The 60,948-nt window shown below is 52.5% G+C and overlaps 5 protein-coding genes across 5 annotated transcripts; 2 read left to right on the plus strand and 3 right to left on the minus strand.

Annotated features, from left to right (window-relative positions):
• Positions 1-2,948: 2,948 nt before the first annotated feature.
• Positions 2,949-8,850, plus strand: LOC134506831 (uncharacterized). Its single transcript, XM_063317193.1, has 5 exons — positions 2,949-3,108; positions 3,802-3,942; positions 5,488-5,562; positions 8,285-8,431; positions 8,624-8,850. The coding sequence occupies exons 1-5, from the start codon at positions 2,971-2,973 to the stop codon at positions 8,759-8,761; spliced, it is 639 nt and encodes a 212-aa protein (XP_063173263.1). The 5' UTR covers positions 2,949-2,970; the 3' UTR covers positions 8,762-8,850.
• Positions 8,851-10,439: 1,589 nt separating this feature from the next.
• Positions 10,440-28,458, minus strand: CRTC2 (CREB regulated transcription coactivator 2). The gene is made up of 14 exons (XM_063317223.1): positions 28,192-28,458; positions 23,641-23,742; positions 22,718-22,834; positions 22,488-22,549; positions 20,093-20,161; positions 17,874-17,977; positions 17,385-17,414; positions 16,465-16,547; positions 15,638-15,687; positions 15,080-15,324; positions 13,446-13,924; positions 12,262-12,507; positions 11,892-12,135; positions 10,440-11,582 (listed from the first exon to the last, which is right to left on the minus strand). The coding sequence occupies exons 1-14, from the start codon at positions 28,441-28,443 to the stop codon at positions 11,374-11,376; spliced, it is 2,292 nt and encodes a 763-aa protein (XP_063173293.1). The 5' UTR covers positions 28,444-28,458; the 3' UTR covers positions 10,440-11,373.
• A 2,286-nt stretch (positions 28,459-30,744) lies between these two features.
• Positions 30,745-39,554, minus strand: SLC39A1 (solute carrier family 39 member 1). The gene is made up of 4 exons (XM_063317222.1): positions 39,482-39,554; positions 35,328-35,686; positions 33,701-33,831; positions 30,745-33,057 (listed from the first exon to the last, which is right to left on the minus strand). The coding sequence occupies exons 2-4, from the start codon at positions 35,536-35,538 to the stop codon at positions 32,356-32,358; spliced, it is 1,044 nt and encodes a 347-aa protein (XP_063173292.1). The 5' UTR covers positions 35,539-35,686; positions 39,482-39,554; the 3' UTR covers positions 30,745-32,355.
• Positions 39,555-44,033: 4,479 nt separating this feature from the next.
• Positions 44,034-48,761, plus strand: CREB3L4 (cAMP responsive element binding protein 3 like 4). The gene is made up of 7 exons (XM_063317194.1): positions 44,034-44,057; positions 44,971-45,153; positions 45,475-45,581; positions 46,016-46,084; positions 46,635-46,719; positions 46,797-46,893; positions 47,787-48,761. Exons 1-7 carry the CDS (start codon positions 44,034-44,036, stop codon positions 48,053-48,055), a joined length of 834 nt encoding a protein of 277 aa, XP_063173264.1. The 3' UTR covers positions 48,056-48,761.
• An 8,035-nt stretch (positions 48,762-56,796) lies between these two features.
• Positions 56,797-60,682, minus strand: JTB (jumping translocation breakpoint). Its single transcript, XM_063317195.1, has 5 exons — positions 60,378-60,682; positions 59,740-59,780; positions 59,505-59,590; positions 58,404-58,483; positions 56,797-57,398 (listed from the first exon to the last, which is right to left on the minus strand). Exons 1-5 carry the CDS (start codon positions 60,680-60,682, stop codon positions 57,242-57,244), a joined length of 669 nt encoding a protein of 222 aa, XP_063173265.1. The 3' UTR covers positions 56,797-57,241.
• Between the last annotated feature and the right edge of the window lie 266 nt (positions 60,683-60,948).

The following is a 60,948-nucleotide window of genomic DNA, read 5'->3' on the forward strand; positions in this document are numbered from 1 at the left end:
CATATCCTGGCCTGAATCCTGACTGAAAGGGGTCCAGATAATCCGTTTCCTCCAGGACCCTCTGGAGTTGTAACGCCACCACCTTCTCAACCACCTTCCCTAAAAAGGGGAGGTGGGAGACTGGACGAAAATTGTCCAGCACAGTTGGGTCCAGAGATGGCTTCTTGAGGAGGGGGCGCACCAGTGCCTCCCTAAAGGCGACCGGGAACACCTCCTCCCTCAAGGATGTATTTACCATCGCTTGGACCCAACCGCACGTCACCTCCCGAGCTGCCTTCACCAGCCAGGAGGGGCATGGATCTAAATAACAGGTGGTGGCATTCACAATCCGGAGGATCCTGTCCACTTCCTCGGGTCCAACCGGATCAAACTGCTCCCAGATAACAAGGCTAAAACGTTCCCTCGGTATCTCCACAGACCCTGCTTCACGCATGGAGTCCAACTTAGACCGGATCCGAGTGATTTTATCCTGCAGATGCTCAGAAAACTCTTCCGCATGGCCCTGTAGGTTTGCCACTGGGCCCACCTTCCCCAAAAGGGTGCATGTGATCTTAAACAGGGCCGTCGGACGGCAATCTGCGGGTGCAGTAAGACCGGAGAAATACTGCCATTTCGCCGCTCTTACTGCCCAGCTCCCAGCAACTCTGGGATAGAAAGAATATTAATAGAGTCTTGGAACCAGAGAGATGAGATTTTTTTAAATTCAAAGTTTATTGCAATCAGTCTTTCGGGCAGAGCCTATAAATTACCAATTTCCCTCTTCAGATTGCTCCAAGGCTCTTGGAGATAAAGTCTGCACTCTGAACACACCTAATTATTCAATGGATTGTAAAATGCCAACTTACTCTTGTTGATTAAACTCATTCACAAATCTTTTCATCTCTGAAAGCCGCACCAGTTGCTAAGCAGGAAATTTAAACCAACTGCGAAGTTGGCCAGGGTTATAAGGATGGATTAGTTATTTCTGAGCTGGCTTAATGTTTGGGCAAGGCGGTGGCTTTTTCAAATTTGTACCTATTTACCCAGCTTAATATGATTCGCCATTTTACTTAGCTGGAGGCCCCATTCCCTATAGGTGTGCAAATCCGGTGGGATTTGGGTGCTGGCAGGTGTTCACAGTTCCCAGCTGGGTGCCTGCTTAGCTTGAACATCCAGGCCTGAAGTTTTGAGCCCATCTTGCTCCAAAGAAAAAGAAAAAGAGTTTAAAGATACAGTGGCCATGATGGTTTGTCCTGCACCTCTGCCTTCCTCCCTACTGGGCCGTTCTTGTAAAAACTGCAAAAACTGTGTTTTTGCAAGCCGTATATCCCTGTTCTTCTTTCTACATAGGTCCCTCTACTGCATTCCCTGGGGCCCTGGCAAGGAATCTGAGCACAGCCTGAGCTTTAAAACATGTTGATTCAGGGATGTGTGTGTGTGTGTGTGTGTGTGTGTGTGTGTTAGAGTTTCAGCCTGGGCCTTTCGAGCTGTTGCAGCTGAGCAATAAAAGCGGAAAGTGCAAAACTCTTTGATGGGAAAAACAGGCACCTAAATCTATTGCTTTTCTCCAGGTTAGTTGATTATATCTCTCTGCTTGGATGGGATGGCTTCTTCTCCCTTCCGCTGTCCAGCTGCAATTCATCTTCTCAACAGCCCTGTGAGGCAGGTCAAGCGGAGGGAGGCTGAAGGGCACCCAGCCAGCTTCGCCCTCCAAGCCCCAGATTGACACTTTTTAATTGCTCTGCAAGCTGGAACGGAGGGTTACAGCATAAAGCAAGGTTTTTCAAACTTGGCAACTTGAAGATGTGGGGACCTGTGACTTAGCTACAAGGAAATGCCCATTCACCCCAAGCAAACATCACTGGCATAGGCAGACACTCCAAGCACCATTATTAGGAAATCACATGGAGAGAAGGGCGTTACACATCTGCTCACTTCCCACTTTCTTAAGTTGCACAATGATTATCTTCATTTCTCATGTTCCTTTGCAAGGCCTCCTCGGTTTTCAACCTCCCACCTAAACATTTCTCCCAGCTCCAAGTTCTCTGGAGAAGGGCTGGATTCCAACTTCCAGCATCCACAGCCAGCAGACTAGAGCCGACCCCCCTAGGGGTGTGTCAGATTGGGATGTAAGCAAAACACTTACCCACGTGAGTAGAAAAATGGTGGCCAAGATCCGGCGTGGTTTTGCGAACATGCAACCTGGCTCGCTTGCTTGAGCCTTCCATCTCAAGCTCTTGGCCCCTTTTCAACAAAACGCCTGCCCTTGCCTTACAGCATGCCGTAGTCCGGTAAGGCAGTCTGCTGTTAAGGGAGATTCTGGAGCTGCAGAGAGTTTTAAAAATATGTACATACATACATTTAAAGAAAGCATTTCTTTTCAAAGCATCCATGGCTTTCGTTGATCAGAAATCAGTGTACACGGAAGAAAGGCTTCATGCACAGTGCCTCTAGGAAAGAACGTACCCCCTCTCCACCCACCCCCCAAAATTGCATAAATAGGGAGATTACATTCAAAGGAAAAATTAAAAAAAAGAACTTACATCAGAAAAAAAAGTACACCGAAAGAGCTTACATTGGGCAAATGGGACCAACTAAGGACCAACAGGGAAACTGGCATTTTTTTTTAAAAGGTGAATTAACTAGAGAAAGCTGAATACGCAGGCTGGGTTGCTACGGAGGCCAAAAATAAAACGGGTGGACTGAAATTAGGGCACCGAACGTGGAGAGTCAAATCGGATCAGGATCAGAGGATCTGGGGAGAGGCTAACCGCCGCCCCTGCCGATCCCTTGCAACTGATAGACCAATGCTTCTTAACCTTAGCAACTTTAAGATGGGTGGACTTCAACTCCCAGACTTCAAAGCTGGCTGGGGAATTCTGGGAGTTGAAGTCCACCCATCTTAAAGTGGCCGAGGTGGAGAAACACTGCGCTAGACCCTCCTTTCTCCTCTCCCTCCTGGCACCAGATCCCGTTTGGTGCCCGCCAACTATGGAGACGCCGCTGGAGAAGGCCTTGGCCACCCTGGTATACACCTTCCACAGATACTCGGGGAAAGAAGGCAACAAGTTTACTTTGAGCAAGCAGGAGCTGAAGGAGCTGGTGAAAAAAGAGCTGGCCTTAGGAGAGGTAAGCAGGCTTGGGTGGTTGCACGGCAGAGGCAGACCGGGGCATTTGAGATAGATAGAGATAGAGATAGAGATAGAGATAGAGATAGAGATAGAGATAGAGATAGAGATAGAGATAGATAGACAGACAGAGATGATAGATAGATAGATAGATAGATAGATAGATAGATAGATGATAGATAGATAGATAGATAGATAGATAGATAGATAGATAGATAGATAGATAGACAGACAGAGATGATAGATAGATAGATAGATAGATAGATAGATAGATAGATAGATAGATAGATAGAGATGATAGATAGATAGATAGATAGATAGATAGATAGATAGATAGAGATAGATAGACAGACAGAGATGATAGATAGATAGACAGACAGACAGACATTTTGCAGGTTGGTTTGAGGAGCACGGACCATCCAGATATATATATAGATATAGATATCTGGATGGTCCGCACTCCTCAAACCAACCTGGGCCTCAGAATCATGAGGACTAGAACCCCAAGCTGAGTTTGCACTTCACCCCAAGCCATGGGAGGTTTATTAGCCCCAAGGGGCTGAAGCAGTGAAGCAAACCATATGCTGGACTCCAACGGGCTTGGCTCAGCTCGCCAGACCCGTTGCGCCACAACCCAACAGCGAATATTATGGCTGTGGGCGACGCTCGAACCCAGCCCTTTCCTCCCTTGCAGAAAATGAAGGACCGGGGGATCGACAAGCTCATGGAAACTCTGGACAAGAATAACGACGACGAGATCGATTTCAAGGAGTACACAGGTTTTCTCTCGGCCCTCTGCATGTCCTACAATGAATTCTTCCAACAGGATGCCAAGTAGAGGCCGGGGCAGAAGGAAAGCCCCCATCAAGTCCTTTAACAGGCATCTCTAAATAAATAAAGATCTATCTATCTATCTATCTATCTGTGCCTTACTTCTTTCCCCAGCCAAGGCGAGGATCCTATTTTGTTTGGAGGGTGGAGGAGTGCAGCAATGTGGCAGGGAAGCATTGGCAAAATGACAGTGGGAATCTGGCCTGTTGGCTGTGCAAACTGTGGGGGTCCTCGCTTAATGACCACAATTGGGACCAGAATCTTGGCTGCTAAGCAAAGCAGTCATTAAGCAAATCCAACCCGGTTTTATGACCTTTTTTGCTTCGGCCCTTAAGCGAATCACCGCAGTCATTAAGCAAACCACGTGGTTGTTAAACAAATCATGTGGTTCCCCATCGATTCTGCTTGTGGGAACTTTATAAAGCAAGGTCCGAGGGAATTTCAGTGCAAAAAGTGACCTCAGTAGCCGTGCAGAAAAGTTTCTGGGGGGTGGAAAAATAATTCTTCCGCCCACAGTAGATGAAACCGAGAAATGCATCACAGGTGTACAGGCCCTGGCTTGCAATCCGCGAGAACCGACCCCGAATTCGGTTAAGTCCCCCCGTAAGGAACTTAAAATACTTTGGGGGCCTAAAGAGGATTTAAAACAGCAACGACGACGCATAATTGGACTGTGTTGAATATAAATATAAATGCAGGTTTGGAGGAGCCGCATATAAAAATAAATCGGTCGGGGGAGAGCCGGGCGTCAAAACGCGCAACTTTGCAGCAAAATCCCTTCCAGGCCACCCACAGCTGGAAGTGGGCGAAAAATCAGGTCATCCACCATAGAAAACCCCCCAAACTGAGATGGGATGAAGGTTTTAGGCTTTTTGTGACTTCCCCCCCAAAGCCCCAACTCTGCCGTTTCCAGGTCAGCAGAAAAAATGTGCACACACAACACGCAGACGCCAACCTCCCTCCACTCATCCAGGTAATTATGGGAGGGCTTTGCCCTGAAACCAGGCAGCCGAAGACGGAGGGACATTTACTCAATGCGGGAGACTTTTTCCCATTAAAGAAACACCCCACCACCCAGAATCTAATTTTCTCAGATAGGCATCTAGAGAGGAATTAAGATGGAGAGAGAGAGAGAATTGAGAAAGAGGGCAGGGAGGAGAGAAAAAACAGGAGGCGAGGGAGAAGTTCAAGTTTCTAGCCCTCAGGATAAAACCACTGGAATGGCTTCCCCCACATCCATCCAAAAAAAAGTGGGGGGGGAGGTGTTTCGACCTGCATCTGATGTAATAGCAGCAAATAAAGGCAGGATGTGAGGTATGCAACAGGGGGAAGGGCTTCTCCTATTCCATCCAGTCAGATGTCTCTTGGGGGCCAGGTCTGGCAGGGCCAGGCCACACCCCTCCTGATAAATCTGGGCTCCCCCCACTGGCCTGGCCCGACGCTTCCCCTTGTCCAGGAGCCTAACAGCACATCATTTGGGGTAAGTTACTTCTTTCCCTCCCTTCTTCCCATTTTCTCGCTCCCCGTTTTCCTCTTTTCTTCTTCCGAGATTTGGGAAGAATTTGGGGACCGCCGGGGACAGGGGCCTTCCTCCCCGCCCCAGAGGAAAAGTTTCTTTGGAAAGGTAAGATATTTGCAAAAACGGCCCAGCCAGTCTGGGGATGTTTTCCTCCGCCCAAGGCAGGGGGACTTTCCAAGGCAATGCAGGAAAAAAAGCGTAAGTAAGACCTTTGAGGATCATTCCCCCAATGGGGCAGCTGCTGCCTCCTTGTTCCTAGAGCATGTGCAGAGCGCATCGCCGCCATGCTCCTGGCAGAATCCACTGCAGTTGGGCAGCCAATGAATTTAAATTAAGAAGAATAATACCCATGCCAACCAGGTCTCCGGGACGGGGTCTTTCCACAGCAGCTGGGCCACTGGATACGTGAGGGGGCTCCGTGTCCGCCCCACCCAAGCTGCTTCCCTGGGGGGCCCCACCGGAGATGCCCTCTGCCCTCCCAGCCATCTTGCCAGGGTGCCCAGACCTCACCCGTTTCATGGGTGTGGTGGGAGTAAAAGACACGCCAAGGGTGGGGCAGTTGCCACCACCACGCATGCACATTGCACACACACACATGCACAGAGCCCGCCTGCAACCTTAACTTTCCAAGGATTCCCAAATTCCCTTGCGTCACCTGGTGGGGAAGGCCAGTAACGCACCAAGAGTCGAATTTGGGGAGGGAAGGGGGCGCAGCTTCTCCTTTCAGTTTTACAAAAAAAAGGCAGCTTGGAATCCTTTCCCTTTCGCCCCCCACGCTCCTCACCCCACGAGGTCGGAAAATTGGAGAAAAGGGTGCAAACTTCGGAGGTAGGTCTTCCCAGCTTCGGATGGAGATCCCACACGCCGTCTCCTCCTTCGCTTCGCCCTTGGCAAACCTGAGAGAGGAAAGCTCCCCGCGATGGGGTCCATTCAAAAGCCGTGTTTCCTTTGGAGAAAAGGCCGTTCTTTCTTTAAAAAAAAACACACACAGACAAGAGAGAGAGATGGCTCAGCGTTTTAAGGCTGTCCGTTTGGAAACCGACTCGCGAGCTGGCAGGGGCGAACGGGCTTGGGCGCCTGCTGCAGGAAGAGCATCGAATTGGGAAAGAGCAGGTGGTTTTCCTTGTTTTGGGAGATGAAAAATACAGGCAGTCCACTCATACGGAAAGGGAGGACGCCAACCCCATTTTCCGAGAAAAGAGCCTTTCCGTCGCTGGAAATGTCCCCCCAACCTGCAGATTGCTGCCTTTGGTCATTTCTGATCGGAGCCGGGCTGAGGGTGGTGTGATTGCCAAGGGAGGAAGGAATTTGGTTTTTCTATTATTTCCTGGCGCTCCTTGGAGACTAAGAAGCACCAGCCAGGTCCCTGCACTGCCCCGAGCGTTCACGCGATGTCACAGTTCGCAAGACAGGCTTGGGAGGTGGCGGTGCGGTGCCAGCAAATCACGGCTTAAATTAAGCCCGGGGCTTCTCAAAAGTGAGATTGCAGGAAGGGAAGGGAAAGGCATAGGTTGGAAAAAAAATTCCGTGCACCAGAGGGAAGGGACGGTTAATGGGCTTTCTGCAGAAAAGTTTGCAAACTGCAGATTTTTTTGCAAAGCAAAAAATCTTGGCAGGGATTTCTTTTGGGACTTTTCCGGGGAGGGTCCGAAGCCTCCCAAATCCTGGGTCCTGTCTCCCTGAGCAAGGCCAAAGGACACACAACTTGCTCACAAACACGGCGCTGAGAACACTTTGCCCTTTGTGCCAGCAAAGGCCGGCTGGTTGATTTGCTTTTGGGCGGCAAAATCGTCTCTACAAAGACGGCTTTTGAGCCTTGCAGGAATTGTGGTCTGGGGGGTGAGGAGCTGTGTTTTTCCTTAGGCCCCAACGCTGGTGTTACACCAGGGTGGACCATGCATTATCAGGGAAGCGGGAATTTTCTGGTTAGCTCTTGCCACAAACCGGGGTTCAGCTAAATGACCTTTGGGAGCCCCTTAAACGCAGATCAGAATATTCCAGGCAGGAGGAAAATGCCAGAAGGCACAGAGGGAGGGAGGCTCCGCAAGGATTCATCAGTCACGGAAGGTGCCGTGGGAAAAATGCATTGTCAGGCGAGAGAAAAGGCTGGGTGGGGACTTAAGATAGACTATTCCTGGCGATTGGGGCTCCAAGGGAAAACAGAGAGAGCTCCCTATGCCGGAGGAAAATCCAGATAAGAACAGCTTTTTGGGGTGGGGAACTGGAGCCCAGCCCAGTCTGAAGGATGCACCTTCGCTACGATCCTCTTAAAAGCATCCGCATCATCATTAAATAAAATCACAGGCTTTGATACCACTTCAAAGGCCTCTGTGAAGCCCAGGCCGCTCCCCAGGAGGGGAAAAAGGAGAAATCTGGGACGATCCACCGGATGGGTGGACTACACAGATTATGATGCCCGGAATCCCCCGTCTTCAACCCCTTATCCCTGGGGAAGAAAGATCTCCCCTCGGACCGGCTTTCAGAACGAGTCGAGCCAGCCCGCCTTTCGTTCCAGCCGGATGAAAGCAATCCTGCTTCGTTTAAAACGGGAAGGCGCTGCCTTAAAGTTTCCTTTCCCCGTTTAGGGTTAGAACCAACAGAACAGGAAGCGATGCCATCTTAGAAACTAAAAAATTTGAAAGTCCTCCCTCTCACAGGCAGGCTTACTCTCCCGCCCAAAACTGAATTTGAAAATTTGTTGTAAATTGCTGGGAAGGGTTGAAAAGGAAAAACGGGACGGTTGTTTTGCTTTGCCAATTGCTGGAAGCTGAACGGAGGATAGATAATAGATTTGATTTCTCCCCCCCCAGATCGGTTTCAGTTTTGATCTCCAACCATGGCCAAACCACTGGATCAAGCCGTCTGCTTCATGGTTGCCACTTTCCACAAATATTCAGGAAAGGACGGCGACAAGAGCACCCTAAGCAAGAAAGAGTTGAAGGAACTGATTGTGAAAGAGCTGACCATTGGCCCCGTAAGTGCAAGAAGTAGGGGGGAAACATTTTTTTTGGCCACGAGGACTAGCAACTTGATTCGAGTGACGCCAACTCTTCTGGCACCCTCCCTCCCTCCCTCGCAAAAGCCACGCCTTGGCCGTGGCTTCCCACCCCCTCCCATTTTGGAAGCCTCAACGTTCATTTATTTTGTCCTTTCATTTCCACGCTAGAAACTGCACGACTCTGATATCCAACAACTGATGGAGGACTTGGACCGGAACAAAGATGAGGTCGTCAACTTTCAAGAATATGCCGCCTTCCTCGGCGCCATGGCCATGATTTACAACAAGGCTTTGTGCGAAAAATAGGCCGGACTGATGGGAAGCAGTGGCTGAGATAAGCCCAGCCCTTTCAGAGAATGGGTTGGTACCCAATTAAAAAAAAAAAGTCTTTCCAATGTTGGGCCGGCCTTCTGTCTTCTTTTGGAAAAGGACGATCCCCCCGGAAAAAGGATCAAAACGGTCCCGGGAAACCTATTTCCCCCACCCCAGCTCTCCCTTCTAAATCTCCTCGGTGTGAAGAAAGGAAGGGTGGGAAAAGAAATTTAAAAATGGCTTTCTTCTGTAAAATTTTTGGAAGAAACGCGGGATGCGAACGGTTCAGGTGGTGAGGAACAGGAGACCCTTCGGGGTTCCAACCATCTCGGGGTTTGCCAACGGAAGCCGCTGTCCCGACGCGGATCCCGAGAGGGGGACTCGGCTCTGAGCAAGTGGGTTTGAGGCCCGACCTGCCTGTGCCGCAGGCGTTTCAGCCAGCCGGCAAAAAGGTTTCCGGGCGTCTGGCGGGGCCAAAGCTGTGCTTTACGCACCCTCTCTGGCTGGCCCCACCGTTCCCAATCCTCGCCCGGGACCTCCTCGTTCACGAGTAGCGTTCTGCGCTCTTGCCAAACCAGAATGCCTGTTGATTGGCGGAAGCTTGGAAAAGCTGAGGGTTTTGGGGGCACGAGCTGAGATGCATCCCGCGCGGGTTTCACCGCGCTCCGGAAGCAGCTTTTCTCGATATGCCCCTGCAGGTGACCCTCAATGTTTGGAACCCCTCTCCTCTCCCTAAAAACCAGAGCTGGTCCCATCAAGACTAAAATGTGTCAGGTGGGAGGCAAGCAGGCCACACAGTCCCAGCCCGTGGGGTGGGGGTGCGGTTGGCCTCCCCTGTGGTGCGTTTCCAACTGGAGTTGACTCAATAGACGCTGATCAAGCAAACCACCGTTTCGTGCAATGCCGCTACCCCTTTTCTCAGGCGGAGAAATTGCTCCTGAGAAAAAGAGGCAGGGAGATTTCTCTTGAAACCGCTGGAAATCCTGTTTTCGAGCCGGGGGGCACCATCAGGAAGTAAATTGTAAGCGGAACCGCCCTGCCCTTGGGAGAGCAAATGTAGGGAAGCCTGCAGAACCTAGGTTGAGTCACTGCTACTCAGCCAAGCTCCCTGTATGCTCAGTGGCACCCTTGCATATTGCCCTCCTCTATGAAGCCAGCTCAGGATCCTCAAACTGGCATCACTCATCAGGAGGGAGCCCCAAATCTGGAGGCATCTTGTGGGCGGGACACCACCACCTCACCTCAGAAGACCCCAGTGAGAACTGACCTTCCTGAAGGGTGGCTGAAATTTGCCGTGAAGATGAGGTGGACGGAATGGAGCAGCCACGAAGAGGGGAAACAGTTGGCTGGCCGGCACACTCTTGTTCTTCATGGTGCCTCTGGTCTGTACAGAACAACTGCACGTTGGAAGACAATTCTGCCCAGAGGTATCCCACTAACAGCTGCCTTACTATCAGTATATTTGAGGACAGGGAGGGTGGGGGCGGTGAGCGAACCGTTCCCATCCTCGTGGGTTTTTCACTGGGATCATCAGGCTGAGAAACACTGCCCCCCCATAGCCTAACTGCGTCTTTGAACCCGGTCCATGAGGGGGAGAACATTTCAGAAGCCCCTCAAAATGAAACCACTTGCCCTTCCCCAGCTCTGTCCAAACCACACACGAGAAGGACACCATGATAATCCACATGTATTTAAAAAATAATAATAAAATCATTCATGTTCATCTCCTCCTCCCTTGCCGGGGGTGGGGGGGAGGGAAGCGGAAGAAGATGCCAAGCAAGGTCAGTGGCCAGCCCAGCCCGGGGTCTTCCCACCAGTCCCCCCCCCCTCCCCGGCGCTCCACCGAAGCTCGGCTGCTGGTCTTGATCTTCCGACAGGTAAGAATGCAAAGTTTTAGAAGTGCCTTAACTAAAAACTATCCTCCTTCATCTCCCCAGGGCGAAATATACGGCAGTTTGGGAGAGGAGGGGGGGGGAGAAGAAAAGGAGAATGGGCAAGGTTATGTACAGAATTTTCTTTAAAAAAAAGAAAAAAAAAAGCAGCATGATTAGGCAAGAAAAATCAGGGGGGGGGGGGACTTGAAAACGTTGTCGTTCCCTCTTCTCCCTCCGAGAGCCATCCTGCAGGGTGAAGATACACAGGAAGAAACATGGGGGCGAAAGGTGGCCGACATCCATCTACATCACCCCCTTCCTTCGAGGGGTTCGGAAGGTGACTCCCCTATCTTGCCCAGCCCGGATACGTCTGGGAAGGTGCTCCTCCCTCGCTGCTTCTGCTCGCCCATCCCACCCCTCCCCGGCCTCTCGGAGCGGCCTCTGCTGATGGGTTCGGGGAGGGCAGCTGTCCGGCTGTCCCGCTGCCCCTCCTCAAGTCCCTTGCCACCCGCCTCTCAGCGAAGTGTGGGAGCGTTCAAGCTACTGAAGCCAGGGGGGTCTCCCCAGAGGGACATCGCGTTGGGGAAACGGGGAGGAAGCCAAGCGCAAAACGTCCGCTCCGTCTCAACCGGGTCCCCGAGGGTGGGGAGCGCGGACCGGCCCTTTTGATTCTCCGCGGCTCGTGAGGATCCTGCTGTCCCCGCCGGGCGGCGCTCTGGACACCCCTCCCGTTCACTGGAGCCGGTCGGTGCGGAAGGAGTCCTCCACCGAGGGGTCGGTCAGCAGGACGTAGGGGTCGCTCAGCATGTGGAGTCCGTCCAAGCTCAGTGGCTCGATCTTCAGGTCCTCGTCCAGACCCAGGGAAGCCGAGTCCATCTCGAAGCCCGGCATGCCCGCCAGGACGCTGGCGATTTCTTTGGAGATGCCAGGCGGAGAATCCCCTGCGGAGGAAGAGCGGGCGCTGACAGCTACACAACTAGGTGTGGGACAAAAGGTTGGGTGGAGGGGCCCCCGTGGCACGCAGAAGGCACGGTCCGATGACTCGCCCAAAGGGCCGGCGTGCAGAGCGTGCTGACCCGCCACAAAATCCACCCGATCCCGCTTGGCCTTTTCGCAAGATCGGGGGCGTGCCACGGGAGGAGAGATCTCGCCTGTCCAATCTGGTAGCCGGCCGTAGCAGGCTACCTGTCTGGTCAGCAGACGCCCTGTTTTTAACCCAGCCGCCCCCCAAAACAGCCAGCGCCCATTACCTGTGAGGATGATGTTAGGAATTGGGCCGTGACGACTGCAGTTGTTTAGGTTCTGACGACCGAGTAAGTGGGGGTCGTTTGTGTTGGGGCCCGAGCTGTTGCTGCTGTGGCCACCCCCTCCGCCCCCTGGCGGACCCACGTTGTCGCCCTGGGAGTAACTGAAGGCACCCACGTCTTCCGCAAAGGCGTTGTTGTTGAAGGCAAAACCTCCCGTCATGTTGTCGACAAAGCCGTACTGGTCGAACTGCAGGGGAGAAAGGGTATGTTCCCCATCGGCAGAGGGTTCCCCGCCTCTGCCCAAACTACGAACGGGCTGGGACTAGATGACCTCCCAAGGGCCTGTCCCCCTCCAGGAGCATGGGAAACTCACGCTGCCGAAGCCAAAGTCACCCAGCGGCTGGCTGAGCTGGTGCTGGAGCATGGAATTGGGCTGGTAGTGCCCCGGGTAGGGGCAGGGAGGCTGAGACGGCTGGCGTGTTTGCGGAGAGGCGGAGGCCCCTCCGGGCACCTGGTGCTGGGTCTTCTGGCTCTGCTGCAGGGGCAAAACTGGCTGGCTGTAGGGGTAGGGAGGAAGCCTCTGGTCTGCGGGGAGCTTGCTGGTGTCCAACGGCACTCCCTGGAGGTGGTTGGGAGGGAAAAGATCACAAAGGGAAACCGCTACGAGGGTGCGTATGAGGTGCCTCTTTGCGGGGGCAGGAAGGAGCTATTCACACCCCCTACCCCCACCTAACCCCAGGGTAGGAATCCACAGCCCTTGGATGGAGGCAGCTGGACCACTCCTCAGCCACTTCCCGTATCAACAACCTCCACGGGATTATAGCTTCTAGCACCCCACTTCGTTGTGACTTAAATGCGCTGGCTTTCAGCTTTAAATCTGGCCTATCGCTCTGGAAAAGGAAAGTGTGTGCATGTGGGGGGCAACGGAGCCCACCCTTCTAGGCTGCAGGGAAGGAAACGTGGCCCCCGAACACAAGCCGCGGCCACATTCTTTTCAGCTCCTGGGGGCGCGCTGGGAAAGCATCCCAAACAGGCCTCTCTCGCCGACACTCTGAAGTGGTACAGCCCAGCCAGGCCTCGAGTAACGTGGGCGGCTTCATTGTGAGCTCGGCTGCCCCCAGAGAAAAGGGCGGGATCCCGAGAGGACTATACCGCTTGAGACATCGGGGATGGGAGGCAAAACAGGAGAAATCACTGGTGGTGACCTCTGGGAGAGAAGAAATGGAGTTGCTGCCTGTTTAACATTGAAATGAGATGGGAAAAGAAACTAAAGCGCATGGAAGAAAGAGAGGGAGGGGGGAAGGGGGAAGGAAGGAAGGGTAAGGAAGGAAGGGAGGAAGGACAAAGAGAGGGAGAGAGGAAGGAAGGGTGAGAAAGGAAGGAAGAGAGGAAGGAAGGAAGGATAAGGGAAGAAAAAAGTGAAGGAAGGGAAGGGAAGAAAAAAGGGAAGAGAAAGGGAGGGGAAGGGGGGAAGGAAAGAAAAAAAGGGGGTAGGCGGCCAAGTGTGAGCACAAAGGGGGGCCGAAAGCTCCCGCCGCAACTCCCCCGGGTGCGTACCTGGGTGATGGAAGACAATGTGGGTGACATAGTTGGCGAAAACTGTTTGGGGTGTTGTCTTCTTGCATCTCCGCCCATGGGGAGGATCAGGGGGCTGAGGGGGACCCTGCGCCGGGGCGAAGCGTTCAGAGGGGCGTAGGAGGCGGCCGGGGACGACGAAGCAGTGGAAGGGGAGGCGGAGGAGGGACCGGGGCCGCCAAAGCCGGGGGGCGGCTGGTGCTGCTGCGGCGGGGGCGGCAGGGGCAGCCTGGGGTTGCCCGGGGCGGCCGGCATCGAGTGGGCGCTGAGCGAGGTGGGGAGGGAAGGGTTGCTGAGCGAGGTGGGCAGCGAGGGGCTGCTGAGGGCGGAAGGCAGGGGCTGGCTGCTCAAGGGGGGGATGGCAGAGGAGCTGCTGGGCGAGGAGCGCAGCGCGGGGGGGGCGTTAAGCGAGGACTGGAGGCAGGGGTTACTGAGGGAGCTCTGCATAGATGAACACAGCCCTGCGGGGACAAAAACGGGAACAAAAAGAACAATAAATCAAATGAGCCAACGAAAAGCTGGACACACACGCGAGACGGCTGGCCGCGGGAGCCCAGGCCGCTGAGCGAGCCCCGGAGCACGTCGGTCGGACAGAGGGGAACTGCGACATCTCGCCTCCCCAGCCGAAGGCGGCCAGGCCGCTGGAGGAACAGCTCAAGTCGATACACACACACACACACGCAACACAGAAAATGGGAAGGGGTGAAGGAATAAAACGCCAAACATCTCAAGGATGGATGAGAAGATGGACGGGGCACCTGCCACACCCCACCCCGGCTGCGACTCGGCCGGGAGCAAGGGACGCCCGGAGCTGCCCCACAATGGCCACTGTCCCTTCCACCTCGGCGTCCTAATCTGGAGAGGAACCAGGGCTCGATCCTGAACACGCCTCCCTACAAAAAGGGCCCGTCTCTGTTCTCTGCCCAAGGTGGCTAGTGAGGGAAGCGGTGCTGGGACAGGAATCCGCCCAGCTTCAAAAATCAGGGGTCTTGCATTAAAAAAAAGGAAAAAAAATCTGAAAAAGCCCCATGGTCAGTCAAGCTTCAGCCAGTACTGAATTTAGGCTCCACCCCTACTTCGCGCCAGCTCTGAAACCCTGGCTTTGCCACTCCCTCCGAAGGCGCTCAGCCCACCCAAGCCGAGAAAATGCACCGCCTTCCCTGCCCATCCACACCAGGGACGCAGAAAGTGCCACGATGATGTCCTGCCCCGTGGGGGAGTCTAGATCCCACCGGGCTCCCGGGGAGCCGGCTAGCCCCACTCCTAGAGACCCGAACAGGCCCTCGCCTTCCAATATGAGGTGGATCGCCCCAGGCGAGCTGAGATGCCACGCAGGCGAGTGGGCAGCGAAAGAGAAGGGACTGGGGCGTTGTCCCCTCTCTGGTACCCGGTACTAAACAAGCGGGTACCCAAGAAGAGAGAACCCACCCTCTTTTATGCTCGGTGGAGAGAGTGAGGAGAAAATCGCCCCCCCCAACTCTACGCAAAACTTTTGAGATTTGCAGGCTGATGGGCCCCCGCCCTGGTGATTCAGGCCCAAGTCATCCAGGGATGAGCCCCACGGCCTACGACGAGAAGCTGCCCAGCCCGCACCTGCATGGCAGGTAAAGCCTCACCTGGAGGGTCGTAGCCGTGGCCAAGGCTCATCCCGCTGCTGATGCCCAGGTGCGTCATGGTGTTCGCCAGGTTGCTGGTGCTGCTGCCGCCGGTGAGGCTCGGATAGGCCGACTCCTCTGGGTCCAGGGGTGTGGGCAACGGGGACGGAAAGTGCAGGCTGGTCAGGTCCGGGAGGGACCCTCCCGTGTTGAGGGCGGAAGGGATCAGAGGCAAGTTGGCAGGCTGGTCTGGGGACGGGAAGATGCTGGCAGAAAGGGGAAGGAGGAGGAGCCGCTGATCAGGAAAAACAACGACAACCCTGCCGGTAGAACCTTGACCCTGACATCTCTACCTGCCCAGCTGCCTTTCTACCAGCGGTGAGACTTTTTAACCAACCCTGGAGGACCGAAATGCTATTTCCAAGGGGGTGGGGGGGCAGCACCATGAGCTGCAGCCAGCGACTCCACTTCGGTCCTCTCCCTCTTCTGCGCAAGAGGAGAAGCCGAGCCGGCTGCTGGGGGACAGATTCGGCATCGATGCGGCCGGAGGAATGAAAGGGGAATTTGGCTTCTACTTACTGGATCCCAGGCACCTCGCAAGACCTTGGACGGGCGGAAGACGAGGAGAGCTGAGAAAGGGAAATTACTGGAATGAAACGCTGGGCATGGGGCACAGGGGAGCCCGCCTTTTCCAAAAACCAGGCAGGCCGCTGGTATCCTGCCAGACGTGATCGGAGCAGAATCAGGTGGAGGGCAGGCCTGTAGTACACCCTGAGATGCCCATACTTGAGCAAGAACGTGCTTCTTTTATTCCAGGGCACCAGACCGCCTGTTACGGGCCACTCTCGTGCTTCTGCCTCCTCTACCAGGCCGGGAGTGGAAGAGCAGGGGTTTGGGGCTGGTGTGGCAGGGAAGGCGCTGGACGGGCGCCCGGGAGAGTCCCCGCTCAGCCGCAAGCGGCTTTGGGCCAGTCACTCTGTCTCTTGCCCCAGCCCACCTCACAGGGCTGTTGTGGAAGGGGAAAGTGGGAGGAGGGACGGCCACGTAGGCTGCCCGGAACGGGGAATTTTATTGCAAACCGCCCAGAGTCCCCCTTCTGGGAGAGATGGGCGGTAACAGAAATTCGAAAAACAAACAAACAAACCCGGTGAAGAAACGGAGAGAGATCGAGGCTCAAAGTTTTCGTCTGAGAAAACTCGGACAGTGACGGCAACTCCCGTCCCCCACCATCAGCAGGGGCGGGGGGGGGAACAGGCTCTGTAGTCCAAAGGGCAGGAGGGGGATAATGGGGGCTGGCACATTGGGAAGATGCCACGAGGGCGCTGGGCAGGCCAGCCTCGCCTCTGAAGCCAACGGGGCGTTGCCCGTGAGGTCCGGAAGAGCCATGGAGGGGCCCCCACACCCACCTTCTTGGCGTCCCACGGTTTCAGCGACTGCTTCCCGTCGTCCAGGAGGTTCTCTTCGATGGAAGGCACTTGGAGAAGAAACACTGGAGGTGGGAAGAAGCAGGAGGGTCAGGCAAGAGCCCCGCTTTCTGCATGGGAGTTTCGGGGGAAAGAGGGCCAGAGGAGACGCCGCCTGGGGCAGGGAGGGGCGTATCAGGAGCAGCAGCGCGGCCAGCTGGAAAACTACACTTCCCAGCATGCAGCAAGCCCCAGGGCAGAGCTGCCATCTTGCAACAGGAGCAAGGGGTGGGTTGAGGCACGGCCATCTTTTTCCCCGTCCCATGCTAAGGTACAGCATCTTTGTACAGGTAGTCCTCGACTTAACGACCATTCGTTTAGCGACCGTCCAAAGTTACAACTGGGCTAGGAAAAGTGACTTGCGACCGGTCCTCGCACTTACGACCGTCGCAGTGTCCCTGCGATCACGTGATCAAAATCCAGGGGCTTGGCCACCAGCATGTATTTACGACGGTTGCAGCATCCCAGGGTCACGCGATCGCCATTTGCAACCTTCCCAGCTGACTTCCGACAAGCTAAGTCAATGGAGGAAGCTGAATTCACATAACAATGTGATTCACTTAATGACCACGGCAAAAGGTCATAAAAGCGGGTGTGATTCACTTAACAACCGCCTTGCTTAGCGACAGGTGTTCCGGTCCCAATTGTGGTCATAAATTGAGGATTAGCTGTACCCAACCCACCCTCTTTGGAAGCCCACAGCACGTCGTGGTTCTTCACCCAGGACCCCGAAAACTAAACTAAACTAAAATAAAATAAAAATATAAAATGCAACTTTCAAGCAGCAAACGTTGATCTCCCTAAACTGCTTAAGGGAACAGGCAAGGCAAAGACTTTAGGGTGCCCCAAAGAAGGGGACTTACCTTTGCTATCTGTATCAGTATCTAGGTACCCTTAAAAAGAGAGAGAGAGAGAAAGATGGAAATGCAGAAGATAGTATGAAAAGAGACGGGGCGGTACACTCCCCCTCATCCATGAAGTCTGGAGTCTTTCTGCCTCGCTCAGCTACCCCTTGCCAAGGATCAGCCCAATTCCCCCATTGGTTCTCCGTCCCTTCAATCATGCTGGGCCACTTTAAAGATGGCTGGGCTTCAGCTGCCTGGCAAGTTCTGGGAGTTGCAGTCCACCCGTCTTAAAAGCGGCCGAGTTTGAGAAACGCTGCTAAGTGCACCAAGCCCCTGAGTTCACATCAGCCTGCAGAATCCCGCACACTGTTCTCCCTCGAGCAGCCTCGCCTTAGCCCACCTCGAGTCCGCGGAGAAAGGCGCCTCCAGGAAAGAAACCCAAATCCTAACCAGAGCGTGCAGCCCGCATCTCGCGAGACCCACGCCACTTCGGAAGGCGCGACTCACCGCTCTTGCGATTCAGAGGGGGTGCCGTCTGGGAGGGCCCCAGATACGCACTTTGCGGGTTGGGGTTCATCACGCTGGTGTGCAGGGCAGAGTCGGAATTTGTTCTGGTTGCAAAAGGGAGGGGAGGGGTGGAATTAAAAACAAAGACACTCCGGCAGGCATCAGCATCCCCAAACCCGGGCGAAACATCCCGGGGGTTTATAGCTATAACAGTAAAGGAATTCACTCCAAAACGATTAAACCGTCGTTGTCCCCATTCTGGACATGGCAGACATCTGGAAGCCATCCAGGTTGGAAAAGGACAGATTATTAGTTGTAACCTGACTAAGTTTGCTCAGCTTTCTCTGCAACAACATGCACACCAACCAAGTAATTCTACCACAAGGGAGAGCAGTGGGGAATCTCCTTGGGAAACCGAGTCACAGAGAAAAACACAGCCCTGTTTTATCCTTCAAGATGCTGCTCAACTCTATCCTTGACATGTCTGCTCTGAAATCCTACCCATTTCACACCGGTTGAGCTTTCCAGACCAACCTGAAGCCCCAGGCCTGTGCAGTCAGCGGATCCCCTCCCAACCAGGTCTGAAAAACCCAGGTTTCCAGGTCTTCTAAAACACAACAGGATTGGGGTTGTCGGAATTCTGCTGGACAATAATTCCCCAGTTGGGACAGGGAAGATTTGCCGCCTTGGGCCTTGGAGAAGACAATTCATCGGACAGGCAGAATCTCGAAGATACCCAGAAGCCGTGCGTTATATTCACACAGCACCTCTGCCCTTCTGCCTTGCCAGCCGGCACTGAGATCGAAACGCGGCGGCAGGAGAGGTCCGGGGGCAGGAGGAGAAGAGAGGCCGCACGCTCACGAAGCCGCTGGGGACGCAGAGATTTTTTGAGGGCCGTGGGGGCAGAAAAGGCTCCCTGTCCGCCCCCCCACCGCTGCCGTGCTTGAGATGGCAGCTCTAATCTTCCTAACGATGTCTCGGCGGACCCAGGAGGGGGGCAGGCGAGGCCGTCCCAGTTCTTCCGAGGGAACACAATGGGGGGCATTGTCGGCGGGCTCAGCAGAGCTGCGTGTCGGCCGATCAGCCCCCGTTCCCTTGTCCATTGAAGAAAGCAGGGGGGGGGGGCGAGCCCCACATGAGAGAGGAGGCAAAGGAGGTGAAAGGACAATCTGAACCACGATGGCCAGATTAGAGCCTTGTGCGTTTTTCCCCCCAACTTCTTGAACTGCACAAGAAAATTGGGTTATGGAATCTGACTGCCCTCTCCCCTTTGAGGCTTGCAAGCTGGAGCAAACCCTTGCACACGTGTGTGGAGGCACTCACCCCCCCACCCAAGGCTACATGGCTGTTTCAGTGGGGCTGCCTGTACCTCCCCAGTCCTGCAGGAAGCGATGGGGGAAAGACCCACTGGCTTGGAGGCCCCCGGAAAGGAGATTTTAAGCCGCCAGGATGCCTAAAGGCTTACAAAGAGTCCAATAAATGAGAGACCCCCTTATCCAGAAGAAGTCTATCTGTGAGTAGCCGTGAAAGGCACTGACTAGGGACAAGGCGCGGTCTCATCTAAACAGATTTAGTCAAAGACTTAGGGGGAAAGGCAACAGTCGAAATATAGGCAAGAGGCAGATGGGCATCTGCTTTAATCCAGTTTATATTAATCGCTACGATTTGCCTTTGAAATAAAGCAGCGTTTATTCCCAGCTCTGCCGTTGACTGATCGGCTGGGGATCAGCAGGCTGGGGAATTCTGGGAGTTGAAGCCCCCACATCTTCAAGCTGCCAAGGTTGAGGAACACTGCCCTATGCATACAATTTGGAGATTAAAATTGCCCTGTTCTCCGATGAAAGAGTAATAGGAAGAGGGGGAAAACAATTAAAACAAATGTTTTGGTGGGGAGTACCGGTTGTTGTTTGAAAAGAGAAAAAAAGTATATAAAGACAGACGTATTTGGTAAGGAAATAAACACAGTGGGTTTTGGTTTTTTTTTTGGAAAACACAGACCTGGGGGGGGGGGGGTTGGGGAAAAAACAAATACATTTTCGAAAAGAAAAATAAACTTCGACACGAGGGGGGAAAGGTGCAAGGCTATATTGAAAAGGGAACATTTACCCCCATTTTTTTACAGGCAGGTTCACACGGGCATAAAAGCCTCTCAGACACAGCTGATGGGAGCAAAGCCCCGATTAAAGGAGGGGAAGTGCAAAATGAAAAACGCGACTCACCTATTGAGCGAGGCAGGCAATCTAAACAAGCGTTCTTTCTCCGCAGGAAAACTGCCCCACGGCATCGTCCTATGCAATGAAATAACACCAGGGTTATTCACAGGTTGTGTGAAGGCTGCCTTCCAAGATTAGCTAAGGGTTTGCAGACCAGGGCTGCAAAAACGCAGGCCACCACCAGGGGGTAGCCACACACAAGAGGTTCCTGGATCCCTTGGTGGCCCTCTAGTGGCTGTCTGTATTTTTGCAACCCAAATCTGGTCCCCCGAGAGTAGGGAATTGGCCACAGGACTGAGGACGAGCCAAGAAGGGGGTAAAGCAAAGACAGCAATCAGAGAGAAAATACAGGTAGTCCTCACTTAACAACCATTATTAGTGACAGTTCGGACTTACGACAGTGCTGGGTAAACAACTTGCGACTGGTCCTCACACTTATGACCCTTGCCCGGTCCCCCGCGGTCACACGATCATGATTTGGGAGCTTAGCAACCAGTTCACATTTATGATCATCACAGCATCCCGTGGTCATGTGACCATTTTCGGCCTTCCCGGCCAGCTTCTGGCAAGCAAAATCAATGGGGAACCGCGTGATTCGCTTAACAACCGTATGGTTCGTTTAACAGCTACCACAAAAAAGGTCGTAAAATCAGGTTGGATTTGCTTAATGACCACTTTGCTTAGCAACTGAAATTCCAGGCCCAATTGTGGTCGTTAAGCGAGGACTACCTGTATAGTGAGGGTGGAAGGAGGTGACTGCAGGGGTACAGATGAAATTGTAGGAAGCAACCACCAGAATCTGGGGACCCAGATTCGCCTTCTCACGTGGGCACGACCCAGCTGCAGGAGCACGCGTGCAAAAACAGAGCGAGATTTGGAACTGCAAAAAGCGGAGAGCGACTGCAACCCATTTCAAACGGAAGCTGCAAATCCCACCGCTCGCCGCTCCCCTCACGTCCTCCGCAAGAGAACGCCAGTGGCCAATGCAAGGGCTTCTCCTCGCCAGCCAGCCCTGCTGGCTCTTGGCACATGCTCAGAGGCCCAAGAGGCCGAGGAGAGGGAGGGGCCCAGGGTCTGGCCGCACACCAAACGGCCGCTGCCCCCGTTCTCGCGGCAGGTTGCGACACAGCACGAAGGGAGAGGAAGCGGGTTTGGGCTGCCGGTTCCTGTGTTGGGCAAAAGACGGGGGGGCGGGGGGCACAGCAAATGGTGGCACCAGATGGAGGCCGCCAAAGTTGGCCTGTAGCCCTCTGGGCTGCCCGGGGACAAAACCGCCAGGATTTCACTTGGAAAGCAGAGCAGAGAAACCGAAGGAGGACATCCCTACAGGGCTTAGTCCCAGCCCCTGCCGTGCCAGCAACCACAGGGGGCCTTCAGGAAAACATGGACCCCGTCAGCCCTCTTCCAGCACACCCCCAATAAAACCAAGGCTTGAACTGGGAGGGGGCTTAACACTCTCTGCTGTTGACCAACGCGGAGAAGTAGATTCTTTATTTTTTTACACGTCACTGATTTTATTGACATTGCTTTGATCATTGTGAGTCATCCAGAGTCACTGAGAGTCGGGCAGCGTACACGTTTAATAAATTATTATTATTATTATATTATTATTATTATGCAGTGATGCTTCGCTGGGGAATCTTCGCATCTGGAACCCACCCAGAATATGCCCACCAGGGAGAACCAGTTTGGTGCTGTGGTTAAAGGCACCAGGCTAGAAAAGGTGCCGTGGTTAAAGGCACCAGGCTAGAAAAGGTGCCGTGGTTAAAGGCACCAGGCTAGAGTTCGAGTCCCGCCTTAGGCCCAAATCCAGCTGGGTGACCTTGGGCCGGCCACTCTCTCTCAGCCCCAGAAAGCAGGCAATGGCAAACCACTTCTGAAAAACCTTGCCAAGAAAACTGCAGGGACCTGTCCAGGCAGTCGCCAGGAGTCAAGGCTGATTTAAAGGTGCACGCACGCCAAATAAAAGCCTGTTGGGACAGGATTCTGCCCCAAAGATTTTTGGCTGGGTATCTCTTCTCTCTGTAAAGCGAATTTACTAACATCAGTACAGGGCGGTGTTTCTCAACCTTGACAACTTGAAGGCGTTGCGGACACACTTGTGGAGTTGAAGTCCGCACGTCTTCTAGTTGCCATGGTTGAGAAACACTGCTACAGTGCAATGATTTGGGGGGGGGATCTGCATTCCCAATCAGCCTTGATGGGGGGCACTGGGCCAGACTGGTAGACCTTGCAGGGCTGTTGGGAGGAAGAAGCAGGAGGAGGGAGTGCTATGCATGCAGACCTAGAGCTCTCTGATGAAAGCTGGGGAATAAATCTAATAAATAAATGACAGCTGGGAAGAAGGGAAACAGGGATGAAAGCAAGCAGCGGGGGAGTAAACAAAGGGGTGTTATCTCACCTTCTCCAGCTGGGCTCAGCAGGAGGCGACAAGTACGCAGGGCTGTAAGGAGAGCTGTCGATGTGATGGGGAAGTTAAGGAAGAGACCAGTTTTGCAGGCTGCCAGGAAGTCCCAGCTGGGTGCAGGACCCCGAAGTGGAAACGCTTTGCTCTTTAATCCCAAGCCGAACAGAGGGACCGTCGGTGTCGGAAGCGAGGGGCGAGGAAAACCGCGCCAGGCCAAAGGATATTTGTCGCATGTAGCGTCGGAGCGGGGAAATCATCCGGCGGGGGTCCCGCTGTACCCTTTCCACCAGGCCGTGGTGCCGCGTGCTGCGCGCCGAGTCCAGCGGGGAATGGAGGGGACCCTGGACAGGCCCAGAGGGAGGCAGCACAGTTGGGACAAGGTCGGGGGGGCGGGACATGAGATGCCAGCGCCAGTCTGTGAAATCGGGGAACAGGAACGTCCCTCTCCCTCCCTCCCCAAAAAAACCCTCCTCCACAAGGCAGTTTTATTTTGGCAGGATGGAGGAACAGAACCAAGGCAAGAATTAAAGAGGGCTGGGTTTTTTTAAAAAAAAAAAGGGGGGGATATTCTCATTGCGTTCCTGACCCCCCTTCATTTATCTCACCCCAGACCTCCTGCTTAGGTCACCGAGAGAGACCCAGAATGACGCGACCTTTTTGAAAGTTTTTTTTTTAAAAAGTGGCCTAATCTTTATTCCGAGATCTAGCAGGGGGCAGAGTATGCTCCCCCCTCCCCGCCATGCGCAGAAGGCACTCACAGCTAAGCTTACAATTTATCGAACAGGGCTGCACATAACAGCAGTTCATGCGCTCCCCTTCTCCCCAGCTCTGGTCTCTCTTTCTTGAGACAAAAAAAAAGGGGGGGGGGCTTGAAAAGAAACATGCTCCCTACCCTCAGGAAGGCTGGGGGTCAGGGCCACACAGCCCGAAGCCCCAGAGAAACGGACAATCTCTGGAAATAACAGAAGCTGCTGGGGAACGTGGGAACCTCTGGGGCGGGAAAGACCCAACCTTCAGCCAAATGGCCTTCGTGTCAATTTTGACAAAAGGAAATCTGGGTTTGGGCGCAACCTGGTCTAAGCAGGGAAGCAGAAGAGCACGGCCGTCACGGAAGAAGTTCCAGGGACGTCTGGCCTGCTCCGGTTACCTGAAACTCTGCGGCGCCGCTCCCGATCTGGTTGACGTTGGGCAGTGATCCACCGTAGTAAGGTCCTCGGCTGTGAGCCAAACGCAACTTCTGGGCCTGCAACTGAAGGGGGTGGGGGAGAAGCGGAACGATGGTCAGTTCACAGCTGGCTCGCTCCGATTCACGACTGCCCTGGGGGAGCAGCCGCTTAGCCAACCCGACTGTGTTCTTTCCAGCGTGCCACGAGCTCACCGTGGTTTTACGCACAGTCCTGCAACAGAGGTTCAAGCCGACGGCACGAAGGGGCGGCAGGGAGGAGCCTTCAGAGCACAAAATAATAGAAATCTCCCTCCTGCACCCCAACCAGCACCAACCAGCTCCCCCGCAGCTAAAGCGGAGGGCGATTTTTTGAGGGGCCCCCTTTCCAAGCAGAAAGCGGAGCCTCCGTTGCACCTCAGGATCTCACTCCTGACAGCTTATTCCATATACGCCCTGCGCACCCTCGGGGTTCTTCAACAACAAGCTGGTCGTTTAATCAGAGATGGAGGAGGCCCAAAAGGAGAGGCAGCTCCAGAGGTCCCCTGCCACCGTCCCATTAGGAGATGCTTCTTCCAACTTCTTCAAGGCGCTTAAGAAATTAGTCGCTTATTGATGCTGCCGAGACGTACGTACCGATTTAAAGAGGAGGGGGAGCCGTGGGCCAGAAGGTGAGCTCGCCATTTATATGCGGGTGATCCCAAATCAGGCTGGGGAGAGAAGATCCCCACGGGGACGGGGTGGGAGAGAAATTCTGTCTGGATTCACGAAAAGGCCATTAAAGCTGGCTCCCCACGATATATGAAACCAGAAACCATTCCGGCGTGTGTCTCGGGTCGTGTACCCCCACCCACTCCCGATAAATGAATTCAGTGCATCATGTTAATTTAACAAGCATGTTGTTCAAACACGGATGCTGCTGCTGTTACGCAGACCGTGATCCTATAACCAGAGGATGCTGCAAGTTCACTTTAAGAGCCTGGATGTCTACAATGTCAAAGGCTCAGCCACATGGCCATAAATCTCTCTCACCCAGGGGAACCTAAAGAGAGGGGAAATCCAAAACAGACTCAGGCTGGCTGTGTTCAAACTGCAGCCCAGCTTTGAAGGCAAGCCGGCTAGTTTCTGGGGCTAAACTGTCCCACCGCCCCTCCAGCATCAAAGAATGATGATTCACAAAGGATGGCCAGTGTTTGAAGCCCTGGGAACTGGTATCTCTGCTTGTTTACCTATCTGGGGAATTGGGCAAGGCACAAATCTTTCTGGAAGGACTGGTTGGGGGAAACGCACAGGCCTGTCCCCTCCAGACACAGAACCCGCGGCAGGCGACATTTACAAGCCACCTTCCGCTCCCAGGGAAATTAACTGGCTGTTGGCCGTGCAAATAGGAGGGCACCAGGTCAGCGATACCCAGGCTCAGAGACCATGATACCCCCAGAAAGATCTTTCGGTGGGACTAAAATCAGACCCACAAAATCTTAAAGTTCACACAAAATATCTGAAGAAATGTCAGGGACCAAATGGGACGATGTATTACGAACTGCCATTTTAGCGGCAACTTTATGTCAAGATGATAAATATTGCTGATTATTCACATCCCCTTCCTTCCTTCCTTCCTTCCTTCCTTCCTTCCTTCCTTCCTTCCTTCCTTCCTTCCTTCCTTCCTTCCTTCTCTATCTTTTCCTTCCTTCCCTCCTTCTCTATCTTTTCCTCCCTCCCTCCCTTCCTTATCATTGTATGCTCCATCAGACCAGGCTTGCAAACAGTCTCACGCTTGGTCCCTGCAATGAATACTGCATGCATGACCTCTAGGCAATCAACTTTTCATCAAGTCAAAAGCAGCTTTTTTTTCCCCACAAAGAAAAAAAAAACCTTTTCATTCCAAAAAGAAGGTGGACTTCTTCACTGTCCCTTTTAGGATATCCATTTGTTCCCCAGATTAATTTGTAAAACAGGTCGAAGGAGGAGGGAGCGATGGGGTGCCAACAGCTTGCAAACAGAGCAAAGCAGGATGGCGTTTTGGCGTGGGTCGAAGCATTAATTTCTGAGTTCTTCTTTTTCCCAGCATCAAATCCAGAAGCTTCCCCTGCTCCTCGCAGAGGTGCCGGGCATGCAAACACTGTAGGTCTTAGCCAACATAAGCAACTGACCCAACATTGACCATATCAAAAAAGCTCAGCTGGATCTTCACGCTCTGAGATTCTGCTGGGTTTGGGAGGAAGAAAGTCTTTTGAAAGAGCCTCCCCAAACTGTAAGGATGACAGCAGCTTGTACCAACCCAGTGGCCTGCAGATGCTTAAGGGCTATAGCATGGCTCCCATCAATCCCTGCCCAGCCATCAAGGCCAATGGTCAGAGATGATAAATGCCGCAGTCCAAAAAATCTGAGGTTCGGGGAAACACATCAGGCACTTCTCCAATATTTTCTCATTTGAACCACACGGGATGCTATTCCAGAAGATGCTTTTGCGATTTGGGAAGAGGTAAGTTGTAAGTTTTTGGAGTTGTTCTTACAACTGAGCAGCAGAAAGGAAGGAAGGAGTGGAGAGAAGGAAGGAAGGAAGGAAGGAAGGAAGGAAGGAAGGAAGGAAGGAGTGGAGGGAGGGAGGGAGGGAGGAAAGGAAGGAAGGAAGGAGTAGAGGGAAGGAGGGAGGGCAGGAAGGAGAAATGGAGGGAGGGAAGGAGAAATGGAGGGAGGGAACAAGGAAGGAGGGAAGGAAGAAGAAATAGAGGGAGGGAGGGAGGGAGGGAGGGAGGGAAAGAAGGAAAAAATAAACAAAAAATCATACTGGCTCCAGAGAAAATGTTAGCACTCTATTAAATATCCATCCAGGTTAGTTGGAGGCTTCAGATCGAGGGAACTGCGGTCAAAAGCTGGGACTTCTCTCAAAGGTGCACAGGCTGGACTAGGACGGGTCAGTCCTCAGAAGACCAACAGACCCTGCGATCTTGTCTTCGGCATCTGCTACCACCTCAAGGACGCCACAGTGGGTAACACACAACCCAGGGCATCGCCTTTTGCAGGGTGATTGTCGGCTCCAGCCTGGCAGGCAATGCCAATACAACTACCCAGGATATTGGCCTCTCTCTGGCCACTTCTGATCCAGTCTGTCTGAATGTTTTTCTCACCCTCCGTCCAGTCTAATTTTAACCCATCTCCGGGGAACAAGCTTTCCCCTTCTTTCCCATGAGAGGCTGGTGCAACGATGGCCAGATCTGCTCGAGAGAGGAAGCGGCACAATCCCAGCCTCTTCAGACACACGTTGGTCCCTCAACGCTTAAAGCAGACGATTTCCAAGCCGGTTTCATCTCTAGGAGTCTGCCGTGGCTCGGAGCGCCGAAACGCCACTGTTGCTCCAGAGAGAGGCTTGGCCGTAGAAAAGGTGACCGTCAGGGACGCCGGTAAGGCCAACGGACGCCAAGTACAACGGGGTGCGACCAGAGAGAAATGGAAAGCCCCCTCCTCAAAAGATGGCCCTCCGAGTTTACTGCCTGTGCAAAAAGTCTATTTGCTTGTTCTCACCGCACTGGGTGCCTTCAGCAGGCCCGTCCCTCTGCTTCACACCCCAAGCTGAAGGGGGAGGTGCCGTATGGGTGCTTCCAAACAGCAGCTGCCCCCCAATTCCGGCCCCCCTCCAGCCCCAGAGGAGCAAATTCTTCCTCGGTGGGTCCGTCTCCTTCGTCCGCACCCCCTTCGTCCCTGGTCCATCGCCCCCAAGAGCAGGCCAGCATCAACACCCACCCTTGAGAATCGGGGTGGGTTTTTTCTCCCACAGAATAAACCGAGAACGGGGGTCTCCTTGGGAAGGGAAGGTGGGGTGAAAAGCTTTCGGGGCTCAGGCAGCAAATGAACGGGAAGAAGAGAGGCAAGGCTGAGCCTCGGGGGCCCCCTCCCCAATTTGCACTTTTTAAAGCTCTCCCAGTCCCATCTGTCCCCGTCAAGAAGCAAACCGGGGTGGGGGGGCTCGCACTCAGGGCACAGCTACCCATCATCCCCCTACTTTTGATGCATCCATCAGCTTCCCTGGAAGACCCTCTCTGGAGACCCCCCCACCCGCCACCATCAGCTGGACCTTGGGGTCAAAGGGCAGCCACCCACCCCCCACTTCCCCGCAGCACTCCGGCCTCCCAGCCTGGCACCCTGGACAGCCCCATGGTTGCCGGGGGGGGGCGGGGGGAGAAGTAAGAGCAGGGCAAGATGGGAATTGTAGTCCAAGATGCCCCAGCGGGCGGGATGAGAGGCACGCTCCCCAGCCAGGGGCCCCGTAGCCCGAGGGGTCTCAAGGGCAGGAAGCCAACGCATGGGAACTGTAGTCCCTCGGCGAGAAAGGCGGCGGGGACGACGGGAGCGCATCCCATCCGGCAGCTCGGCACCTCCGGGGGGGGCAGGCAGGGGATGATGGGTGGGGGAGTCCAGCCCGCTCCAGGGGGGCTGCCGGCGCAGGGGGACGGCCCCCGCGGCCCGGGGGTCGGCCCGGCCCGCCCCCTCCCCAACCGGAAGTGGCGCCCGCGGGCCCCCGCCGCTCGCCCGCCTTACCCGGGTGGTGCCCAGCTCCATCATCACCTCCTCGAAGGCCGCCGTCTCCTCGGCCTGCCGCTGCTTCTGCAGCGCGATCTTCTCGCTGAACTTGCGCGGGTTGGACGCCGCGGCGGAGGCGGCCGCGGCCGGGGACGACGAGGCCGCGGCGGCGGCGGCGGAGGACGCGCCCCCGCCGCCGCCCGAGGAGGAGCCCGGCCCGGCGCCCGCCGCCGCGGCCCCGGAGCCCCCCGCCGCCGCCGCTGCCGCCATCTTGGTCCGCCGCCGCTGCCGCTGCCGCCGCCTCAGCGCCTCCCCCGCCTGGCCCGCGAGAGGAGCGGCAGGGCCGCGGCCTCCTCTGCGCCCCGCCCTCCGCCGCCCGCGCGGGGCACGCCGGGAGACTGAGTGTCCTGGCCGCCGCGCCCGCGAGGCGGAAGGGGCGCCCGGACTCGCGCTCCCGGCGTGCCCCGCGCGCGGCGGCGGGGGCGGAGGCCCGCGGAGCCGGAGCAGGACGGGAGATGGAGTCCCCCGAGGCGCGGGCGCCCCTGCCCGAAGGCCGCCGGGGACTCCCGCTCCCGGCGGGCACCGCGCGGCCTCCGGCAGTTGCCCCGCAGAGCGGGGAAGGAGGGGAGGCGGCGTAGCCTCCAATGGGAGAAGAGGGCGGCGTGCCCCTCCGGTTTCCAATTCTGGGCTTGGCTCAAAGGCAGGAGGGGCCCCGCCAACCGTGCCTCTGATCGCGCACAGAGTGCTTTTCCTGCAAAGCTACGCTGGAGCGGCCTCGGTGCCTTCCGTGGTTCCCCCAGACTTCCTCCATGGAATTCATCGACGCCTATAACTTTATAATTACAATTAAATTTATAATTTGATTATCTACACTGGGTTAACCCTAGTGCTGCATATTGGCCCTTCATTTCATCCTAATTATTCCGTTAAAGCGGTATTAATTCTTCCAGCTCTTTACCACTCTACAGCTTATCCTGGAAAACTACCACCTCTATGGCCTTTGTAACCCTTACTATTTTACTTTTCCTTCCCTCTTTAACTTTTATTTTAAAGATACATAAAATTAAATATATTAAACCAAACAAATATCTCCCAGCACCCCGCTACAATGTTCAGTGCAAATGAAACTAATCTCAGTTATTTACTATTTACTTACGTATGAATCGACTTTCTATGCCACTTGGTCCCACATAAACATACTTCAAAATATTTTTTAGCCCGGCAGCGACTGCAGATTGCTCTGCCTTGACTTTTAAGAACGCTTGGATCGCAACTGGTTCTTAAAATCTCGCCTTCTTCTTAACCGGCGAGGCAACCGGTCACGGTTTCAGTGGATGCGAAACGTTTTGACGGAGCCACCAACTTTTTGCATCGATGAAGGGAAGCTAAACCCTTCAAGCAATGCCGGGCTGCATTAATGCTCATCACTTAGGCATACCTCAAAGGAAGTGTTCCATATAAATATAATAACCTTAATTAATTGAGGTAGGAGCATAAACTTGGCACAGCCCATTTCTGCAGCCTGAAGCTACTGCGTGCCCCAGCAGGGCAGATCTTTGGAAAGGAAGCAAATGCCGATTAAACTTAGCAGCATTAAAGAATTATTAAGGGTGTATGTGTGGGCATGGATTAGTTCAAGGGAAATGGGAAAATAAGTGGCTTTTGCAGGATAAATCCAGCACCCTTCAAAGCTGGAGCTGTGCAAAAACAAAGAAAGGCCAACGAACGCACCATAAATTGACCGATGGGTCTATTCCATTGGGCGTTAAGGCCTAGAGCGTAGAATGGCGATAAGCCAGCATTGTGCTCTGAGAGCGAGATCAATTCTTAATTGTTTATTTAGCCAATAAAGCATATGGGTGTTTGACACTTGGCAGTTTTTTTAATCCGTTCAATCGTGTCTGATTCTCCGAGACTTCCCAGACAAGTCCCTGCGGTTTTCTTGGCAAGATTTCAGTAGGGGCTTGCCACTGCCTCCTTCCTAGGGCCGAGAGAAAGTGACTGGCCCAAGGTCACCCAGCTGGCTTCGTGCCTAAGGCGGCACTCGAACTCACAGCCTCCCAGTTTCTAGCCTGTGCCTTAACCATGACCCCAAACTGGCTCTCTGGCACTAACGACAGCTTAGTCTGCCTTACAACAAAAATATAATAAAAGCCGGGTGGATAGGAGGGTTGCTCTGAATCCCTCTGTGGTCAAGAGAAAATAGATTCATCCTAAGGACTAGAAACTTGAGATCTAGAAGCAATAATCAGCTATCTCCCCCTCGACATCCACTTCTATGCTGGGTATCGCAATTTAAAGTCGGCCTCCCGAGTTTGCTAATTGTCTAAGCAACGGACGACGTGGATCACCGGGGTTTCAAAACTGCCGCCTACATCTCCAGGTTAATAGCGCTGAGAAATTCTACCACGGATCTGCTTCCCCACCACAATCTTTTTTAGGGAACTCACAACAGGAATAAAAACAGCACACAAAGCAAGCTGCACGTAGTCAAAAACAAAACAAAATGCTTTATTTGATTGCTCTAATCCAAGCCGATTCCCAGCTCGTAATTGTTTGGCTCACGCACACACACACAGACGCATATATTCCACAACTCCCTCTGCAAAAACAGCTTTTTTTCTTGCATGCCCCCACCCCAGCCCAGACACGTTGATCTGCGCATGCAGCTGTTCTACCCGCTGCAAACTGGGATGCCGCAGAAGTGCAAGAAAAAAAAAAAAACACCTCCACAGGTGTGTCGGACTCTATCTCCCATCTTCCCCTGCTGGCTGGGGACAATGGAAGTTGTTGTCCACAAACACCCAGAAGGCACCCAAATTAAGAAGGCCGTGCTAACAGCACACCCAGGTAGAGGAACTCTAAAAACAGCGAAATGTGCAAAAACAGGGAGCGTTTCCCACCCCGTAAAAGGCACAAAAATTATTGCACCATGGAGGCTTGGCCCCTTGCCCTCCCATTCGAGAGACAGGAAATAAAGAACAAAGGCGGCTTTCTTGAAGCTGAATGAACAGGCTTTGCACGAGAAACGGGCCAGGCTCCGCTTGGGGTCTTCTTTACAGCGGAAAGGCTTCCGCCACGCTCCCCCTGGCCCAAATCCCTGTCCTTCCGCAAACCTCTTTCTTTGCGTTCTGCAGTTTTGGACCTGACCCGGGGCAGAAAACCCGGGCTGTTGTTTAATGCAAGCCCTGAATTTAGCGGAGGGATATGTTTGGCTAACAGAGACTCCCAAACTCCTAACCACCCTGTTAAAACCTCAGTAAGTTGTGCAACCAGTCAGCGTAACACTGACTCAGTTCAAGAGGCTTTCCTAACAACCTGGTTAGTTTCCTCCTTCTCGCATCCATAAATCACATCGACACAGCGCCCTCAGCTTCGTTCTGGCCACCCCGCGTGATTTATTCAGCAACCGGCGGTCACACCACAGCTTTGCGTAACCAGGTCCTTGGCCTGCGCGCGGCACGCCGAGCTGCTGCGTTCGCCCGATAAACTTAGCCAACTTTGTTCGGAAATGAAAGATACTAACCCTTGTCAGCGTGGCTGGTTTGCCATTTCAAAGACACGGAAAGAGTCCTAAACGCAGGACGATCTTGACGGCAGATGACGCATCTGTTAACCTACATCTTCCTCGTGTGGCTCAAACCCTTTAAAAACATTTAAGGCCCTGGAAAAGTTAAGGCAAGGCAGTTCTCCCTCCCCAGCTGAACGGAGACGGTTTGGCACCTAAAATCCCCCCCCCCCGCCCCAGCACAATTTATTAACAAACCCAAACACTCCCATCCTCAACTAACTGAACCCAGCATTAGTCGTAACCCCAGCACGGCGCTCTCAAATTATTCGGCGGAAAATATTTGAGCCTCCAGGGAGCGTAGCGTGCGTCCACCCTGCGCGAATCCTCGCTCTGGGCCCCGGGCTGGATTTGCAGGTTCGGATGGCCTTGAAATTGCAGGAGCCCAGCCCAGCCTTTTGAGCTGCAGTTCGGCAGCCCCGTCGGAGGGGGGCGGCAAGAACGACGGAGTCGCTTTTGGCAATGGAAAGTGGGTGCCCCAGCTTGCTCTCGAGCAAAGGTCTGGCAAACTCCGCAGGGAGAAATCAGTGGCGTGGAGGGCGACGTCTCCCCGACAGCTGCCTTTGGGAGGGGCTGGTTTTCACCCCCTCCCCTGCCCCACGCCCACCCCCTGCTCAGATCTTCACGAACAAAATGCTGGTGACGAGGGCGAACCCAGCCAGGAGGATGATGACCTTGAGGATGCGCTGCTCGGAGGACCCGAGTTCGTGTGGCAGAATCTCCAAAAAGGTGATGTAGATGAAAGTTCCCGTGGCCAACCCTTCCAGGACGCTGCGGGAGAGACGGGACAAGGCAGCCATGGGGACCTCGGTCAGAGCCACCCCCAGCCCGATGCCGAGTGGGGACATGGTCGAGAAGAGGACCAGGCAAACGGCCACAACCCGGGCACGCAGCTTCCCTTGCAGCAGCTTGAGGCTCAGGCTGAAGGCGATGGCCCCCTTGTGAATGAGGAGGGCCAGGCAGATCTCCAAGGCTTGGGTGCCGTCCTCCTGCAGCCCCACGGCCAGCCCCTCGAAGACGGAGTGCAGCGAGAGGGCCAGGAGAAGCACCACGGAGCGGACGGCCGAGTGGGCGTTGAAGTCCACGTGGACGTGGGCGCGCTCGCTAGCCAGGCGGTCCCGAGCGAGGGGCTGGGGCCGCAAGGATTCCCAACTCTGGTCCTGTGGGGAGGCGGGACGATGGGACGCAGAGCCTAGGAGTGCTTCGGTCTCCTCCAGGGATCCTGAAGGGTCCTTGTAAGCCAGCACAATCTGCTCTAGCACCAGGACCAGAAAGAAGCCCATTGCCAGAATAAATTCCTGCAAAGGGAAATGGAGCTGTCCAGGAAGGAGGGAGAAGAGAAGACAAGACATCAGCTTCAGCTCCGGATTCTGCCTTCCCCTTTGAGTTAGCCAGGACCCTGAGCACCTTGAAGCGCCATGGCTGTAATTCAATGAATTACTAATCTCACACGCAAAAAAGAAAAGCAAGCTAACAATCAAAACACAACCGTCAGAGGGATCCCCTGTTGGTCGTGGAAGACAGCCAGAGGCCGGGGCAAGCAAGTTCTCCCTCAAGTAGTCAGGATGACTAAAACAGAACTTGCATGCTCAGAGGCAGTCTGCCACAAAAGCTAAGTGCTAATTTGTGGAGAAGCTTACAAATTTGGCTCGCTGCTGGGGGAAAAGAGGATGAAGTCTGTCTCGCATGCCTGCAGCAAATGGGCAGGATTTCTGCTCTGTCTCCATTAAGCATCCTGCACTAGTCTGTCTGTCTTCTAACTGCAGAGGAATTAATTGGTGCACGTCCACCGATCACATGAAAGGAACGCAGTCCGGCAGCCAAGAAGTTCCTCTGAAGAATTTTCCCCCCACAATTGCACAATGCCCTCTAAACAAAAAATGGGCTTTTCCTTCCAAGAGCGAATAAGGCCGAGAACTTGGGATCTGCCACCGTGGCCCGCTCTACATTCTCACTCACCGTGATTCGCAAGTCATTGAGGGCCTCGTTAATGCTGGCGAGATAATTGGGAACCAAATCGAGGAGACACGTCCCCAGGAAGATGCCACCAGCAAAACAGCTCACCAGACTTAGAGTTTTTCTTTGAGGACCTGTTAGGAGGAGGAGGAGGACAGATGGAAAAATTAAAACGCGTGCCAGCATTAACAGGGAACAACACTTCTGTTGCTCCACCCTCGCTTTTACAGACATAAACAGCTCCAAGCTGCACAATCCCCATCCAGCAGCAAAATTACTCTTTTTTTTTTTTTTTTGCAATGAGACTTTTCATTTTTAAGGGCTGACCAGGAGAGATGGAGATTGGCCTTGAAACATATCCAGGAGGTTCTATTTGGAAAAGGGTGGCCTCCAAGTCCAAATACCCAACATTTAAAAAAAAACAACTGCTTTCTCAACAGCATCCAATTTGCTTCTGGCTATTCCTTCTCATTTCCTTGAAAAAAAAGTGTCATCAGCTACATTTTCCCCTTCCTTGCCTCTTCTCCCAAACATGGGGTCCTCCGATTCTCCCCCAAGAAAAGAGCGAACATTATTAAACTGGAGAGCATATCCTGACGGGCAGGCCTCTAAGCCGAAAATATTTTCAGCTGGGGCCTTCCTCAAAATCAGGAATCTCCAATAAATAATTAACTTCCTGTTTTTATTATTTGGGCAGAGAGCGAGAGAGAGAGATATCAGCTGAAAGCTGACCCAGGCAGCTTTGATCAGTTGGTATCTGCCAGAAAAATTTGAAGAGAGCAAACGCTTGTGATGCATCATTTAAGGCCTTTCTTAAAAACAGAAGCGTTTCTAAAAACAGCAAATAGCATCCCATCTCTTTTCCAGTACCAAACGAAAGACCACACGTTCAAACTGGATGTGTGTGCGTGATTTTAAAACAAAAATAGGTATCAGGGAGAGGATCACCACTAGGCCTGTGGGATCCAGCTTGGGGAGGGGGGAATCCAGCATCCCCAAACAGTCCCCCTAAGTTCCTCTTGGCATGGATTCAAAAGAAAAAAAAGGTTTCCTTTTTTAAAAATGTATTGTGTATGACCAGCACGACCATCCTAAAGGGCCATGCAGAGCAACAAAGATGTGGGGCTCGGAGGCTGAATTTTACCAGGAACTTTTAAAGCAATGTTTCTCAACCTCAACTCCCAGAACTCCCCAGCCAGCAAGGGGTCAGGCTAGAAGACCTCAAAGGTCCCGCCCAATTCTAGACTTCCCATGTGAACAATAGAAGAAGAGCCCCGTTGGATCCACGCCAGCCTAACAGTAGCTTCTGGATTACCAGCAGATGCCAAAGTGCAATGCACAAACGGGAAAGATTCTAGGTTCCTCAACATTCTGATTTAACTGATTTAAAACATTCTGATTTAACCTCACTAGGTTCCTCAACATTCTGATTTAACCTCACTAGGTTCCTCAACATTCTGATTTAACCTCACTAGGTTCCTCAACATTCTGATTTAACTGATTTAAAACATTCTGATTTAACCTCACTAGGTTCCTCAACATTCTGATTTAACTGGTGCACGGGGACCACCTGGTGGCTGCCTTGGACCCCAGACCCAGTAAACCCCCACCCAATGCCTGGGCAACGCACCAAAATTTGCACTGGCAGGGGCAGATCCTGGCCTCCGGAAGAGCCACAGGGGGACAAATGCGCACAGCAGAGTCACCAACAGGAGAAGCACCAAGGAACCAAGTTTCAACTCCAGGCCCTTGGCAGAGCGGAGGGGAGTCCCATACGGGTTCCACACCAGATGTTCCAGCTTGGCATCAGGGTCCCACGGTTCAGCCATCCCCCCAGCCATCTCCAGCTTGCAGACCCTCCGGCTTGGTTCTCCAAAAGCAGGCGAGCTGATTGCCCAGGCAGACGTCACATCAACCCCTTCAAGTCCGCCGCGTCTTCTCCATGCCCTGCCGGCTTCAGCCTGCCCCAAACGTCACCGAGGAGCCAACCTAGAGGAAGAAACGGAGGGGTAACAACAGAAGGGGAACCAAAGTTGAGCCGCACGCAGGGGGAATGAATTCAGAGGGACACCCATCAAAAATGAAAAGCCAAGAGGGTGGGGAACTGGCAGCCCTTTGGAGTTTCCTGGCCTCCAAGCCCCAGCACAGCCTAGCAAGAAGAATGCTGGGAGTTGTAGTTTTGTAATATTTGGAGGGGACACAGAAGGTTTAACCCAAGTCGCCTCTCTCCAGGGATGCTAGTTAGATATAGGGCAGCCCAGGATGTGCAAACTTTGCACAAGCGTGGGCAAGAGAAGCCACGTCAATGAATCGCCATTTCATCCTTTGCTGAGCCTTCCTTGATTCATTTAGGAATATACACTGTTTCGGGCAGAAATTCCTGTTTGGTTTTTTTTTGACAATCACAAGGAAAAAGCCTTTTTCTCCAGGGGGATTTTGCCAGCCCTTTGAATTTTTCCCTCTTCCTTGGGAACATATGAAATAATCCGAATTCTGCACCAAGGGGTACTCGCAAAGAAATGGGCGTATCCTTTGATTTTAAAGCCTCTAACACCACCAGCAAACGATGACCAACACCCCCTTGTAATCCTAACTTGGTGGGAACTGAAACCCACGGTCTGCTCTGAACAAGCTTTTCAGCCATGACTCATGGAACAGAAATATTAATACTTTCATGCGAACCTTTCCAGCCTCCGCATCAAAACTCACTGCACTGAAATTCACACTTACAAGACACCCTGCAATGTTCCCCCATCAGGCTGCATGAAGTTAAATGGGAGATTAATTTGCGGTTCGGTTGTGGAAAACAAGCTTTCCCATTAAGCCACAATATAATTTCATTTGTTCAGGCGTCATGTTTCCTATCAAAGCTGTACTGTTTTGGGAAGCCAGGCTTAGAGATACAGCTTCCAGGGGTTAAGGCCTTCGTATCTTGGTGATGTTGGCCCTTAATAAGTTTTTGATTGATTTAAATGCAGTTTCCACATTCTGGAATAAGGTATTGACAGTGTATATCAATCCCCACAACCATCCAGAGATCAAAACAATAAATATTTGTTTTTTTACTGGCAACGATTTTACTGCTTTTCCCCCCCAAATGTTTTAATAAGTTAATCAAAAGCATATACATATAAACACCCCAAAATGTATATGTGTGTGTGTGTATATATATTTATATATCAAATTTAGTCACCGCCCATCTCACATCATATATATATGTGTATATATATATATATATATTTGCTTTTAATTAACATTCAAACATTTTGGGGAAAAAACAGTACAACTAACTACCAGGAGAAGACAAAAGAAAAATGTAAGAGAGAAAAAAAGAATGAAGTATCAGTTAGTAAACAGGAAGCTCACAACTAGCATGAAATGTGAAGTTCAGTCTTTCACTTGTTGATTAGACAGAACTAAGTTCAATGGATCGTTTAAAACGAAAGCTAGGAAAAAAACTAGATTAATACCATCGCTATTTATCCTCATGTAATTAATTTAATCCTCCGCTTTCACTTGCTTGCCACCCAGAGTTTCTTGGATAGGAATTGGATTAATAAATAGATACATAAATGATTCAAGGAGAAACGCACCTCATGGGATAAGCAGCAAGCCAAAAACCTAATAAATAAATAAAGATTTCCACTTCAAAAGGTTTGCCCCCCACCCCAGGCAACTCACAGCTGTGCTATTTCCCAAATCAATCCTAACCATGCCACGCATCCCGTTCTTGGAATACGGACATTCATCCCTAAAGGGTTTCCCTTCTTCCAATCTGAACACCTTTAATAATAATAATAATAATAATAATAATAAATTAAGCCAGCAACCACCACAGAGGAAGCGCAGACACAGTTCCAAAGCAGAGTAGCGACTTCCCAGCCCCATCCCGAGGCTTTCCAGCAAGTGAGTCGATGACCATTTCCAGTAATTCACTGTTTCCAGGAAAAGATAAACCAGCTGTTAACCCTCAGCCCAAATCCGGACCCTCCTGGCTGCGGGCTGGGTCAAACGGAGAAGAAAACAAGATTTCAGAACAGCCGGCCGAGCTTCTGGGAAGCGGGCCAGGCAGGGCCGGGATACTGGAGGCCAAAGAAGTCCATTTCAGTTCTTGCTATTTTGCTTTGCTGCCAACTTGTATTTTTCTTATCTCCCCCCCCACCACCAGCTCAACCGCCAGACCAAAGAGGAACAAAATAAGTGAGTGGGGCTACGCCAAGTCGCAGGAACTAAATTTAACTGAGGTTTTAAGTCACTTCCCCTTAGGTTGCATTTTGCCGAGATCTAGCAGAGCAACTTCTTGGCCCCGAGCACACCCACGTCACAAACGGGGGAAATTCTGCAGATATTCGGCGAGGCAGCCCTAAACAGGCGGCTTCCCCTGCAAGAAAGGGGGCTGGTTTAAAAAGAGCATCCATGTGCCAAGGCAGTGTATCTTTCAGCACCCTCTTCCGGCTTATATCCCAGCTTCCATCAAGCCTGGTTATCCCAGTTTCCATCCTAGTTATCCCCGTTTCCATCAAGCCTGGTTATCACAGCCAACGGGGTGACAGGCTGAAACAACATCTGTTCAACAACATCTGGAGGATTACAGATTGCTATTTGGATTTCACTGCAAAGAGAGGGTTTCCTCGCCATTCACACCCCGGCAAGATTCAGGAGAAGGGAAAACGCAGAATTATTGCACAAATGGAAATTTAATTTAATTTCTTCCAGCAAGGTAGCACTGGATTCAAGAAGAAGCCCATCCTAAATTAATCATGTGCTTTTAAACTAGAAACAGCAGCCAAGCCACCTGAGTTTTGCAGACGGACTTCAAGTTACGTCCAGCAAGGAATATAGGAATTTTAGTTGAACTACCGAGCTGCACACGCCACTTGGGTATAGCACTTAACCCTGGAATAAAAATAAAAGCCTCGGGGACGAGTCTAAATAGAGAATTTCCTGTTATCTCGGAAAGGAAGGTATCTCAGTTTTCATCCCAGTGCTGCCTTCCTAGCTTAAGCCGTGTTGTTGTTTATTCGTTTAGTCGCTTCCGACTCTTCGGGACTTCATGGACCAGCCCACGCCAGAGCAGAGAGGAAAACCATAAATAATTAAAAAAAAAAAAAAACGCCACTACTTCTTTAGATAGAAAAAAGATACGGAGGATGGCAATAACTTAATTTTTTATTCACCTCCCATATTATTGTTTCACTAAACTCAGTGAGGCTGCAGTCCCAAGTGCACGAACCAGGGACCACAAGAAAGGCTTGCAAATTGTGCGGCTCCTCCAGAGAAACTTTCTCCCCAGCAAACCGCCCCCCCCCACAAACCAGTGGCGGGGAGTTCCACAGACACTCCGCAGGAAAACGCACGCAGGCGGCAAACTGCTTCAGATCCTCATCCCTCCGAGGCTTAAGTTCCTCCAGGAGACACGCTGGCGACAACTCTCCCCCTCCCATCTGGGGATAATGGGCACTGTAGTCCCGCACGCCCGAAATTCACCGGGAGAGAGACCCTCGGGAGGGAAGTCAGGGGGCCTCGCTCCAAAAGGGAAGGGGCTCCACTGGGGTCTCCCTTCAGAGACCACCAACCCACCCCCCGGGCTTGCTGGACCAGAACTCCCATCACCACTCCCCCTGGCGGCCGGGGAGCATGGGACCTGCGGTCCAAACCCGTCCGGGGTGTGGAATTAAGGGTTCAGGGCTCCCATATGAGCCCTCGCCCGCTCCCCAAAAGGGGCAGCGGGGCAGAGACCTGGTCCCGCCCCACCGGGTGGCCGGCGGGGGATCCCCGACTCACCGACGGCGCTCGCGGGCGTCCCCGACGCAGCCCAGCTCCGAAAGTGTCCAGACGTTCCAAAGGGGCGGGGCCGGGCCCAAATAGAGGAAGCCAGCTCGCCCAGCCAATGGGCATCGCGGCCTCGCGGGCGGAGCGTTCGAAAGGGCGCGGCGTCCGGGGAAGAAAGTCGCCCGCTCGGCCAATGGGAGCCCGCGCGGCTCCGCTTTCCAAGCTGGGCGTTCGAAAGGGGCGGGGCGGGAGAAGGAAAAAAGGCAAGGCTCGGGGGAGGCGGGCACCGAAGGCTCTCGCTCGGGTCCCGATTGGCAGCAGCCAAGACGGGCAGCCGCCTTGGCCAATGAGAAGGAAGCAAGGCCAGAGCGGGGGGGGGGAAAGGCTCAGCTCCGGCGCAACAGGTGGCCGGGCGGCGTTGATGATCACGTGGGAAAAGAACTTCGAGGGAGCGAGAGCGCGCTGCAACAAAGAGTTGCAGCACGGGCGGGGGACGAGCCAGGGCTCTTCCAGGAAACGCCGTCCCGCCCCCTTTCCTACACTCGCCTACAGCTGGCTGGGGTTGGAGGTGTTACAACGCAGCACCGCCCTGACCCGGGTTAACAAAACGGCTGCGTTCAGAAAACCCGTGATGACCGAGGGCATCCTCCATATCCTGCCTGGCTTAAACCGGTGGCTCCGTTTATCCCTCTAAGGCAGTGTTGGCCAACCTTGGCAAGTTTCAGAGGGGGGGACTTCAACTCCCAGAATTCCCCAGCCACTGGCTGGGGAATTCTGGGAGTTGAAGTCCCCCCCTCTGAAACTTGCAAGGTTGGCCAACACTGTTCTAAGAACACTTAACGGGCTTCTAAAGTGGGAGTCTGGGCTGCTTCCCTGCCTTGTAACTCATCCAAGGTGGGCTTAAGTTAGCAAATCCTGCCTTATTGCCTTATTTACGTCCTCCATCCGTCTGCAGTGGGCTTTTCTACTTCCCACAGGGAGGAGGAAGCCAGCTAGTTCAGCCTTTCCAAGGGCAAGGGGCAAATCTCAGCAGGCCTGCTGCTTCAAAGGGAAATGGCGCGCAGCAGGAGAGGAATGGGCAGCATGAATCCCCATTCCGGTGGGATTTTCCCCTCATTTAAAGCAAAAAGCAGGTCTTTAGAGCATGCACAGAGCGCCTTCCGGTCTGAAGCAGTCCGCTGCCCTCTGGTCGCTGGGAAAGGATTGGAATCCGGAGCGTGCGCAAAGGGCTTTTCCCCACCCGTCTCTCTCATTTGCGACCTACCCTCCCACCAAAAAAAAAGTAAACTAATAAATCACCGGAATTACCAAAGATCAGGAATTGTGCGGCAAAACTCTTTATAGCTTACTCACACAAACACACTGACCAGAGTCGGGAGGCACCTCACAAATGGCTTTGCGCAGCACACTAAGCTTCGTTAGTTTTAACTTTGATTCCTTTTTTGATCCAGCTGTTTGGGCTATTTTATAGCTCAACGAATTGTGCAGACCAGCAAAAAGTGTTACTAGTTCAGCTTGGCTCAGCGCAACCAAATCATATCCCACCCAGCGAAACGCTGAGCCGATCCAAAGATTAGTGCACCCATTTCACAGAAGTGGAAAACTAAGGCTGCAGAAATGGCTACAATCAAGGCGGGGAGCTGAGTTTTAAATTAACACCTGCTCCCAAATGCACATTTGCACTGTAGATGCACATTTGTTTTGGGGGGTGGGGGGAATGCTACGTGAAAATTGCAAGGGACAAAAAAACAGGACACTGAAAATTAGAATTTCTGTTGCTACTGCTATTGCAAATGAACAGGATTTACTCCCAGCGCACTGTGCATTGGGAAAATATAAGTGTTCAAACCACACTTCCTTGCGAGGCACTTTCTGTAACCTTTCCTTGCCTGGCAGGTGAGTTTATTTGTACATGACTGTCTTTAGCCCTTTTAATTGGCCGAAGGCTCATGGGCTGGTCTTAGAAAGGCAGATTCAGGATGTGGAAGATCCTGTAGGGAAGCAAGTTTTAAAATAAAAACCAAGCATTTCCTTGTTGGGCTCTAGACGACAACACCGGGACACTGTTCTCCTTTGCGACCAAAGAGTAGAAAAAAGATCAGGGAAGGAGGACAGATTTTTTGCAGGTGCTGCAACCCCCACCAAAAAGTCAGGCGATTGGGGGTCCCTTGGAAGATGAACCGATGCCCCTGACCAACATTTGTAGGTTAAAGTTTGCGGGTTGGTGGATTTCTGCCAGCTGTCTCTTGCATTATATGGCTGCGTACAAAATTGACTTTCTTTTCAAGGCTCCCCAGAATCCTGCAAAGGGGACAAGTGGGAAAGGGAGAAAGTTTGGGGTTCTGAATAGGGATTTGAACCAGCTTGTTGCATCTTTCATCCGACATATTCCAGACGCCGGCATCTTCTTCGGCTGACTGGGGGGGATGCGGGAGGTGACGCAGGGATTAATCTAAAGAATTTGGAGGTGTGCAGCTCTCTGTATTTCAGGCCATGGATTTCGACTGTGCCAATCTCCTAGAAATTCTGTTTGAGGGCCAGGAGGATTTTGACCCCAGAGACACCCTCACTACAGGAAACTCTGGTCTCAGTTTTCTGCATCAAGATCACCCCTACGGCTGCCTTGCAGGTAAATCAGGAAGTCGCCCAGCCAGCCAGCTCCAGGTAAGACAAAGTGCCTTATTATATTGCTGTAACATCTCAGCTGCCTGCCAAGATACAAATGTCATTTCCGAATTGCACGTCGTTTTAAAAAAAGAGAGAAACCTCCTCCTAAAACCGGGGAAATCCATCCAGCTCCACATCTGGGAAAGTAAAGCAGCTGCAGAAGCAGAGAAGAGTTTTAAAAAATCGGAGAGGGGGAATGGCAGTGAGGGAGGGTCACCGTCAGGGTGTTGCTTGATCCCATGAAGTGTCACTTGGCAAAAAAAAGGGAGGGTGCGAGCCGGCAGAGACTTACCAAAGAGAAAGCAAAGGGCACCTGTGAATTGGCATCTAAAGGAGCACGCTGAAGAATGTGTTGCTGTTGCTAAAAAAAAATAAATGCAGTCGGTTTTGTAAGAAGGCAGCCCATTGTTGAAAGTGGAACACTGTCTGTCCCTGGAAATGGTACCCGCTGTCATTTTCCAGGTTGTTTTTTTTTTTTAAGGGACTCTGCATATATTCTCTAGAGCCCCACTTTGGGGGGAGATGGGCGGTGACAGAAATTTGAAATATCAATCAATCAATCAATATATTCCCAGAGGTCAGATTACTAATCTGGATGCCTAGATGTGACCCCCCGCCTCTAGTCCAGAACGCAAGCCAAGATGAATTCCGGGCTTGGCCGGGGATTTTAGGGAATTCCTATATGTCGGAAGAATCAGCCAGACCTTTCAGCCCAGGGTCAACCCACCGGCCAGCCAGAGGAATCTCAGCGCAATTCCCAAATCAACAAAAAACTTATCAGCCCATTTTGTTCCTCCAGCAGAGTCTGTCTGACATCAATCCAGAAGATCCGTTGCAGCTTCGGATCGACCCAAACGACATCTACGATCCCAGGAGCCCAACCGCATCTCCGGAGAGCAACGTCGGGATTTCCGACAGTCCCTGCCGAGACCCCCTTCCTCCAGACCACCCACCCACCTTCGTCCTTGAGGTTCTCTGCGACGTGGGGACACAGGAGGACGTGGTGTCCCATCTGGTTTCTACCACCCCCCTTGGTAAACATCCTCTGCAGGAGGAAAACCACAAACAGGCTTCCTAACCGGTTTTCCTACACCAGGAACGAAGAGTTTCGTCAAATTTAGGCCAGAGAAATGGGCTAAAACTGAGCACGAATCTCACCCCATTTCTAGACCCGAGCAACTCCGAGAAAGCTGAAAGCGATTGAAATGAAACAAGCTCAGCTACCCCGCTGAAAGAGTGCCCTGGAGTGGGAGACGATATTAAATTTATTTATTTATTTTGTATCACTGCCCATCTCCCCCGACGGGGGACTCTGGGTGGTTTACAATAAAAGATAATAAAAACGTATAAACCTAAAATTACAATCTAAGAATATAAATAGAATAAATAGATATAAAACCCAAGAGGAGCTGGAATCCCAAGCAGTAGGGGGTGCTATGGTGCCAACCATCCCCAGGTGGAGCTGTTACCTTTCCCATCCCAAGCAATATTATTCCCATCCCAATCTATATTATTATTATTATTATTGGTAATCTACAATTAGATTCACAGTCAAAGACTGGTGGAAACTCAGTAATTCAAGAACCTAGCATTTGAGGATATAGGCAGTTTCAAGCAGGGTATTATTATTATTATTATTATTATTATTATTATTATTATTTTAAATAGAGGGGGCTGTCAATGAACAAGCAGTTAGAACTAAGGTTAAATTCCACCGAAGAGAATGGTGGATGAGGATTTTACTGCCAAACCGTCTCTGTCCCCCGAATTTTATCAGCCCTCCCCCCAACTGGGATCATATTTTGGGGTTTCTTTTTCAGAGAATTGGAGCCCCCCCAGGACCCACCCTTCCACCTGCATCACAAGCCAAGCATCAGAGGCGGCAACCCATTTAAGCATGACCGAGGTTCCCACGGAGCAGGTAAGATGCCACAAAAGGGTGGATGAAGTTATTCTGGAATACAAGCCACCGATCCAGTCCAGTCACTGGGGATCTGAAGTGCATACCATCATCACTAACTGGGTTAAGAGATGCCATTTGGGACACACACACAAACACACACCCCATCCGCATCTGGAAACTCCTGGCAAAGTTTCACCCTTCCGTGTTTCTCAAACTTGGCAACTTTAAGACATGAGGACTTCAACTCCCAGAATGCCCCACCCAGCAGCCAATCAGTGTACAGGGGGTAGGTGCTGGGCTGAGTTCTGCAGTGGAGAGGCTTGCTCTGGTGGCTGTTCTTTCCTTCCAGCTCTATGTCCTGGAGGACCCCATAGGCACAACTTAGTTAGGGCTGAGGCCTTTCTGAAAAACTGATTTTTACTAAACAGCCCTGTCCTGAAAACTTTTATAGGGGCTGGGAAGGGTCACGTGATCCTCTGCAGCCTATTGCAGCGGAAAAACTTTCCTATTGGTCCAGCCAGTGGCCCTGTAATTCCTTTACTTCACCACCAGGGGGCCCACATCCCTTTGTTACTTTCGGTTTTGTTTTGAGTGCTAAAAGTTGGAAAAAGCTTTTAGCTCATGTGCAGAGGCCCTCTCCTCCATTCCAGCGGAAGAAAATCCTGGCAGTTGAGATAACAGGGCCACCTTCTCTTCCTCCTCCTCCCCCATTTCCAGCATCAACCCCAGATGGGTCTCCATGCCAAAAAGTGGAGCGTGATTGGAAAATTTGTTTTATTTTTTACGCTGCTTGCTATAGAAAGGAAATTGGAAGCTACCTCTTTCTATTTCTTCCTGCAATTTGGATTAATTTTCCTTTATTCTTCTTTCTCTTTCCTTTCCCTTCGTATTGCTTCTTGCCAGTTTTTATCTTCTGTTTAAAACCCTTTAGAAAAATTATATTATTCTAGTTTTGATGGGGGTAAAAACAATTGACGAACCCCCTCGCCTTTCTCTGCCCACCGATTTTCCCTCGGGACAGCTCCAGCACCCTGGCCTGTTCCTGACGGATGAGGAGAGACGCCTGCTAAGCCAGGAGGGCGTCTTGCTGCACGATGCCCTGCACCTCTCCCAGGTGGGTAGCTGTGCAAACTGGCAGGGACCCCCTTCCTGCTCTCAACTGCACAAAATGGAGAGGGGATCCAGCAGGGAGGGGATCACACCCACCCCCTTTCAGGCCCAAGGCGAAAATCCCCTTCCCATCCAGATACAGACGGGCACAGGACTTTTGGTTGTTGGGAGCCAGCCTGGCGGGTCCAGTTGAGCAAAAACACATCCCCAGGGGCTTGTGTTGGGCTCTGGCTCGTGAATTCCACCAGACGATCCTGCCAGGGGAAAGTCAGGTCAGCGGGACCCCCAGCAGGCTTCAGCCCTGCTCTCTGTGCCTTCCCCGCAGGCGGAAGAGCGGATCCTCAAGAAAATACGAAGGAAAATCCGCAACAAGCAGTCTGCTCAGGACAGCCGTCGGCGCAAGAAGGAATATCTGGATGGGCTGGAGAGCCGGTGAGAAGCGGGGCTACGGAGAAGGCAATTTGGATGCTGGCTAGTTCTTTTCCCTACTGGCAGGTTCTCGTGTCTGATGCTCAATTGTGGTTAGGAGAGGATCTGTGGTCCCCGAAACCTGGCAGAAACAGGCGTGGTCTCCTTGCTGTGCCGGATCCCCATTCCTTCTGGAATTCCCATTCCCGTGGCCACAGGAAGCGTGCCCCACTCCAAATCCCATTGGCCACGGCCCTTAGGGATGCTGGGAGGGATGTCTGAGCTCCAGGAAATGAAACAAAATGAAAAATCGGAGGAGGACGGAGCAACTCCGTTTCCTGTCAGCCACGGCAGCTGGGACGTTGGGGATGGGAACTGTAGTCCAGGAAGTATCGGGGAGCTGGAAGCCAAGAGGCAGGAAAAGGGAACCCACATCTGCTTCTCTGCTTCCTTGGCAGGGTGGCCGCCTGTTCGGCCCAGAACCAGGACCTGAAGAAGAAGGTCCAGCAATTGGAGAAGCGTAAAGAGTGAGTTGGTTGACGATTTTCCCCTGCTTATCTTGGCTGCCCACCTCCCCGCCACGCCTGAGTCCTGGACTGGGGTGCTGTCCTGTAACTAGACACGGGACTTGATCAGGAGTGAGTTTCTCTTTCCAGAGAAGGACTTCAAGGTGCTTCCAGGAAGCCCGTGAACAGAGTCCCAGGTCAGTACCCGTCTTTCCAGGCATCTGATCTACTCCAGTAGACTGCTCCTGGATAGGAAGGTTTCCTTTAGCCAACAGCCTTCAAGTTGGATGTCTCCATATCTCCCATCAAGGGTCCCATTAAAAAATCTTCTTGTGCGCCAATCGGCAGAGCCTGCCTGCCTGCCTGTCTTCCTTCCTTCCTTCCCTTTCCATCTTTCCTCCCTTCCCCTTCCCCTTCCTTCCTTCTCAGAAGTTGGTGGCCTGGGAAGAATGCCAAACTCTAGACCGCTCCTCTCCTGGCCAGCCTGGTGCCCGGCCTGTGGCTCTGTCCCGGGCGGTGTGCAGGGACTCCTGGCCGGCGGGACTCTCCGACGCTTTGCCTTCTCTTGCAGGTCCCTTCTGGACCAGCTGCGGAAGCTGCGTGGACTCCTGACACAGACGTCCGCCAAGGCGGCCCAGACTAGCACCTGCCTCGTGGTAGGTGGCCGTGGGTCTCGGAGTGCTGGGTCCCCGGGATCTCCTCTCCTCCCTTCAGCGTCTCTTTCCCTCTCCAGATTCTCCTCGTCTCCTTCGGCCTCTTCATCTGGCCCAGTTGCGCCTCGTTTTTTGACAGCTCTCAGGTCGGCCGAGAGGACCGCAAACCATCCGGAGGTAACCGTCGCCGCCCTCACCTTTCAATGGAGCCTCCCTGGATAGGGGTAGTCTACTGTCAAATGTGGGATGCCCAGCTGTGCTTGGGCTGAAAAAGCCCCAGCTGGATCAGGCTGAACCCTCTGCCTTCTCCAGCTTGGCGCCTTCCAGGTGTGCTAGGATTCCCTGCACATCTGGAGAGCAGACAGATGGGGAAGGCTGCTCCAGCGTCCTGTTTTGCCCTGCAGCTGTCTCACTACTTCTAGTGTAATGGGGCATGAAGGCAGTCGCCCTGACATTGAAAGATAGAGTGCTTCTGCAATTGGAGGTTCCGCCGAGCCCGTAGCCCTTCAGTCTCAACTCAAACTGCCATTTGCTAATTGCAGATAAATTGCCCCTCCCTTTTCATACAAACCTTTCAGAAGGTGGCTAGAATAGAATAGAATAGAATAGAATAGAATAGAATAGAATAGAATAGAATAGAATAGAATAGAATAGAATAGAATATTATCAGAAATAATATTGCAAAAAAATGAATGCTGATGTAGAAAACACGCATATAAATTAACACAGAACAATAGACAAGCAGGGATCCAATCAACCACATGCTTGGCCAGCTAAAAACAGCTACGTTTATAAGCCCATAAAATTTAGGGGTGCTCTCAGACCAGGAAGTTACCAGCACTGCTCCCTCAAAGGAATGGGGGGGGCAGATGGGTCTTTTCCTCCTGATCAAACACCCCTTGAAAGGAAAATGAGGGAGGGGGTGGGGGGAACGGGCCGGGAGGGGCTTGCAAATGGAAACCAAATGTGGCTGAGCAAATCCTGCAGGCAGGAAATGCCTCTTCCTGCCCCGGATCCGAAATACCCTCCATCGGGGTCCCCATTTTAACACTCTGCACCTTCTCTTCCAGTCCTTTCCCGAAATATCTTGACTCAAATGGCAGCCTCCGAGCTGGTGGCACCGTCCGCTGCCCATCCTCCAGAAGTGCCCCACGTTCGAACAGAATTGCCCTTGGAACTCCGCACCACCAGAACTGGCAAGGACAAGGCTGAGAAAAATCTCCCTGTGGTGGGAGAGACAGCGCCGGCTGAAGCATTGGAGGCCCAGAGGGACCTCCAGACACGACCGAAGGGACGTTGGCGGGGAAAAGCCACAGGGCCCAACCTCGATGAGATATGAGGCATCCAGACAAACATTAACAGCCGCCACCATACCTAAGTCCTGAACAGGAAAGGGTATCTCAGAGCATGTGCCAAGTGCCTTTTCTCTCCTTGCCCACGGGCAGCAGCCCTTTTGAATGATAGACCTTTGCCAGCAGCCTCAAACCGAAAGTGATTCCCTTCCAAGCCAGATTCTCGGAGTTTTCTTTAGCAAGATTTATTGAGAAGAAAAAGATGGCGTTCCCAGAATTCCAGCAACTGAGCCAATTCCCAATTTAGACCCAAGACGTCTCCATGAACGTTAGGGGGGAGATTTTTTTTATTCTCTTTCTATCGTTTTTCTTATGAACCGGCAGGGAGGCAGGTCTCTTCGCTGATCATGGGAAGGCTCAAAGCCTGCTTTTTCTACCAACGGTCCCCAGAATCTTTTTCCATCTAGGAACCATCTCTGATATTGGGGCATGGGATTGAGGTGTGCAGCTCAGAGGTTAAAAAATGCTGAGCAATAATCCCCAGCAACTTCAGGATGAGGGATGCTGGGAACTGGAGTCCAGCAACTTGGGGAAGGTTGCAGATTCAAAGTCTTCCTGAAAAGTTGGAGGCTAAAATTATTGACGTGTTTCTGGCCATGAAGGAAAAAAAGGAAGGAAGTGGGTTCCTTCCTGTTCTTGTTCTGGCCAGGTTGCCCAGCCGAGCCTGGCGCAATAAAGAGTGCTCCTAAGCATAGCTTGAGTGCATTTTTCCACTTGCATATCAGTGACCACAGCCCATGTAATTCTGGGAACGGAGAAATGGATTTAAAAAACACCTTGAATTCTCTCTTCTCCTCCCTTGCTGCCATCAGCAGTGACTAAATCCTGCAATCATTAAAGATTTCTCAGAATTTGCAGCCTTTACGGGCAAGAGAAAAATGCATGAATCACAACTTAACTTGTTGGGATGAGCAAAGCCTGGACTTCTTGCCCATCAACCTGGCCCTGATCTTCGCTCCCTCTTTTTGACTGCGATGCATGGAGATTAAAATTATTCTTTCAAAAAGATAGCTCTGTTCACCAGGATCTGAACACGGGGGACAGTCAACTGTGAAGTCATTTCCCTCGGAAGCGACATTAAAGATGCTTAGAAAGGTGTAGGCAGATCGGTTACCAACCAGCTGGGATTACACCAAGCATGAAATAAAATTCCCTTCCAAACACACAGGCCAGCCTGGATTGTTTCATCCCACTTGGAAAGCAGATTCCAAAGCCCAGGCTGCCCTCACATTCTCAGCCACAGCTTGGCCTGGTTGTGCCTTGCGCTGAACCCCAAACCAGGGCTTGGCCAACCCACATCGCTCATTTACCAAGAACATGCTGATTCCTCCCCCTTGCCAACCCCTTTTTAGCTGAATATACCGTGTGCCCCAATCTTGCATGTCGGTTGATGGTTCGGGATCGCAGTTAACCGGGTGAAGGGTGCAAACTTGGGTTCATCTCATCACGGAAAGACACGTGCCAGTCAGCAGATTGTCTTCTCTTTAACGCCTTAGCTTTATTAAAAGCAGTGGAGCAGAACAGTTAGGTGGATTTCCTAGCCTTCGGCAACCCTTTGTTGAAAACAGTTCTGCCTTTAATCGGAATTAGGAAGGCGTTGGCAGTCAGTTTGGGCTTGTTACTTCCCACGATGTTTACTTTTTCCCCGCCATAATGAATTTCATTCATTTCTCACCAGCTGCGGTGTCCTCCCCACCCCTGGGGTGGGGGGGAGAAAAAACCTCCAACGGAAATCAAATTATCATAAGTCTGCTTGGAATATACAGTATGACTTGGGGACACCAAGTCATCTTGTCTGCCTCCTGAAGAATCTGTATAACGACCAAGTAGCAACAGTAAGAACAGACCACAGAACAACAGCCTGGTTCAAGATTGGGAAAGGAGTACGGCAGGGCTGTATCCTCTCACCCTACCTATTCAACTTGTACGCAGAACACATCATGCGACAAGCTGGGCTTGAGGGATCCAAGGCTGGAGTTAAAATCGCTGGAAGAAACATTAACAGTCTCAGATATGCAGATGATACCACTTTGATGGCTGAAAGTGAAGAGGAACTCCTCAGTAAGAGGAACTGAGGAGCCTTATGATGAAGGCGAAAGAAGAAAGTGCAAGAGCTGGCTTGCAGCTAAACCTCAAAAAAACCAAGATTATGGCAACCAGCTTGATTGATAACTGGCAAATAGAGGGAGAAAATATAGAAGCAGTCAAAGACTTTGTATTCCTAGGTGCAAAGATTACTGCAGATGCTGACTGCAGTCAGGAAATCAGAAGACGCTTAATCCTTGGGAGAAGAGCAACGACAAATCTCGATAAAATAGTTAAGAGCAGAGACATCACACTGACAACAAAGGTCCGCATAGTTAAAGCAATGGTGTTCCCTGTAGTAACATATGGCTGCGAGAGCTGGACCATAAGGAAGGCTGAGCGAAGGAAGATGGATGCTTTGGAGCTGTGGTGTTGGAGGAAAATCCTGAGAGTGCCTTGGACTGCCAGAAGATCAAACCAGTCCATCCTCCAGGAAATAAAGCCAGACTGCTCACTTGAGGGAATGATATTAAAGGCAAAGCTGAAGTACTTTGGCCACCTAATGAGAAGACAGGACAGCCTGGAGAAGTTGCTGATGCTAGGGAGAGTGGAGGGCAAAAGGAAGAGGGGCCGACCAAAGGCAAGATGGACGGATGATATTCTAGAGGTGACGGACTCGTCCCTGGGGGAGCCGGGGGTGTCGATGACCGACAGGAAGCTCTGGCGTGGGCTGGTCCATGAAGTCACGAAGAGTCGGAAGTGACTGAACGAATAAACAACAACAACTGCTCGGAAGGCAAGGAGTGATTAACATGCATGGTATCGCCCAAGGCTTAATCCATCTGCTTGAAACCTGTCTTGGTCCCTCAGCTTTTCCAAGGAAATCTCATTAGATGCTGCTCCATCAGATCCCCCGGGGGAGATTTCAGGCAAAGCAACTTCCCTTCAATCCTCAAGATTCAACTTATAAGCGGTTGCATTTGGGGCAAAGCTGAGTTTGCCCAGGCAAAAGGTGGGAGGTTTGATCAACCAGGAGAACTTCTCCAGAGAAAGGGCTAAATTTTTGAGAATTTCTGGGATAGAGCATTGCCTTTCTAAAGCAGAAGTACGAAAAAGCTGCTATTTCTGACCTCTGACAAAAAGGCTGGGGGTCCTGTGGAGACCTTGCTTTGATGCAAGTTTTGAGCTGTTCTGCCAGATGGGCAACCTGCAGCCCTTAATTTAATTTGGAAAGGGGTCAGTTCGGGTCACTAGAAAGAGGATTTCTCCTGGCAGGGAGAGACAGACAGAAAAGGCAATGGAGAAGGTGAAGTCAGAAAGAGAGAAGAGGAAGCCCCTCCTACTTTTGACCAGGCTCCTCCTACTGTCTTCAGCCCCGCCCACCGGGGCTGGCATTCCTCTAGAGCAGGACTGTACCACTTTGGGGGGTCAAGGACAACCCCCAGCTTTCAAACAGCATGCCAGGAGCCCAGCCTTGAAAAAGAGGCCGGGCTGAAGATTAAACTGATTCGATCCAATTTCCTTTCGCTCTAAACGGAGTTAAAGTATAATTAATTATGCTGTTCCTGTTGTTTGGATTCTTTCTTCTCCTTCAATCAGGTTCAGAATTACTGGGAGAACAGATGGGGGCTGCCCCCCGAGTTTTCTGTGCACCCTGCCCTGTCCAGAAGAGAGCCCCCATCTTTTCTCCCAGTAATTCTGAACCAGATTGAAGGAGAAGAAAAAATCCAAACAGGAACAGTGTAATTAACTATACTTTAACTCCGTTTAGATTTAATAATTTAATAATCTTGGCCGGTGTTTCCCAACCTCAGGGGCTTTAAGATGTGTGGACTGGCTGGGGAATTCTGGGACTTGAAGTCCACATATCTTAAAGCCCCTGAGGCTGGGAAACACCATTCTTGGCCCAGATGACGCCAATGTTTCTGTCCAACGCCCAACTTTTGCCCACGCCTTTCTGTCTAACTCAACAGGCTAGCAGAGCAAGATTGACAAGAAAGGCTTTTTTTTCTATAAATGTGGAGGGCTCACAGCATCCAGCAGGATCAGGTTGATTTTAATTTGCAATAAGATAGAAGTGGGATTAAGTTTCTCCATCTCTTTCAGAACCACCAATGCACAGGAGGCTGTCCTTGGTGCGGTGAAGGCAGGGTGGTCAGGAAAAACCAGGCAAGGAATTATAGCAAAGCCAAAGGAAAACAGAAAACAAACTTTTCTACGGAAGGCAGGACACCCCAAGGCAGGCAACATTTTGGCATTGCTTGCATTAATCTCCTTTTTTTTTTAAAGAAGAAAGGATGGTGCGTTCTCAATTCTGCCCCACCGAGGAACATTAAAATTCAGGGGGAAGGCTGGCTTGACTTCCAACTCAAGGATTAAATTCGGCTGTAAATTCTTCTTCAGCCCCAAAGCTTTCAGAAATACTGATCCCCCTAAGGCAGATCCCGTTTTCAGCCAGACACCCACAATTCCCCATTTGCGTCTTAGTGTCTTTGCAACCAACGTTTGGAATTTCAAGTGTGGTGCTTTTTCCTGCATTAAATGGATGTGTCTCCTTGGCTTCTGAGAATGAGAGCCTTTCTCCCCTATTGGTTCACCTCTCGCATTCGCCGAGAGAGATAAAACACGTTCAACAGATTTTTGCTTATCAGTCGGGCCCAGCGCAGGAGGGCTGGATGAGAAATGGGCTAAACCATAAATCACGCCAGCGCTAAACACCCGGGTTGGCCCAAACCTGCTTTGTGCATTAAGCTAAGCCATGACGCGATTTGTTCGGCTTGACCTGCTATTAAAGCGAGGTCACAGTTCATGGCTAACGGGATGCCGCAAACTTGTTTTATTCCACAAACCGCGATGAAGCAGATTCGCAGCAGAGCCCGGCGTAGAAGCCCAGCCAAAGTTTCCGCGTTGGGTTCAGCTTTGATGCAGAAACCCCCAACTCCCTCTTAAACCAAAGAGGAGCACCAAGCTGCCCGCAAATGATGTTTGTCCGCCCCGCCAACAAATAAGTAAATATCCCTTCGGAAAGATTTTAAGAGCTGTCCAAACTGTGACCTTCATTTATCTCCCCGTGATGTTGGGTCTGGGGTTGTCTGCAGGATTCGGTCAAAAACGGCCAGCATTGCCGCAGAAACGGTGCAAGATCCACCTGTTTTTGGTTTTTGGTTTTTTGTGCATCGCAAACTCCGCAGAAGGCGGTTTCTCTAATAAGTTAAAACAAATCAGAAAAAAGAGCGTTGCCACAAGCAGGACCGACGGCTCGAGAAAGGGATTGGAGCTAATTCCTGAAAAGGGGGGGTCCCGTAATACCTTCAAATCAAATCTTTCTTATGGTCATTGACCGGCATGACCGTAATGCATTAAACTGAGTGGCTAAATCAAGCCTCCACGTTCAGGAGCAGTCCACCTAAATAAATGCCACCTTGTAAATAAATACCACCTTGCATTAATTCATCGGCTTTTCTAAGCATTCTGAGCCTCTTCCCCCGGGCCGCAGTTTTTTTGGATACAGCACTTGATCCCAAGGGTTGGGCCAGAGATGAAAGCGGGAAGCAGAAGACACACAAGGCAAGAACAGCGACTTGCTTTGTTTGGCAGATGGTTCTGCAGCCTTGATAAACCTAATAATAACCGAAGAGTTGTTGGATATCCGATGGGCTGGGAGGCCCCCATCAAAACCAAGGAGGGGTCGTTGGCTCCAGCCCAGCAGGACGTTGCTGGCTGCCAGCACCGAGCCTCGTCCAGGCGGATGGATGAATCGAATGGCGCCACTTAATTCTGCTCTGCCAAATTGCAGAGGCGTTAAAACCTCCGGAGACTATCTGATTGGCAGCCCCCTGCTGAAGCGACCCCCCCACCCCGAAATCCGGGCGCGGCTGTGCCACTTCTCTGCCCAAACATCCTTTGCTGCTCTGGATTCTTCCCACCCCCGCTAGAAGCTCATTCCCAGGAAACCAGGTTTGAGGGGGGGGCTTTGTCTTCTGCACTTGAAGGACCCCCCCCGCCCCGGCGGCTGGCGTGGGCTGCCAGCGAAAGGCTGCCAGATGCACCTTCTTGCGTGAAGCCGGCGAAGAAGCTCCCAGTTTCAGCACTGTGGACAGCTCTCCGGGGCGCTGAGACGTTGTGCTCTCCTGTGACTTGCCCGGGGTGAGGTCAACCATGGATCAGGTCCGCTGGAGCACGGTGGCCCTTCTCTTCTGCCTGTTCCTACTGGCCCGGGGACAGCCGGCTGGCCAAGCGCTTCAAGAATTGCCTCTCAAGCACACATACCCGGTGCACGAGAAGGAGCTGGTGAGTAACCGAGGCTGGGTGGCGGGATGGGTTGTGGGGTGCCACGGGGGAGAACCCCAAAAAGACGAATGACGTGCTGGTTGAACGGTAACATGGCATGGATTGCTCAGGAGGGCAACACAGTGACCAGGGGATCCAGTTCCCTGCCAGGGATGCCCGTTCCGAGATGTCTAAGGAGGTCGGTGGCAGAAACTCCCTGGAAACGGGGTCCCCACTGATGGGGGGAAACAGACCTCTATTAAGCCAGCATGCATCAAAGGGCAGCAGGGCTGCATATCTCGGCCAGGGGAACAAGTCGTGCTTTCTGCGACCTGGGGCCCTCTGGACACATGGCCAGGGGATGATGGGGACTGCAGTACAGTGCACCCAGAACAGGCCAGATTAGCGCCAGCTGCTTTCGTTATTTGGTCCATTATTCTGCCCCAGAGAGCCTTAGCAGTGGACTGGGATAGATCTTATCCTGGGGGAAGACTGTTTAAACTGGGTTTTGGAAGGGATTTCCCATCCTTCTTGGTAGTTTAGCCGTAGCAAACTTCAGCGACGAGAGCCGCGTCCGAGGCAAAGACCTTTTAGCGGCAGTTAGATGGACCCATCCTCTGTTCGTGCAGACTCAGAAAATAGGATCCGTTGGGGCCGCCCCAGCGCCATTAACCTTGGACAAGCGCATTACACAACAAGGGAATAATCTATATTTGGCGAGCTGGGCTGAAAGGGATGCGCCGGCTTGACTTCAGGAGCGCTGCGTTTTGAGGACTTCCATTGCAGTTCCTTGGCCAGGCAGGGAGGCTGCATGGAGCCTCCATGTTCAGGGGAAGCGTACCTTGCCTCAGTCTCTAGGGGACAAAGAATACGGGGAAAGGATGATGGGCTCTCCTTAAGGTCCTGTTGGGAGAAATGGGGGAGGTCTGTTGGTGGGCCTTAAACCCTTTGCACCGTTTAACCTGTTCCAGCTGGAAGAACTGCAGGAGGTGCTGGAAAAACTGCAGCATAAGAAGGTCTCTGCGTGGGAGAAGAAATTCAACCAAGTGCCCAAGGTATCAGGGGGGGGGCTCCCCTACAGGTTAAGGAGGGGCGTCCACGTGAGCAGAAGAGCCTCAAGGGTATGCTTGCAGCAACCCAGAGAGCACGACTTGGGGAAGACGAAGCTGGGCCCCCCGCAGGGCTAAACAGATCCCAGAATCTTCGACTTGGAGGCCACCCCAGAGGTCATCTAGTCCAACCCCGTTTGGCACGGGGTTCTAGCCACTGTTCTCAGGGGACAGCTGAGACAAACGGGGCCCCTTCCAACCTGCTCTGCCTCACCCTAATCTCAGGGGGAGGGAATCCAGAGCAAAATGGCTCACCAGGTAAACAAAGGGGGCGGAGACCTGGGGGGGCAGGGATTCACCTTCTCCCCCTCCCTTCCAGTGCTCCTTCGGCGAACCCTGCGCTGTCCGAAAAGGCGCCCGCATCGGCAAGCTATGCGACTGCCCCCGCCGGGCTGCCTGCAACGCTTTCCTGCTCAAATGCTTGTGATGCACGACGCTCCACCGGTCTCCCGCCCGCCACTTCACTTCGTTTTCTGCTTCTCTGCAATCTGTCAGCTCCAGGGGTGGGATATGGGGGGTGGGTGGGTGTTGTCTGACTGGCTCCCTCTTGGCTGGAATCCTGGAGCTGGGCTTTGAGAGTAATAAAGGAAAACTCCTGAGCATGTCTAGAGTGCATTTTTCCCCTCAAGGGCTTCCAGCGGATGGCTTTACAGCGGGGAGGGGGTAAAATGGATTTCTGAGTTGGCTTCCCTCCAGGGTGGGGCCAGAATTGATCTTGGAGGGAGGGGGCGTCTTCTCAATCTAAATGCTTTTAATTTTGACTAAAGCATACACACGGATTGTCAATTCTCCCCCGTTTGGGAATTCAGACACCCCCCGAAACACTGGAGGCTGCCCACAAGCCAAGTACATTCTGGCTTGGCCTGTCATCTGAATCCAGGCAGAGTTTGACGTTGTTTGGGGTAAGGGGTGTTATAATGCACAGCCACACGCACTCATCCTGGGTTCTAGAATGAACGCATTTTCTGGGTTCGTCCCAAGCCGCCGACCCATCCACAGAGCCAAGTTTGCACCTCCCATGAGGCAAAGGATCTAACCCAGGGTCAAACTAACCACGGTGAGCACCCTGCGTGAATGCAGGGGCTGTGCGTATAACTGGCCTGGTTAGGGAGGTCTGCTGAGGTCCCACCACCCACTTTTCCTGCGGTTGACTCCATCCTTTTGCACCAAGGCCGGGCAGCTGGCGACCCTTTAAACATAGCCCCGTCACCCACCCTCGAGGCCGCACGGCCAGTTTTTCTGAAGGTGGCGTCCCGAAGCTTCGCCCCCTAGGGAGCCCCCGCCCCAAACCTCGAACGACAGCCAACCACCCACTTCTATTGCCAGACGCTCAACGGGGAAGTCTTTAATCACAAGCGAGAGGAAACCGATTCGCCCCCAGGGCTGGAACAGAGAAGCGACGGAGGAGGCTGGCTTGGTCCGAACGACAAACGTCCAGCAATGAGGCTTAAAGCACAGCAACGGGTCAAAGTTCCAGAAAAGGGTTAGAGCTGCACGATTGGAAGGCCAGATCGGGCTCGGAGAGGAAGGATCCGGGAAGGGGGGCCAAGGCCACGTGTCTTCCCAAAGCAGGAGAGGCACCCGCGTTTCGCCACCACCCTGAAGATTGAAGCGCCCCCCGGTCCACGTGGGAGCAGCCCTCCCTGGCGGTGGAGAGCAGAGGAAGGCGATTTTGACCAGGGCCACGATGCCGGTCCGTTCCTCCGCACGGGGGCTTCCGATCCGTCGCTCTCCGCCTTGGTTTGCCGAAGCAAGGCCGTCCCCCTGCGGCTAGATGGATTCGATCTGCTTGCGCACTTTCTCCAAGGCTTTTCCGTCCAGCACCCGCTGCCGGCAGACCACCAGCAGGGCAAAGACGGCGGCCGCGCCGAGCATGGCGCCCTCAAACTTCCAGAAGATCCGCGTCTCCAACTCCATGGAGCGGCAGCTGCGGGGAGAAAACCGGGGTGATCGGAGCAGCTCGGCAAGGGAGTGACAGACACCAACTTCCAGCCCTCTGGGCCAAGCAGGGGGTTGGACTAGAAAATCTCCAGGGTCCCTTCCAGGCCTATGACACTTAACAGGCAGATCCCAGCCACAGCTCATGGGTTTGTACTGCTGCGGCTAAGCCTTGCCGCCGCACACCGCGCACCCGTCTTGCGTGTCAGGGGCCCCAAATTCCTTCTAGTTGCCATGGGTTGCACGCTGCCAAAATATGCACACTCAGAAAGGAAGTCCCTCATCGATCCCCCAAAGTTTGCAAGCTTTTTTTTTCCGAAAAGGGATGAAGCAAAGGAAGAAGCCTTTCGCTCGGAGGAGGACGAGATTCCATCCATACGTTGCTTGCTTGGCAGCCGTCTATACTTATTTTGTATTTTAATTGTTTCCATTGCTTTGTAGTTTTACTGTTGTACGCCGCCCAGAGTCACTTGTTGAGATGGGCGGCTATAGAAATCGAATGAATGAACGAATGAATGAATGAATGAATGAAATTTCAGAACAGAAAACTGTAAATTGCCAGAAAGATTCCTCTTTAGTATGGTCAGCCTTCCCAGGAAGGCCAGCCAGGAAACACGACCAGATGAGCTAATTCTACTTTACTGTAAGGCTACATTGACAGAATCTGGCAAGTCTGAAAGTCCAGTTCTCCCCCCGTCTCCTTTACAGCCCGAGAAACCAGGGAGGGCCCCTTCTGAGCCTCTTTCTCCACCCATTATGCAGCTGAGGGCTAAGCCGCCTCTTATCCGACCGTTCCCGAGGCAGCGTCTCTTCACCCCGTCTCCCAAGGTCTTTCCCACATGCCACTACAAGTATGGAGAAGCTGGGAGAGGGATTCAGGGAGGTCTGTTAAGCAGTGAGAATTTAGGGCAAACATGCTCCAGTAGTCAACAAAACGCGTCTCTGCCTAGCAACGCCCCCACCGGTGATCTCCCATCCTGAACGCTGCACCCACCTCTTGAATTCTCCCTTCTTGGAGGCCCCGCAGTGGATCTGCTCGACAAAACCGGTGACGCTGCACTCTGACATGGTTTTCTACAGGCGAGAAGGGAGGAGTTTAAGGACCAATAAGGGGGTGCCGAGCTCTCATCCTTTGCATTGAGCGTTTGGCCTACCGGAGATTCAATTCACAGCATCTTCTAAATTGGGATGGAAGACTCCTGTCTGCTTAGATGGCCTTGGGTTTGGCCAACCAAGGAAACCAGTGCAGGTCAGTTTGGATTGTGGTGGGGTAGAAATGCAATAAATAATAAACTTGGCAGAAAACAGATTTTGGAATTACATTTAAAAGGAGCAAAAAAGCAACATATCCCACTCGGAGGAGCCCACCCGGCTGATTTCCTGTTCTCTGACAATCTCTGTCTGCAGAACACGTTTATTATTTTTATTTTTAGATTTTTCTCCTGCCTATTTATATTTATAGGTCAGCTCAAGGCAGCGTACATGCCTAATTCTCCTAGATACTAATAATCTGGAGCTGAACATGGCCATTTCAAATGATCCCAGGTCGTAACAAAACTCATGTATCCTCTTTCCAAACTTTACCTGTTTCAAACAGCAGCATTTCCCAGTCAAAAAAAAGAAGCCGTCAACAAAAGGCCCATGTTCCAAAAGTTTTGTTTCAAGGCTGGAAAAAAAAACCCTCTTTTTTTTTATTGGGATGATTTCTGGCCAGGGATGTCTGATTTAGCAAAGGCAGCTGGCTTAAATGGGGCCTTTTCTTCTCCAGGCTGAAAGAAAACGTTTTCCATTCCGCGCATGCCTTGCGATCAAGGGCCCTCTCCGCAAAGGTCCATCCGACCAAGATCCTCATACTCCGATGAGGGAGCCTGCTGCCCCTCTGCGCGGGACGTATTTTTATGCAGCGGCCTTGTCGCAACCCAGAGAAAGGCCAGACACGATTGCCGATGGATGCACACGATTCAAGCCCACCCATGGCTCGCACCTCTGTGCATGGCCCTCGCTACCCACCCTTGGCATGCTTTGCCCAAAACCCCCGCCGAGCCATTCCCCCAGACTCACGCCGAGCCCCCTCGAGGCCGAGCGCCCCACTTACAATCTGAAAACTCGTGCAGGGAGCGCACTGCGTCGTCACCACGAAATCCTCTCTCTGCCAACATGGGGTGGTGCCCAGCAAGCTGGCTGCAGGGAAGTCAAAGGGGACAGTGGGAGGGCAATGCCCTTGGGAGGCGCCCCGGAGGCCCGAGCCGAACAGAGAGGAAGGGACGGGGGGCACCTGCCCATCCGCCCCGGCCGGGCCTCCTCGCCTGTGCCAAGCGTGCCAGCCTTACCTGGGCCTTTTCCGTCGTTCTCAGGCACCACCTCGGCCGACCTGCAAGATGGGAAAGGGTGGCAAGAAAAGAGAGGCGTCTGCTGCATGTGGGGAAGGGGGGCAGCTCCCCACCCAGGCCAAAAGGGGGATTCCAATTTGGCCTTTCCCCCATTCCCCCTATTTTGGTGGCGCCGTTTGCGTTTTCTTCCGTCCTGCCCTGTTACCTCTTTTCCCTGTCCTTGCTGAGCAGCCCTGACTTTAATTTTAATTTAAGCACCAAGGCATGATTAAGGACCCTTTTCACGCTGAAAATGGAGGGCCAAATTTCCAGCAACGAACCCGCTCGTTGCTGGGAAAACCTCTGGCTGGCTAGGTTGGCTGGACTACACCTCCCATCGTTCCCAGCCACCACGAAAAGCCCTAGAGAGGCACTGGAAGGGGCCCCTGGGCTCATTCCCCCCAAAGGGTTGCACTACAGCTCTCATCCTCCCCCCCGCGGCGACCTGAGCGTCCGCCAGAGCCCCATGGGAGTTGTAGTCCAACCCCTCTGGCAAAGGGGCAGCTGGTTGGGGGATATTGGCCCTCAAGAAAAAGACCCCCCCTAAAATGACAGAAAGGTCGCCCCCTGTCTCCCCTCCGTCCCGGGGAGTCCCTTACCACGGAGGGGCAACCACGAATCCCAAAAGCGCCCCGAGCGCCAGGCGCCATCTTGGCCCCATCCTCGCCCAGCACTTCCGCCTCACTCGCGGGTTCTTGCGGTGCATTCTGGGAAGAGGGACGGGCGCCGCCGTGCGCACGCGCGGGGCTGGGTCCGCCGGAGCGGCGGACGGCCAGGCGAGCGCAAAGGGCTCAGTCCGTTTGGTTCTCCGAAGACACTTCCGGTCCTCAATGGCAGCCGGGAGAAAGAGGCTGGTGTAAGATATACCATATATTCCTATATATGCAAATAGGTCTTTTCTCATAGGTCTTCATATTCCTATAGATGCAAATATATATATATGTGTATGTGTGTGTGTTTGTGTGTGTGTGTGTTTGTGTATATATATATATATATATATTCTCATAGGTCTTCATATATATTTCCTGGGTTATATTCAGTAAGTATTTATTTATTTTCATTTATTAGCTGCCCTGCTCCACATATATATATATATATATATTTTGTTGTTTATTCGTTTAGTCGCTTCCGACTCTTCGTGACTTCATGGACCAGCCCACGCCAGAGCTT

Source organism: Candoia aspera, chromosome 17, assembly GCF_035149785.1.
Source record: "Candoia aspera isolate rCanAsp1 chromosome 17, rCanAsp1.hap2, whole genome shotgun sequence".
Lineage (NCBI taxonomy): Eukaryota > Metazoa > Chordata > Lepidosauria > Squamata > Boidae > Candoia > Candoia aspera.

What these genes read in the sequence shown, in the direction of transcription:
- LOC134506831 (XM_063317193.1), top strand. Translation starts at nt 2,971, where the DNA reads ATGGAGACGCCGCTGGAGAAGGCCTTGGCCACCCTGGTATACACCTTC. An exon ending in AAGAGCTGGCCTTAGGAGAG is followed by an intron (nt 3,109 to 3,801) that starts GTAAGCAGGCTT and finishes CCTCCCTTGCAG; the next exon opens with AAAATGAAGGACCGGGGGAT. An exon ending in GGAAAAGTTTCTTTGGAAAG is followed by an intron (nt 5,563 to 8,284) that starts GTAAGATATTTG and finishes TTTCAGTTTTGA; the next exon opens with TCTCCAACCATGGCCAAACC.
- SLC39A1 (XM_063317222.1), bottom strand. Translation starts at nt 35,538, where the DNA reads ATGGCTGGGGGGATGGCTGAACCGTGGGACCCTGATGCCAAGCTGGAA. An exon ending in CCCTGCCAGTGCAAATTTTG is followed by an intron (nt 33,832 to 35,327) that starts GTGCGTTGCCCA and finishes TCCTCCTAACAG; the next exon opens with GTCCTCAAAGAAAAACTCTA. An exon ending in TCAATGACTTGCGAATCACG is followed by an intron (nt 33,058 to 33,700) that starts GTGAGTGAGAAT and finishes CTTCCTGGACAG; the next exon opens with CTCCATTTCCCTTTGCAGGA.
- CRTC2 (XM_063317223.1), bottom strand. Translation starts at nt 28,443, where the DNA reads ATGGCGGCAGCGGCGGCGGCGGGGGGCTCCGGGGCCGCGGCGGCGGGC. An exon ending in TGGAGCTGGGCACCACCCGG is followed by an intron (nt 23,743 to 28,191) that starts GTAAGGCGGGCG and finishes CACCCCCTTCAG; the next exon opens with TTGCAGGCCCAGAAGTTGCG. An exon ending in TCCTAACATCATCCTCACAG is followed by an intron (nt 11,583 to 11,891) that starts GTAATGGGCGCT and finishes CTTCCTCCGCAG; the next exon opens with GGGATTCTCCGCCTGGCATC.
- CREB3L4 (XM_063317194.1), top strand. Translation starts at nt 44,034, where the DNA reads ATGACCGAGGTTCCCACGGAGCAG. An exon ending in CCGAGGTTCCCACGGAGCAG is followed by an intron (nt 44,058 to 44,970) that starts GTAAGATGCCAC and finishes AAAACCCTTTAG; the next exon opens with AAAAATTATATTATTCTAGT. An exon ending in GGACCGCAAACCATCCGGAG is followed by an intron (nt 46,894 to 47,786) that starts GTAACCGTCGCC and finishes CTTCTCTTCCAG; the next exon opens with TCCTTTCCCGAAATATCTTG.
- JTB (XM_063317195.1), bottom strand. Translation starts at nt 60,682, where the DNA reads ATGAGAAAAGACCTATTTGCATATATAGGAATATATGGTATATCTTAC. An exon ending in TTCGTGGTTGCCCCTCCGTG is followed by an intron (nt 59,781 to 60,377) that starts GTAAGGGACTCC and finishes CCCATCTTGCAG; the next exon opens with GTCGGCCGAGGTGGTGCCTG. An exon ending in GAACGACGGAAAAGGCCCAG is followed by an intron (nt 59,591 to 59,739) that starts GTAAGGCTGGCA and finishes ACTTCCCTGCAG; the next exon opens with CCAGCTTGCTGGGCACCACC.